Source organism: Haemaphysalis longicornis, unplaced genomic scaffold, assembly GCF_048455015.1.
Source record: "Haemaphysalis longicornis isolate Haplotype H1 unplaced genomic scaffold, Haemaphysalis longicornis Haplotype H1 scaffold_8, whole genome shotgun sequence".
Taxonomy (NCBI): domain Eukaryota; kingdom Metazoa; phylum Arthropoda; class Arachnida; order Ixodida; family Ixodidae; genus Haemaphysalis; species Haemaphysalis longicornis.
In genome coordinates, this window is record NW_027526445.1 from 143142069 (window position 1) to 143214157 (window position 72089).

At 46.7% G+C, this 72089-nt stretch overlaps 1 protein-coding gene across 1 annotated transcript; it reads left to right on the forward strand.

Moving 5' to 3' along the window:
* The first annotated feature begins 3466 nt into the window (after window positions 1-3466).
* On the forward strand, window positions 3467-42706 carry Arg (arginase). The gene is made up of 10 exons (XM_077680303.1): window positions 3467-4442; window positions 16477-16549; window positions 23756-23859; window positions 24342-24522; window positions 31721-31811; window positions 32919-32975; window positions 35204-35308; window positions 36746-36822; window positions 38500-38559; window positions 42237-42706. The coding sequence occupies exons 1-10, from the start codon at window positions 4281-4283 to the stop codon at window positions 42425-42427; spliced, it is 1101 nt and encodes a 366-aa protein (XP_077536429.1). The 5' UTR covers window positions 3467-4280; the 3' UTR covers window positions 42428-42706.
* Window positions 42707-72089: the final 29383 nt, after the last annotated feature.

Here is a 72089-nt window from a genome sequence, read left to right on the forward strand (position 1 = left end):
ACTCCTACCGACCTAGTTGCCAAAGATACGTCAAGTCGAAGCGCGTTTCCCACGTTCTTTGTTCCACCTATCAAGAGCTTGTAAAATGAAATGTGCAGCGAGTGCAGTTCCAAGCAGGTGGCCGGACAGGGTGGAATTGCAACGGCAGTTATGGAGTGTACATACTGGTGGGCAAAAGGCGAGCCGCAGGTATTCAATGCCGCTTCTAAAGCCAGCAAACGTGACCACTGGAAATGTTACAGCACAAAGCACGGTTGGCACGGGGTGCGAGGGCCGTGAAAGAAACGTCACGTTGATGGCTCCCAACGCCGGAGCAGGGCGGCGGCCGCATCAGGTCAAGCCCCAAGCTCACGAGAGAGGCGGATGAGATGCTCACGCATCTCAAGCTCCAGCAATGGGCCTTGTATTATTTTTTTCTCCCGCACTAGTCACCTTCACGTCTTCGCCCACTCCACAGGCAAACCGCAAGTCTTCTCCTCAAGGGATAATTTTGTGCCAGTTACGCAAGTCTGCCAGCAGTGCAGTGCTACCATGCGGTCTAACTCCCCCAATAGGTGGAGAGCGCTCATTTCACAAGAATCATGAGCTGCCTATTCTGTGCATTTTTTTTTTCCGGGAGTAAAGTGATTTTTGCGTTACTGATGACTGCCGTGTTCCCGATGCCGAAGGTCAGGTAAAAGACCACAATACAGACTGTATTTCACAGCGGAGCTATTATAAGTTAACTCCCATGTTTCTTTTTTGCGTCCGTTCCATAATAAATGCCACTCTCCTCTTAGGTTAGCCTGGCTGCTCCATTTAGTCCCCCGTTAGCTTCCAGGGCTTTATATTTGGTCATAGGATGGCGTATATTTGTCCTGAAAGAACGTATTCCTAACAATGCAGTTCTGTCAAGAAGTGAAGCTGACTTCTGCTTGGTCTTTGTAAACTGGCTTTTTCTAATCGTGTGTTGAACAGTGAGGCCTACTCACAGTCCTGCAATACGCTTCCCCGGGGCGCTGGCGCGCTTTGAGGGGGACCTTGTGGCAACTACTAACCCACAAACAGTTCCACTACGTTTACAGAGGGAACGTTTTGGCTAGTATTAGTAGTAGTAGTGTGTATATTTGGATGAGGGGGGCTTAGCCTCGCATAAGTCCCGGCAATTGTTCATCTAATCGTCCCCAATATTATATCAGATACACGCAATGTCACCACACTCCACTTAGTCCTATTACAACCGAGACACACAAGCTGTCACCACACCTCACTTAGTCCTTTGGACTGCACGAATCTCAACAGGAGACGAGGCGCCTCTCTTCGCGTAATGCAGAGCTCCGTGGGAAAAATAATGTCCTCCGTTGTGGCACATGACACTCGTAGCTTCTGGAGATCACGAAAACGTTCGTCCGCTCAGGGTTGGTTTTGGATCAGTTCATAATGCAGTGATTATCGTCAGTGGTCCCACTGCACAAGGGGCACAAAGAGGATACAACAATGTTGATTTTATGTAGGCAGGCTGCTGTACAGGCTGAGTCTGAGTCACTTACCCTTAAAGCCGTGTATAGCTATATCCGACCTTCTTGCACATATAGGGCCCGGCAGAAAGCAAGAGACCTTTTATACAGCAAATGCAACGAAAGCACGAAACTTTTCCTTGAGAGCTTCAGCGTCAGGAGTTGGTGCTGTTTTAACACTTCAGATGAGTTCCTTCAAGCTTTACCGTGTTTAAACTTCCTTATGGTGGTCGTCCGTACAATAGTTATGTACGGCTGTGGTGTTTGTACTTAAAAGTCACCGCAACCTTACAGTTCACATTGTAATTCATGAAATTAGGCCTTTGAAGAGCGACGACAAAATATTCACTGCCTTTCCATTCTGTGAAGAAGGAAGTAACAGCGAATTTGGGCGCCGTCTAAAGAGTACACGAAACAAAACCTGTCGGGGCAAAGGTCTAATTAGTGTCGCATGATGGCGGCGATGGGAGCAGTCAGAGTTGATTTTACCCAACCGGCCGAACTGCTTCCGCTCACTGACTAGCCAGAGTCACTGTAATTATTAATAATGACTCTGGCTAGTCAGTGAGCGGAAGCGGTTTGTCCGGTTGCTTAAAATCAAGACAGACTGATCCGTTTGCAGTTGCGAAACGACACCAGCGAGGATTGCTGTACTGGATGGGAGCAGTCTGTCTGGAAAGGAATGTGCAGCCGTTCGGTCGATTGGGAAGCCGTTCGGTCGTTTGGGTAAAATCACCTATGACTGCTCCCATAAGTCTGAGTGTAACAATCATGTCTGAGTGTAACCCTCCTGTGGAAGCCCATGTATTGAGAGCAGACTGGAATTCTACGATATTTACGGCTTCACTATGTACTGCGTAATTCTGAAAAGTAAACAAAACTCCTCGTAATGTTAGAGTCGACTTAGCGGCCAATTTTTAATTATTTTCTTTTGATGTTGTTGCATAAAAAAAGGATTACAGCCATTTTCCGTAATTAGGGCTTCTTTTGACAGCTGGTTACACATCATCTGAACGAACAGCGCAAGGACGAAGACGAACGAACGGAAAAAAAAGACAGTACAAGCGCTGACTAGCAACTGGGCGTGCTTTATTGCGTTCTGCAATATATACGAAAACACGTGCGGCGTCACAACTTTGCGATCAATCAAAACGAAAAGGAAAAGATAAGAAAACAGGTAAAAGCAAGTTTTTTATCCTTTCCTTTTCCGGTCCTTTTGGATTTAACGCAATGTTGTGACGCCACCAGCGCTTTCGTATATATTGCAGAACGCAATAAATCACGCCCAGTTGCTAGTCAGTGCTCGTACTGTCTTTTTCCCGTTCTTTCGTCCTCGTCCTTGCTCTGTTCGTTTTCTGTAACCATACTCCTTTCGTAGATGACCATGCATCAATGGCAGACGGAATTTCCGTAGTGTTGATACCTTCACTGTGAACTAATTGTAAAAGTAAAGGAACACTGGGCGTCATAATAGAATCGACCTAGCGGCCAATTTCAGTTTAATTTTTTTTTCAAGATACTGACATAAAATTGAGGGTATGGAGCATTCACCATAAATTTGACTTTACCGCAAGATTCAAAGTTCTTGGTCAGCGCGACTCTGTAGCGAACGCAAAAATTTTCTGAAACTAGCCATAGACAACTTCCCCGTAATATCCGACAGCAAATGAACTGCCAGAGTTCACCGAAATGAGCACCGCGGTACAAAAAACTTTTTTCCGGTATTTCACCTATTCTCAGACTGCTTTATTCATTGCGCGCCTGAAAGAGCGGCCCTGCAATATGCCCACCTCACGTTACACACGGGGGCATCGATAATATCCTCCCTCCGTGCACGCGACAGTCTCCAGCGGACCTATCGCAAAGATAAAAAAGTTACAAGAAGGGACAGGGGGCTTGCAATCAGTTTCTTATCTCCGCCGATGTAGGGACTGGCTTCGCAAACTCATCACTTGAAGCTGGGAAGATCGAAACATCTGTCGAAAATTGAAACACTTCAATGATCTACATACGGGTGCAGGGGGCAAGGCCTACAGCGTTTTCGCGCAATTTCACGCACGCGGAGTCTGTAATGAAGGCTGCTTATACTCGAGAGGTAATCATTTGCCGCTAGCGCCGCGAAAGCGTCTCTTCCTAAAAGAACAAAAAAGTGCTGCAGCAGTGGTCATTTTGGCTGGCGATAAGCAAGAGACAATAAGGTGGCGTATCTCGCCGTGGTCGTGTATAATCAGCTGCCTTATCTGCACACATCGTAACTTTTCCCCTACCCGGCGGAATTCGAGCTCGCTCTCCTCCCTCTCCCAGTAGGCCCGTTATCGAAGTCCCCGCGGATCTCGGAGCCTTTATGGAGAAGACAACGGCGTGAGAATCTCACCCGTTTATGACTCGCCGCTAGCGCCGCCTGCAGTAAACCGGGAGTTCGGATAACGCTAGGGCAACGCACGAAACACCAACCAACACGGTTGGTCTCTGTCTTGTGCTTTAAGAAGCCTCTGGGATCGTTTGGATGGTGCAAACTTCGACGCTGAGGACTGCATCGGGCGGACATGTTGTGTAACGTATCACAGCGAATTGTCTAAGCCTATCTGCGAACGCGGTAATCTGTTGTGTGGTGTTCCGAGTGATCGTGAGACAGACAATTTTCGTTCTATCAACGAAGCTTAGCATAAGATCTGCCATAGAAAAGACGTTTCGGTTGTAAGCAGCGCAAGCGCCAGTTCAGCACGTCGCCGGTTTCCTAGTGAGCTCCGAGGCGAGAAAGAAGACGATAATCAGCAAACCACAATGGGGCGAGCCGGTTCGTGGAGAATAGTGGCCAAGGAGGTGGCTCGAAGTTTCCAGGCTGCCAGGATGGGCCATGAAAGACGGTTGTCCTCTGCGGCGGCTCTCGCCTCGACTAGGCAGCGAGAGATTGCAGTTCTCGGAGCCCCCCTTCACCACGGTCAGGTAAGAACTGTTCACTAAAGCATCGTTAGGTTCGTGTCGGGCGTGATAGTGAGCTGGCAGTGCCTATTTAGTAGCTAAATGCTCAACAGTATCCTGCGGTCTGGTTCACAGAACAGGCATTGCGTAGTAGGGGTTATCGTGTATTTGTTTTTTCCGCTTGACTGCCACCAATCGCCAGAGATGAGCAGGCGCAGACGAGGAACCTTGGAGCTGGGACCGTTTCAAACGAAGAGGACAAAGATATACCTCTGCTGATTTCATTGCGCCATTGCTGTGTGGGACCCTCTGCAACTCATGCTTTGTGTGAAACTACGTTATTTTGAGCAATCCTTCTCGATGGCTGCCGTACCTCATATTTAGTAGGCTGCGTCTAATTTCACGGCAGCCGTGAGAATTACTCCCGGGAAATTTTCACGGCATTTTCCAGAAAAGCTGGCTGGCCTAAAATGTGCTGAATAATATTTCGTTCCAACGTAACCTTAACATAACAATACCTCACCGAATCTTGCGTAACCTAACCAAACGAGTCATAAACTACAGAAATCCAGCCCAACTGCAATAAACCTAATCTAAACCAGCCCAACGACACAGAACACAAGCTATATTAAACGTAATTCGACCGATTGTAGAAGTCACGTGCGCCGATCTCTTGATTTAGTAAAAACCAGCAGAGTAAAAAAATAATAACAAAATCACTATGACCGAAAAATTCTGAAACACAAAACAAAATTCCCCGCATTTCCCCTAGGGGAACAATGTGAAAGTGCGAATGCATGAGTTGAATTTGCGCGGTTCGGTAATGTTCGCGAAAGAGAGATCACACACACACACACACACACAACTACAAAGAAAGAAAGATGCATTTATTCACAGACACCTATTTGTGTTGTCGTTGTACTTGATTGCTAGAGCGGATCTCAGCTTTGAAATTTGATCTCAGCGTGTCAGTACTCCTTTAAGGGGGTGCATTAGCCCTTCTCGCGCCCGATTCCTGGCCAATCCCCCCCTTGTGGGTATGTGCCATGCACAGACACCTATTTGTGTTGTCGTTGTACTTGATTGCTAGAGCGGATTTCAGCTTTTAAATTTCGTGTCAGTACTCCTTTAAGCGGGTGCATTAGCCCTTCTCACGCCCGATTCCTGGCCAATCCCCCACGTGGGTATGTGCCATGTCAGCGGCCAGGCAGCGCGCGCCCATCTCCCCCCGTTGCCAAGGAAGACGAGGAGCGCGCGCACCCGCAGCGGTTGCTATGTGGACGGACGGCGGTCACCGGAATTCAGGGTCGCTTATAAAGTGCATTCGCACTTAAAAACAACGCATAGTCGCACTCGAACCTCAGCCTTCTCATTTGAAACCAACGGCTTTTCATAGAATCTCTGCGTAGCATGCTTAGCCAATAAGAGGTGACTGCCTTGAGAAATTTCTGACGGTGATTCTCACGGTTGCCGCCATAATAGACACTACCTGGAATCTTGGCGTTAGGACCGTTTCAAATGAAACGGGAAAAGATATACATTTCTGCTGATTTCATTCTGCCATTTCTCGGCGAGACCATCTGCAGCCCCTGCTTTGTGTGAAACTACGTTTTCTTGTAATCCTTCTCGGTGGCTGCCGTACCTCATATTTAATGTAAAAAGTGAGGAAGTGTGGTTTTTGACATCACAAATTGCACCCGTAGATCAAAGGTGCAGAATCTAAATAGCCGCAGTTACATTGTTGCCAAAAGTGCGGATAATAATTTAGCGTCCGCTTTGTACACATTGCTTTGGAATGATAACCATTATTTCTTACTTGCTTATTCGCAGAAAGTTTTATGCGCCAGTAATAATATTGCTCCAGTCGTACATAACGGCGGGTGTGAAGAAGGCCATGCAGCAAAATACCAATTTGGTTCTCCGAAAAGACTGCTTTGTGCCGATAAGATAGATACCAATCTTATCACGAACAAGAAACTAACCTAGGTAATAAGGAAAACGGATAAAGTACTGGCGACTCACAAGCCACTTTCGCAGCTTGTTATTTTGACATCCCAGAATCTTGATTGCGCAATTGGCGACCCCTGACCAACGCCACTCCGGGAAACATGACTGTGTGGCAAGTGTCTCTAGATGACTTTGATTGACCACTTGAAAAAGAACCCTTGCAATTAACACATTGATATTTCTGTTTTTAATATTCCCCTATTACACCACTGCTCACGATGAGTAGTTCGAGACTGTAGTGCCAAGTTGGCGACGGCCCCGAAGGGCGAAACAATCATACGTGCGTTCGGGTTGAAGACCGAAGCCAAAGAGGGCGTTTATTCAGAATTACGTCACATATATACCTCAGCTTAGCCCCCTGGTAGTAGAACCACCGAAACCGAAACCCCCGGTTACTACATAAACAAACAAATTTCTATGTTTATTATATTTTCATTGGTTAAGAAGCATCTTTCGGGGCTGAAATGTGCTAAGTTAAGAATGGCGACTTCCATCAAATCGAACAAGGTTTTATTCTGTCTTCTTCCTAGCCGCATTACATTACGCAGTGTCTAGGGTGCCGTCCGACGGCCCTATAGTTCATCGCTGCTGGCATTGACAGAGTGCCGTCTGGCGAAATTCGAATATTTCAGACTAGGCTAGCACCGGCTAAAGCGTCTGTCGTATTGCAGAGAATCCGGCTTAGCTTCTTGATCCCAAGGACGGTTGTTCGGGACCGGATCTTGCCTCGGTTGTGGATTTTTTTTTTTTTTTTCATCTTTTAATTGAACTATAATTTTTATGGCTTAGGTTAGTTTTGGTGTTTAAAAGGATCCTTTTGCGTGCTTAGATCATGTTATGTTTAGGTTAGGTTGTCTTGCTCTACTTTATCTACGGTGATGTACTGCCAGACGCGGCAGTTTAGTTACAGAACGCTGGTGGACGTCGCTGTAGTGCACTGCTTATAATACCGTCGGACGTCACGCTAGACACGGCCTTACATAAACCAGGCCCTTCCGTTCGAATTCACCGCAACATTCGTGCTCTTCTCTTGTGTACGTCTTCTCTAATGCTCGCGTGGATTGTTTGTTCCGGTGCTGTGTCGCGGCCCCGAAGGCCAAGGTGAATGCTCTCTACACTGCAGCGTTAAAGGGTCCATGAAGAGAAAATACAACTTTGTTTAACTTTAAAGAGTTAGGCTTCGGTACCTCACTCAGCTCCATTCCGGCCACGAAAGACGTTTTTTAACCGATAAAAATGCAAGAAATACTTAAGAACTTTGAAATTTCGCGCCACAGTGACGTGTTATCGGCGCGAGTGACGTCATATGGGCCAGCACTAAAAACATAATTTTAAGTGGGTTAGGTGCACGTTAGCATTCGAGTGATTCGATCAAACGGAACTAACGGCCCCACTACAATCGTCCAGTCATGTGCCCTGGCGATTGATTAGTTCGGCCGCCGCCAATCGCCCAAACAAGATTCTGTGACGTCATAGAAAAGTTGCTGGAAACTGGCTAGTTAGTCGCCATAGCTACACACGTTTTCTTTAATATCTCTGTTATTTTTTGGAAGTTTGCGATGAAATCGGTATCATTTTTATCGGAACAAAGCAGCCTTTCTAATAAGCCAAACTTGTATTTGGTCGTCATGGCTCCTTTAAGGGTGGAACACACGTACGAAGAACGATGCGCCTCTGCACTCGCTTTCCCTCTCCTGAATCGGTCTGGCAGCGTTCAGGAATACGCGTACGCAATAGAGCTGCAGGACCGTTTCTGGTGAGGGAAAGACGAGCGGTTTCCGCACGTGTGCCAGGCAGGCAAGCAAACCAGGGAACAAAGCAGTGTTTTCGAAGAAAAGAGAAGGAGCGGTTCACCCACAGCATTTTTCTAAGTACCGCCACCTTCGGTGCCCGCTGTTACCCTTGATGCCCAGTGCTGCTGAGGAGAGCAGCAACTCAAGCAATATTTTTATCTCTCGAACTTTGTTGAGGGAAGGGGGGGGGGGGGGTTCGACATTTAACACCATCTGTTGACAGAAAAAGTTCCCGGACTTTAAAAATTAAAAACAAAGAGAGGTCAGCACGTACTTCCATTGCTAAAAGAAATTCCTGTTAATGCGGGTGAACTCGCATCGAGCCCGGGGGCTCAATGTGCTAGTGACGGGTTAGCGAAATTGGGCAGTTTTGTTCTTAATACAAGCGATAGCAATACAAACTTTACGTTGTTATCTTTACTTGAACCATAAGTCACGCTGATCAAAGAAGCTTTCTTGTTCAACTGATTTATGGGCAGTCGGTGCCCAGTGTTTCCCAGTGTTTCCCAGTGGGTCATGTGTCCGTCCAAATGAACAAATTTTTTTTCTGACTTCACATTTGTAATTTCAAAAAGTCTATTCAGATCCTAAAAATATTTTCACCATATTCCGCAGAAAAAGTACATATGTGGTCATAAAAGGGTTAAATCGCCTTAGTCAAGGGGAAAGTTTCGCCCGTAGACATCCGCCCTCCGTGAAATTCTCTCGTTTATCACACGTTGCCTTGTAAGCGGGAATAAGTTTCGCCAAGAGGCATAAAGCCATGTCAAGCACAAATGATGAATTTTTGAAGTTTTTTGAAGCTTTTGAAAAGAGAAATTCGAAGTTTTAGTACATTTTTAGGCCCCCAAATGTGTTTTTCAAACGAGATTTTACACGTGCCCCGTGTACATGAGGCGGTGGTCCAACTCTAAGCAACGATCTTCCAACTGAGCTGTTTGAAAGTGCAGCTTCTGCTCTTCCCTGTATTCGAGGATCCTAGTCACAGCGGCCACAACACTTAGCAAACTCTTCCGGCTAGACAAGCTGACAAGTCTTGACCGGATCAATGCCACACAGAGGCTAAATAATCGACCCTGCACCTTCCCCTAAGGCCAATACAAAAACCTATCTTTCGCGCGCGAAAAACTTGTTTGACGGAAGAGCAGTCTACGGAATGGTCTACTTGGTGTCGCATCATGGCGGCGATGGGAGCAGTCTGTGTTGATTTCCCTCAACCGGACCAACCGCTTTCGCGCACTGACTAGCCAGAGTCACTAGAGAGTTTTAGCAGTCCGTCTGTTCCGTCGTGTAGTAGTGTCCGTATTAACCGGGACCCGTCTGGGTACTAGTGCATTCGTCGCGGTAGGGGGTTTAGTTATGCAGTACGGCCTTCGCCATGCCCGCGCATTCGTCACGGTAGGGTGCGCCTCCTCGCCTTCCTCTTCTCCCTTCCGCGCGCGCAGGCGCAGTCGGGTCCCGGTAAACACGGTTACTACGAACGCGACGGAACCGACGGGCTGCCAAAACTCTCTACTGTTAAATATTAATAGCGACGCTGGTTAGTCAGTGAGCGGAAGCGGTTTGGTCGGTTGGGTAAAATCGAAGACTGACCAGTTGCATTTTCGAAACGACACCAGCGAGTATTGCTGTACTGGATGGGAGCAGACGATTTAGATTTTTACCCAAACGGCCAAACCGCTTCCGCTCACTGACTAGCCAGAGCCATTGTGAATAATTAACAGTGACTCTGGCTAGTCAGTGAACGTAAGCGGTTTGGCGAGTTGAGTAAAAACACAGACTGCTCCCATCGCCGCCATAATGCGACACCAATTAGAGCTTTACCTATTGCCACAGTGGTGACGTCAGGGCAAACAAACGGCGCTGAATGGCGAGTCCATGACGCGACATAGTGGCCGTTCTTTCACCAGCGAGTCTCAACTTTCTACGCCAGCACTGATGCCAACCTACTGAGACTTAGGCGCAAAAAAGATGCCAAATGTCAGGAGCACAAACTGTACGACAGGTCACAAAACGTTGCATGACGAAAGCGTTATTTTTGTCAGATGAATATCGAGCTGCTTTTCTCAGGTATTTCGGATTAAAAGCTCGGCTGATTAGTTGGGCTTCGCAACAAATTCGCCGTCTCCAGCAGACCATAACCAGTTTTGGTCTCCGTTTCACTGAAATTTATTTCCGTAATCCAAATTTGCCACCGAATAGCCAAGCCCAGCAACACTCTCACCAAGGCAGCCAACGGATTTGTAGGCGCATGGAGTGTTTCTTTTTTTTTATGTGCTGGTGCAGTCGGTTACAGTGCGCATCCAATACTCTTTAATCACGTGCTTCGATATCTAACATGTGTTTACACCATAAACGTGAAATCGAGCTCAAGAATATGAAACCCGAGTCAGGCGTTAGCCGCGTGAACGTGGCTATTTTCACATGACGGCGTAAGGAACAGCTGTTGGTCGACGAAAAAAAGACCCCCGCACGCTAATTATTTCAGCGAGTCCCGCAATATTGAACTACGCATGGTCTTTCAACTTTAGAGTGACCCGTGAATTGTCGTATTGCAGTTTCTAAGGGGAGAGGGGAGGATTTTTTAGTCACCTCCATCGCGATATGCTTTCTGGCAGATCTGTCCTCGTAGTAGAACTTAGACCCGCGCCGGACGTGTACGGAGCGGGTGTACGCACTCCTTCACATTGGCGCCCAGACTATGAAAGTCACTCAAAACCAGCTTCGGAGTGACGCGATGGGGTCGCGCTGACGTCAATGACGGCTCCTGAACTGATTATAAGAGACTGTCGTAACCATGGAGACTGCAACAACATTGACGGCATGCATAAATTAGGTAAGTCACCGCGGTGGATCGGAGGCTAAGACGTTGGTTGTGCTGCTGAACCCAAGGACGCTGCTTCGATCCCAGCTGTGGTGGCTGCTTTCGGATGCAGGCGGAACGCGGAAACACGCGTGTGCCGGGATTTCGGCGAACGTTGAAGATCCCCTGCTGGCGGCCAAAGCTAATCTGATGCTTACGACAACAGCCCGCCTTAGGCCCAGGTGGACATAGCTCTGGCGCGTTAACAACCACCCCTGCCCCTCTTAAAAAAATAATTGAGTGTCAGAAAAATTCCTGTGAAATTGCAATTTTCAAGAGCACTGAGTGACATCGACGATTTCACGCGAGCGACGCAACGCACAGAGTACACACAAGCGAAGTTTCTCATTGTAAAAAAAACGTCCCGTCGTGAATTTCTTAAGTGATGCTCTCGGGTATCGCAGAGCCCGGCATTCTGGTTTCTGTAGCATTTTTTGTCTTAGTCCAATGATCATTGTGGTTGTCACGAGGCACAAGTCCTTTCATGAAGACTCGATGGGGTTTTTATTAATCTTCGTGTGCTCTCAGAAGACAACGCGAAGTCTCTTGTGTGCCACTATCAAACACAGTCAGCGATATTGCAGATTCAATATATCAATGACTGAACCGGGCAGACAGCGTGTTATCGTAAGACATGGGTCATTTTGTTGACTCAGATCGGGAACAATAGGGGTGGGCTCGATGGCTGCGGTTATCTAGAGGGGCACCGATTCCTTCAGTGAAGTATTGCGACAAACTGCTCCGATAAACACCTCTGCACACTGCAGCCATTGTTGGCGCAAAGTCAACAATGGACGCGCGAAAGCCAACTCAGCGTCGCACGCTGTGACTTAAACCCCTCGTTCTTGGCACGTGAAGAACTCACTTTCGTCTCTCTCTAAACTGTACAAATCCTTTTTCTTTTGTAATTGACATGCTCAAATTACTCCTTAGGCCATGTCTCTAATACCCCTGCTACACTAGCGTTCGAATTTCATTTGAACCAAATGTCATTTGACTCAAATGCCAAGTCGTGCTGCTACACTAGCTTTTAAAACGCCATTCGGCTCAAATGACATTCGAGCCAAATGAGCACGGCGAGAGACACTTGAGATTTCAAATGCCATTTCTAGCACTCTCGCACGCGCGCGTCGTCGATTGGCAGTGAAAAATATATTACTTCCGCACGTAAAACAAACAAAATATTTTTGTTTGTGGAACTTTGTTCACTGCTCATTTACTTAAAATTTGAAATCAGCATATTTAATTTTTATACTCTCAAAACCAGTGGGTCAGTTGCCAAAAAAATAATAAAGCTACGTAAACAGCCACCACATTAGAGTCAAAACTGCTGTCTCTTCTAATAAGATATCATTTTACTGCCTTAGACTGCTCCTTAATTTGATTGTTGTATTATTGTACGAAAACGGGAGGGGCGACAACAGCGCCTTACAGCACGGCGAGCAACTGTGTAGCTTTCAAATGCCATCGAAATTGTTGTGTAGCACGGCGGATTCTGAATGGCATTCGAAGCAACCCATTTGAGTCAAACAACATTTGGTTCAAATGACATTCGGACCCTAGTGTAGCCGGGATATATGACACGCTTCAAAGTAGAAACACAGCGCATTCACTACGTAGTCTCTCCTTTCGCCGCTAGAGCCATGGAGCAGTCGTAGCGCTGGACATGCAATAAATGGAGAGACAAAATGGCAAGAATAAATGGAGAGAAAAAATGTAAGCTAGAACCTCGTTAGAGATGTACTGGGATGAAAAATTCCACATCAGAAAAGAAAATTTATACGATAATTCCCAGTGCAGTGCTTTGGTTTTCGAGGCAAGAGCAGGTTGCTTGCGATCTAAGAGTGTTGTGGGGAAGTATTCAAAAAATGATAGGCTATGCGTGGTCTGCGCAAAAGAAACAGAAACTATGCGGCACATAGTGTTAGAATGCGAAGGTATCCATCCAAATCTGCATGAGGGAAATATTCGGTTTCCACAAGCACTAGGATTTAAGGGTAGCACAGTGGGAGTTAACCTCAAGGCTGTCAAGGCGACGAAAAGATTAGAATGCTGGTGAACGAAAAGCAAAGAGGGGAATAAGGCCTAAGACAGATACCACCTGTAATAGAAAAAATAAGTAATTTGTGCGTAGTAAGATTGTTTGTGCCTGGCCTAAGAGCAGCGCTAGTACTAAACAAATAGTATAAAACATAGGTATATTAGTTTTTTGGCAAGATGGTACGTCATCACCCCGCTACAAAGGGGCTACCAATGGCAAAAATCATCATCTCGCATTCCGAATGCCGCGGGTGTGATTCCCATCCGGACCCAAATTTAACCATTTTCAAGTACGATAGTCTTTCTTGGGCTACTTAAACCCGCACAGATTGGTCTGTCTCTCTGTCCCTTGATGAAGCCATCTGGCCAAACGTTGAAAGAATTGATGATCGAGATCTTTATGTAGACAAAACATTTCTGAACGGCCAAATTAGGAAACACACTTCATACTTGGCAACATTGTTCAGTAAAAACGAAATGTTAGGCACAATTGAGGCAAGGTATCAATGCGCAGCCGGTGCTCGCAGTGTTATTTTAATCTAAGGTAAATCTGAGCTTGATATTTGTGACAGCGAACCAAAAAAATCCCGCCATCTTCACGAAGAAAATGATGATGAGTGGGGCGAAGCTCCAATGCCTATCGGTAAGACCGTGAAACATTCGCACACACATCATATAAAGACTCGACACGTTGTTAGAGGGGTGATTGTATATACACTTATATACGCGATGGTTATTATTTTCATATCGTTGCAATAATCCCGCGCCCGCTCCGATTCGAGGTTCTCTTGCCACCGCTTGCGTGCCGCCCCTGCTTCGCGGGCTCTCACTTCGGGATCCCCTTGTCGACGAGCACCCTTTGCTTCGGCTGCGCGAGCCTTCGCCGCTGCCGCCGCCTCCGCATCGATGCTGGTGCTGGCTTGCGATTGCTGCTGACGCTGGTGTCTTTCTTTAGCCTCGCGAGCTCTCACCGCGGGGTCTTGGCGGCGGGCTGGCATTGCAGCCGCGTCGCGAGCTCTCCGCGCCGCTGCCTTCGCTTCCAAGGTGTTCATGATGAGTAGCTTGTGACGCGCCGATGATGATGCTTAGTGGCTTCCCCTTTGAAACGGGGTGGCGTTGCACAGCGGCCTTAGTCGCAACGCCACTGTACAATCACCTCGCCAAAAAATACAAACAAAATAAATAAAAAAATAATGTCAAAATAAAAAGAAAATACTTTTACGAAATGTTTGTGCTAGTTTGACTTCTTTGTTCGCATGTCTTCCCAGACTGTTCTCTGCTCTTTTTCCACCAACATTCTAACCTTCTTTTACTAACCTCTACTGCTGTCCAGTTCACTTTTCCGCTAACCTTAAAGCCAAGGGCTTCCGGAAGCTGGATGGCTCCATCACTGAGGACTGGACGGATACCTTTGCACTCCGTTACAATATGTCGCATGGTTTCTGGCTCATTTCCGCAGCCTGCGCATAGTTCTTCCTGTACCGGCTCGCGGATAAGCGTTTTTGTCCGCAAGCAACCCGCTCGGGCTTCAAAAAGCAATGCACTCCCTTTGGTCGCCTGCTAGATGGCGCACCGTCTTGAGCGGCGGCGCGCTATGTAGCAGGCGACCTATGAACTATTATTGCACAGCTGCGCCTCTAGCAGTCGCCTCGAGAACTAGTGGACACGGCGACGGCGCGACGCGGGACTTGCCCCGAGCAAGAGGAGCTTCGCCCCTAAAAGTATGCGTTGAAAATAATACTTAAACTCCAAAATACGAAAAATGCTCGCGTGAGCCTCGACCTTGAAGCGCTTATCCAAGTGGAAGTCACACAGTAACAAAAAGTTCCATAGATGAAGCGAGCAGAGGAACGCGGTAAAATTTAATCGACTTTAGCGAACCTTGACCGTGTTTCTGTGGGAGGACAACTTTTGCCGCAAAGTGAGCAGATACGCGGCCGCATACTTAAGACGACAGTCTGGGATACTCAAACGCGGGCATTATCGTTTGTCTGTGCGTTCATCCGTCCGTCCCTCGATTCATCCAGCCGCCAGAAGTTCACGGAATCCATCAAAATTAAGCATTTATAGGCAGAGCCTTTCCAAATGACTAAACCTGCTGGCGCAAGTCATACATGCCCTCATTATTTAGGCCGCAAAAACTCGGGCACATTTGACGAAAAAATGTATGTACTTTAACCGCAGTACCTGCGTTCTTTTATTTAAGAATGCGCGTAGAGTTGTTTTTTTACGATTGCACTTCAAAAAGGCGGCGCCTTACAACAGGCGCTTTCATTCTCGCCGTACGTGCGAGATAAACGGAACATTCGCTCTTGCTGCTGCAAGAACAGTAAGAAACAAGAGACAATGATTCGCACTTTTTCCAACAGATGGCTCTCAAAAAGTGCGAAGGCGAAAAAATTTAATTGCATTGAACAAATCGCGTTCAACTCATCGCTACAGAAATGAGGAAGTGGGGGCGGAAGAGCATAAGGAGTGGGGGCGGAGGAGAAATACTGGGTGGAGGCGGAAGGCGACTGTCGTATTGCGACGACATTTGCAATTAAGCAAGCACATACGTGGTCAATTTTTTTCTTGCCAACTTAATTACTTCCCTTTCACTGGTCGTGCATAGCCGACCATTTTGTGTAAAATGTCTAACTGCCGAAACCGTATTTTCAACCGAATTAGTCAACTGATGTTTTCGCGCTAACATTAACTCAAGAACTCGGCGGGAAATGCATAAGTGAGTACGAGCACGTGCTTCTGTGTGACTTTTGCTCCACGAGAAATTCCTCACTACGCGAAATCGTTCTGGAAGGCTTACGAGGGCCTGTTTTGAAGAGACGGGCTGGCCCATGATGCAGGCGCTGATTGCGAGAGGTTGCCCATTCATTCGCAACGGTTCCCCGACATCTGTCGGCCGCTTCATCGTCTCAAGCACGACCGCTTTGGCAGTGGTTGCCAGGCAGTTTAGAAATTTTCACAGAGCTGCCGAAATAAAGCCATTCTTTAAAAATGTGTTAACGGTATGTACGCTTTTAGGGGAGTCGCAAAACAGCCTCCCAATTTATAACATATCGAAACGAGTTTGGTGAGCGTCAGGTCAGGTACTCAGTCGTTCTTCACGTCTTTCCGCGCAGGCACCCATCCACGAAATGGTCACTTCTGCGGCTTGGTCACACAGCTACAGGGCAGTGTTCTCTAAGTTTGAACTAGTATTTATGAATCTAGTCGGTCAGGACAGAATTCGATTTGTCTTGCGCTTGACACTGCGGAAAACAATGAGCTTCTCGAAAGAAAAGTCTATGGAAACTCAGGTATGCCTTTGCCACTGTCTTATAGCCTCTAATGTCGTCACTTTTTTTCGTAACAGAGGAAACAGGGCGTTGAGGAAGCGCCGAAACTACTACGAGAAGCTGGACTTCTTGATCGACTCCGTGACCTAGGTGAGTGTCCTGAGCCTATAAAGTCCACACGATTGCATGCTCAGGCGTACATACGCTCTTGTATGCCTACATAATACGCACATCCATTCGTACATAAGTGTGTGCATGCATACTTAAGTACGTGCATACATACATACATACATACATACATACATACATACATACATACATACATACATACATACATACATACATACATACATACATGCATGCATGCATGCATGCATGCATGCATGCATGCATACATACATACATACATACATACATACATACATACATACATACATACATACATACATACATACATACATACATACATACATACATACATACATACATACATGCATGCATACATACATACATACATGCTGTGATGATTGACGTCTCCGGGCCGCAGAGTGCGCCAGAGACGGCGGTGAAAGAAGACGACGAGCGGAGAGCACGAGAGGGGTGTGTGCCGGCAGTGACCGCGGACGAGACAGCGCAAGGATTCCTCTAGGGAGGAGGTTCGAGGGCAGGCCAGGAGAGTTCGCGCGCCGTGCTCCGAGAATCGTCCCGGGAGCTGTTCCGGGACTCCTCTGCTGCAAAGAGGGGTGCCTGTTCCCGCTGGCGAGATCCCGAGGCGTGATCCGGACCGAGGTTCGGGGCGAGACCTAGAGTGGCCAGGCACGAGCGCGGGCATCGGCGTTCCCACCTGGGGCCTCTGAGTCTTAAAAGGCGGCACCGAGAAAGTGTACCGCCACGTCTCCGGACTACCGGCACCGTACACGGGGAGCGCTCAACACGTACTACCAACGTCATTCCGCCCAGCGTCGAATAGACTAGACGTGAGCGTATCGCCTCCTTTTTTCCCCCTCCGCTAGAACTTTACTTCGGACTTGTGTTGGTTTCTTTTTGCGTCCGCGTTGCGAGTGTGCTGCATTGTGTTACCGTTATCGTTCCTAGTGCATTTCTCTAGCGTTTGTGTGTCCGCCAAAGAATATGTTTTTAAAATGTGCTGAACCCATGGCATCACTTGTCGTTGATCATCCTCCACGAGCCACACGCCCGCCTGCTTAACACGCGGCCTCACAATTTCTGGCGTCCGCGACAGGACGCCAGAACCTCCTCGCCAGAACCTGCCCTCGAACCTCCTCCCTAGAGGAATCCTTGCGCTGTCTCGTCCGCGGTCACTGCCAGCACACACCCCTCTCGTGCTCTCCGCTCGTCGTCGTCTTCTCTTTCCCCGCCGTCTCCTGGCGCACTCTGCAGCCCGGGGAAGTCAATCATCACATTCACCCCCCTTCCCGAGAGGTTTGTTTAGGAGAAACAAAACTCGGCACAGAATGTCACCACCGCAGCGACGAGACGCATCACACGGAAGAACGTTCTGCCGTGTCAGACGTGCTAGCACCACTAGCACCAGCACAAGAGTACTGTGCGAAACAGTCTTCGAAATAAAAGCCTAAAACAGTCGCTATTTCAACGTTCGGTACACCAGCAAAAAAGTAGCATGATCACGACGCGGAGATACGGCTCAAGTAATCTGCACCTAAGTTCTCGCTAAAGTGCTGTAGCCTCTCGCTAAAGGTAGAGAGCTAAAGTGTCATAGCCGCTCCAAAGATAAACTAATACCTGTATTAGGAATAGTTTTCTAATGCTGTCCTCCTGCTGAAGTAGAATATTTGGGAACTTTCGGCATACAGTCGCTCATATTCTAAAAGTCCGAGAAACGATCCCGCCTTCAGCTTTATCAATGGGCGCGTGTGTCACCTTGAACCCTGTGGAGGGGTCTCTCTTCTTGGCTGTGGGTTAGAGGTGGACGATCGCGTCGATGGCAACACGCCGAAATGCCTCGATCCCTGGCACGATCTCTCGTGGCTACTCGGTATTTAGGCGCAGCGCTCTGACAAATGTGACACGACTTTACGAAGCCTGCAGCGTCAGCTTTCATCCCAGGCCAGTAGAAGTCCTTGCAGACCCGCTCCATGGTTCGCTTGATACCCCTGTGACTTCCGAGGGTTCCTTGATGGGCCTTGTCCAAGACGATGCCGCGTAGATCCTGGGGGACGACGACTTGCTTTCTTTCTTTTCCGGAGGGCAACTGATGTCGTCGGTAAAGAATACCAGCAGTCTTCCCGAACTCGATCCCCGCTGCGTTGAATGTCACCTTTCTGCCGACCTCGCCGAAAAACTTTCGGAGAGAAGGGTCTTGCTGCTGTAGCGCACATAAGTCAGCAGAGGTGATAGTGCAGGGGCTGTCAGCAACGGCAGGTACCTGCGGCATTGTTCTTGTGGATTTGCGCATGTGGGTGTTCAACCCTGCTACATTTGGCGAAGACAATGGCAGGTTCCGACCACGCAGTTCTGCTGGGACCCGGGTGCTGCCTTCTACAAGAACCGTGCTTGCTAATACCGGGTTCTTTTCCTGAGACACCTTGCGTCTGTTTCCGCAGTGATACTCTGGCGGAGCGTGGCGTCATTGAGACTTGGTCGGCGCTTCCATCGCAAAGGAATTGGGTCCAGGCAATGAACCTGCTGCTTGGCCCTGGTTCTCGGGCAGGTTTGCGCCAGCTTCAGCCTGGTGTCCGAATTTACGGCCCCTCAAGCAGAAGGCATTCTTCTTCATGGCATGGCTGGAACCCGGAGACGTCGACTTCGTCCAACAGTCAGCTGGCCAATGGCCCTGCTAATTACATAGCAAGCAGTAAGGCCTCGCCTTACGGTCCTGCTGGTCAGGAGGCCTGTCAACTTCAGGTGGCCTGCCCCTCTCGTCTTCTCGACTTCTTGCCAAGTTGTTGAGACCTTGAGCTTCGAGATACTGGTCAGCTGCTTCAACTAGCTGGTCCAGGTTTTTGTAGCCCCTCTCTTTGAGGAAAATGGCTAGCTTCTCGTGACACCTGTCGAGAAATTGCTCGGCCACCATTTTGTCTCGGAGCGCGGCATCCGTCTGCTCCATTTTGGCCAGCTCCTGCCAATTGTCAAAGTAGCCGAGTAGGCGGCCCGCAAATTGACGGCCTGTCTCCGAGTCCTGTGGCTGGGATTCCCTGAACTTGCACCTGTAGCCCTCCTCGGTGTATCGGAACCTCTGTAGTAGGGTCTGCTTTAGTTTAGGGTAATTCATGGCATCCTCAGAAGACATGCGACCAACGGCACTAAGAGCTTCACCAGTCAAGCACAAGTGTAGGGACAGCACCCACTTGTCTGAGGGCCACCCTTGACTGGTTTCCACCCTCTCAAAACGCTCGATGTAGGCGTCAAGCTCATCTCGATCCTCGTTGAAGGCAGGAATGAACTTGCGAGGGCTGTGGACGCCTTGTGCTGCATTAGTCGCAGTGTCACTTCCCACGGCGTCCGAACTCGCGTTGGAACCCTGAGACCGCTCCTGAAGTTGTAGCCTCAGTTCTAGCATGGCACGTTCAGCCTCAATGCGCACTCTGGTCTCGGACTCTGTCTTCTGGGCTAGTATTGCCACTTCTTTAGCCGCCTCGCGTTCAGTTGCGCGCCGGTCCCTTTCTTTTATGCGTTCCTCGTCAATCCATTCTTTTAGAGCTGGTCCGGACAGTCCTACCTCCTTCCCAATGGACCTCAACTTTTCTAGTTCCATCCTCGCTTGCCACACCCACTTGCCTGCTTAGTCTCAAGATGGAATTCGAGCACGCTGGTCCTGTCGCGGACGCCAGAAATTGTGAGGCCGCGTGTTAAGCAGGCGGGCGTGTGGCTCGCAGAGGATGATCAACGACAAGTGATTCCATGGGTTCAGCACATGTTAAAAAGCATATAATTCGGCGGACACACAAACGCTAGAGAAATGCACTAGGAACGATAACGGTAACACAATGCAGCACACTCGCAACGCGAACGCGAAAAGAAACTAACACAAGTCCGAAGTAAAGTTCGAGCGGAGGGGGAAAAAAAGGAGGCGATACGCTCACGTCTAGTCTATTCGACGCTGGGCGGAATGACGTCGGTAGTACGGGTTGAGCGCTCCCCGTGTACGGTGCCGGTGGTCCGGAGACGTGGCGGTACACTTTCTCGGTGCCGCCTTTTAAGACTCAGAGGTCCCAGGTCGGAACGCTGATGCCCGCGCTCGTGCCTGGCCACTCTAGGTCTCGCCCCGAACCTCGGCCCGGATCACGCCTCGGGAACTCGCCAGCGGGAACAGGCACCCCTCGTTGCAGCAGAGGAGTTCCGGAACAGCTCCCGGGACGATTCTCGGAGCACGGCGCGCGAACGCTCCTGGCCTGCCCTCGAACCTCCTCCCTAGAGAAATCCTTGCGCTCTCGTCCGCGGTCACTGCTGGCACACACCCCTCTCGTGCTCTCCGCTCGTCGTCTTCTTCTCTTTCACCGCCGTCTCCTGGCGCACTCTGCGGCCCGGGGACGTCAATCATCACACATACATACATACATACATACATACATACATACATACATACATACATACATACATACATACATACATACATACATACATACATACATACATGCATGCATACATACATACATACATACATAAATACACACATGCATACATGCATACATACATACATACGTACATACATACATACATACATACATACATACATACATACATGCATGCATACATACATACATACATACATACATACATACATACATACATACATACATACATACATACATACATACATACATACATACATACATACATGCATGCATACATACATACATACATACATACATACATACATACATACATACATACATACATACATACATACATACATACATACATACAGCAAAAACGCCCGTGTGTACGAGATTTCGGCGCACGATGAAGATCCCCAGGTGGTCAAAATTAATCCGGAGCCCTCCACTACGGCGCGCCTCATCGCCTGCGTTGCGTCGGCGCGTTAAAACCCCACAATCAATCAATTACATACATACATACATACATGCATGCATACATACACACACATACACACGCATACATACATACATACATACATACATACATACATACATACATACATACATACATACATACATACATACAAACATACATACATACATACATAAATACACACATGCATACATACATACATACATACATACATACATACATACATACATACATACATACATACATACATACATACATACATACATACATACATACATACATACATACATACATGCATACACACACATACATGCATACATGCATACATACATACATACATACATACATACATACATACATACATACATACATACAGGGAGTAGTAGAACTTTGAAGATGGTAGAGAACACAAGAGAAGCAAGTTCTCTTTGCTGAAACGTAGGCCACAATCGTGCTTTTACCTTGTTCGAAGTTTTTCTTCTCTTACATACATACATACATACATACTTACATACATACATACATACATACAAACATACATACATACATACATACATACATACATACATACATACATACATACATACATACATACATACATACATACATACATACACACACACACACATACACACACACACATACAAACATACATACATACATACATACATACATACATACATACATACATACATACATACATACATACATCGTAACAAGGTGCATCAAAAGTAGCCTTCTTTGGGACAAACCGGGGACTCCTGTCTTAAGGAAGCACGCACTTGCATCCAGTAATAACAACACTGCAATAAATGAAGACGTTTCCTGTAAACGCTGAGTAAGGTAATATACGGAGGAAATTGGCGGTTGCACCTCACATGCATTTACGAACTTTCCGCTGAATGCTCTCCGTGACCGGCAGGCCCGGTTCGCTTTGTCCGCAGGCTGTCATATCTCTCCCTAAGCAGAACGCGTGAGCACGCGCTACAACCCGCGGCAACCGGCTTCGCGAACTCGGCGTCTGTAGCACGAACTCGGCGTCTGTGCTACCAACTTCAGGACGAAAGGCACGTGAACTTGCAAGAACAGCACGCCAGGCATCACGCCACGAACGCTGCGCAGATTGTTCTGGAAGGTCGATCTGGCCGATGCCAGGCGCTCCTCCCCAGGCACCCGCTCACGTGCGCTAGTATATTTCATTTGTATTTTTCGTGAGCTTCTCACGCGGCGCAAGCCTACGCACAAGCCTTGACGACGCCGCTGTACCCCATCATTTGTACCATGTGCTGCACAGTGACGTCGCCGCTTAACAGTACACTGCAGTTATTTGTAAACATTGCGGGGTTACTAGCGCAAAGTGTAGTCCGGCATGTGTGAGCCACGCTCCGAAGACGGGGAGAAAGCGCATGCCATTTGAGCGTCTGCGGGGATCCTGAAGGCGTTCATACACTGCGTATAGGCCTCGGCTAGAGATTGGTACGACTCCAAGCCGACCCGGTAGGTTTATCTGAGGCATTTTACAGCCGACAACATGAGAGAAACGTGGTATGACGATTATTGAGATATCGAGAATTTCCATCCAACGATAACGTCGGATGTCAAGCATGTTGTTTCACAGAACCGAAACCGAAACTTGTTTGAATGCTAATCTTGGATATCGTACAATCACGTAGCAACTTTAGCTGACGTCACTGCGGTTAGTTGGCGCAGCCGCCGCTAACCGCGAATGGTAGCTTTTTTCTTCTTTCAGACTTAATCAAATAAATACCGCTTTATCACCCGGATAAACGATGAAAACTGTGTTCATTTTAGCCACTCTACTCAGTGGAAGCAAGAACGGGAGCTTGACCAATTCACTTCAATGTCCCTTCAACGGGCGCCGTTGAGGCTCCGAAGAGCCATTCCTAGGCTAGCAAGGCGAGTGCGAAGCTATGTGTAACTTCTCCAGGGATTGCTAGGCAATGCGAGGTGATGTCATCGCTCCAGCGAGGTTTTTTGGTGCGGCGGACGGATAACGCTAGGCTTAAACACCCCTGCTGTTAAAATGTCCCGAAGTCGTGTTCCGCCTAAGCCTGCCAGGATTCGTACTATGCGCATTGCTCCCCGAAACTTGAGACGGATAACCGCGGCTGATTCACAGTCAGGAATGGCTCAGTAACAACTCGCCTGTTTCGGCTTATTCACGTTTGCTACACTGCTTCCCCTGTATCTAAGCTGCTGGTGAAACCTACCAGCTTCTTCTACCTCCTACAGCCCACCTGCCTGCTCGTACGGGCTACCTCGTCGTGCGACCTTTCCCGCAGCCAATGGGAAACCCATATTTACGGCTACCTTCAACCGCAGGGTACACAGTGAAAGACCACGGAGACGTGCGCGTCGAAGGCGTTCCAAATGTCACGGACGGCAATTCGCTTGAAGCAGACATCGTGGGAAAGACCAACAAGAATGTAAGTCCGGGCAACCTAACCTTGCGCAGCGAGAGTGCGGAGGGAGGGATAAGGATTATAATTATATAGGAGGTTTACCCTGGTGATCATGTATTAATTATGAATGCTCAATCATTTCTGTGTGAACTCAATGAGGAATTCCGTCCGTACACTGCGCTCTATTGTAATACATGCAATTTTATGGAGGTATTTAACGAGCTGTCCTCCCTACATTAATATAAGACTGCTTAAAAGGCACCTGGAAAAATGTATTCCCTGCACTGCTGGACTGTGACTAGGGAAGGCCACTTTAAAGGGAACTTCATGTGTAGCAGAGCGGCTTAAGCCTTTATTCCCACTTGGGAGTTTCAACAATTTATTTTCTGTGAAGAAGCAAATTGGCGTATGTGCGCTCTACTCCCTTTGAGTAGCCAATAGAAACATAATTCTTTTGTAACTCAGTAGGAGAATACCTGACACGCTAGTAACGATCGCACGTGCAGATCCGCGACGCCGTGGCCAAAGTCCTGGGGTCCAGCAGCGGGCCCCTCCTGAACCTGGGCGGTGACCACAGCTTCTCCATCGGCACCGTGACGGGCCACGCCCTGGCCACACACTCAGACGTTGCGCTCATCTGGGTGGATGCTCACGCCGACATCAATACGCCGACTTCTTCGGTATCAGGTATTCAGCCACGCATTTCTTGGGACCGCGGGCCCTCACCTTCCTCCCGCCTAGGCCAATGGCTGCAATAGGAGAACCGTACTCATGTGCCCTGTGAATAGTCCTTGTGTAGCCCTTTTGTCTTCTGGAGAGCCGCGTACTTGTGTGAGATGTGGTCTCAAAACAGGGCGGTTTCGGGATACCACAAGCTATCGCGAGTGCGAAACCTTGACGGAGGAATCAACCCGAAGAGCAAAGCAAAAAACACGCCAACTACGACATCAGCGTTCATCAAAGGGGCACACCTTCAGGGAAAGGAGGGCCTACACTGGGAAAATGTGAACAGTCTCCCCCGCACTTCACGTAGCCTTCACCTTTGGATCATAGCGGGGTTTCTAAGAAACAAATTCATTCATTGCACATTGTTGCTTGGCTTATCTGCTTGATTTAAATTTTTTGCCCACTGCAGTTGTCGGCAGAAAATATGGTTCATTTTCATATTATTCGTTAATTTAGGTAATTTTCGTATTTTCTTTTTCTAGCAGTTACACGATGAATGAAATGCGGGGCACTCTAGGGAAAGTATAAAGCCGGACGAACGACATAGTCACTGCTGGCATCCGAAGTAATCAATTTTCTAAATTCATGTGAGGCGGGATCATCATCATCGTACCGCGTAGAGCAGTCGCACTTATACATGGGCTCCTGCATTTCTACGCAATTTTTTGGGCTATGTATATCTAACAACCGGTCAAGTGACATCACCAGAACCCCCAAGTGAGGCGGAACACGTGGACACCAGGCTTTGACCGGTACGTGGACGCTGCTGATAAGAATCGCTGCTGGAAGTGATCAGCGAGTGGCGAAGGTCGCTAGGCCTGGTCGGAAACATACCCCCCAACTGCTGCGCAAGGCGCAAGGCGCACGTGTCTACGTGTCGCCCGATCGTGCACTAAGCGGTGGTGGGCGGAGAGGACTATGACCGGCAATGAAGAGCACGCGATGGAACAAGAAATCCAGGAGATGACAGTTCAAAATGCGAACACCAACACCCAGGTCGTCCATGAAGCGCATACTGGAGAAGAAGAGGAGATGCGAGAAGAAGCCGCGGAGACCATGATCCAAAGCGGGAATAACACCACCCATGTGAGCTATGACGCAGACAGCGGAAGAACAATATATCATTCATTGTGGATGAAGGAGGTTAACCGAAGGAGCGCTGCCAAGAAGAAAAAAGAACAGGAGGGAATGACCGCTGCTGCTGCCCAGGACAAGGAACTTCCAGAGGGGAGCACTTCACCTGGCAACAACAACGTGAAGGAGCAAACAACAAGGAAGAAGAAACCCATGGGCCTTAAGTCACCGGCGCTGCCGGAGACGGACTACAAGATCGTGTATCGCCCCCAAAACGGGTTACACCTAGCAAAATGGAAAGACTCGGACGCTGCTATTTCCATGTCGCAGGCAATGAACATGCCCCTACGAGACTTTGTGAGCAAGATCACTGTCCAAGTACAGTGGACCCAAAACCTGCTTGTAGTCAGCACGGCCCATGAGGAGCTGATCAACCAACTCACAGCAATCCGCCAACTACAGGTGGGCCCGAACATTCACAATTTCACTCCATATCTCAAACCATTGCCAGACACGAGTGCGGGAGTAGTGGTAGGAATCACCGATTGGCTGACCAATGAAAACATTATGGAATACATTGCGGCAGAACGTCACGAAATCGTATCAGCAAGACGCCTGGGAAACTCGACGGCAGCGGTAATACATTTCAAGGGACCGCACGTGCCCTTTTATGTAAAAGTATTGGGGACAATAGCCCGTTGCCGCCCGTACCGCAAATCCATTCAGTACTGTAAGGCATGCGGTGATATTGGCCACAGACAGGACGTATGCACATCGCCCAAACCGGACGTATGCACCAAATGTGGCACTAGAACAGCCGCTGCAGATCATACGTGCAACCCGAAATGTAAGCTATGCAATCTAGCTCACGAGACGGCCAGTAAGGAATGCAAGAGGCGTCTGAAACCAGCCCCACCACCGTTGCACGTCAGACAGGCTTGGGCACAGAAGAGGGACAATGCGCCGTGGTCGACACCCTCCTCAGACCGCAGCTTTACCAGTTCAAAGAGCAGCATAAGCTCCGAGCCGTTGCCTTTGAGCATTCTAAAGGCAACCACTAATGGCTCGCCTACTTGCTTAACCTCGGGGCGCAGATCGCGATCCCGTTCAAAGTCGGGGACCAGAAGAAACTCGAGGTCCAGGTCGCGGTCGATTTTAAGAAGGGACTGCAGTAGAGGTGACGAGCAGAACACTAACAAAGTTGTGTTCTCGGATAAACATTTCCCGCCTCTGTCTTCTGCTACATCCTGCACTGCAAATAACATCAAAGGAGGGAAAGACACGCCTGACTGGCTAGCCCCTTTTGAAGCACTCCGGCGTTCCATGGAAGAGAATACGCGAACAACCAAAGAATTGATCAAGGAAAACGTTACGACGAGGAAGTACTTAGAAGAAATAATGAAAGATATTCAACAAATCAAAATAGAACAAGCCCGACAAGATAAAGAAATTGCACAGATGAAACAAGATCAGGCCCAAACGAAGCAATGCCACGCCGAATTTCAACAAGCGGTCTTAGGAACTTTCCAAAATATCCAAACGCAGATCCAGAGCATAAACGAGTCTCTGAAGCAAACCCATGAAACGCAACAGAAAATATAGGAAACTATGGCAGCAATAGTGACGAGGATATCGGAGCTAGACAAACGAGTCACCGCTAGCGAGGAGAGAGACAAAGTTCGCAAGAAGCCTAAGAACTACCCAAGCAGAGAAGCAAGGATGGAAGAGATGCTCGAAAGTGATGAGTAACAACTCCCAGAAAAAGAGAAACAAAGCAAATCAGGAGCATAGGCTCAAAATTTGGCAATGGAATTGCAGGACCATTAAACAGAAGCGACAAAATTTGTTGCAATTCAGCGAGAAAGAGAAACCGGACATTCTGGCCCTGCAGGAAACCCAAACAAAAACCCTTAACTTCAGAGGTTACGATACCCACATTGCCGAAGGCAAGACCCGCACTGCCATCCTCACCTCGAAGAGCCTAACGACGCAACAGCACCTAATTCAACACAGGATGGAACACACGCTCGTTGAAATAATACCAGCGAAGAAAAATCTACAGAGCCTCTTTCTACTCAACATATACAGTCCACCCGCCGACAACTTGGGAGACTTGAATGGATTCTTTCGTACGGTCCTCAAAGTGACCAAAGGACATAGAATTGTTGTTCTGGGCGATTTTAACGCTCCCCACGTAGCGTGGGGATATTGTAGAACACTAAAGAAAGGAGAGCAAGTCCACAACTTCGCCCAGCAACACCACCTGACCCTTTGGAATGATGTCCAGTGCCCGACAAGAATCGGCAACAGTGTGTCTAGAGACACTACTCCAGACCTGACATTTTCGAGGGGAATTCCCTACATAGAGTGGATGAGGTTGGATGAGACACTGGGAAGTGATCATTATATTATCCAACTAAGCATTGACCACCACCATACCCGGACACTTACCAGGGTGGGGAAGGCACGAATCACGAATTGGAAAGCCTTCAGAGAAGAAGAAGAGGAGGTAGAAGAAGACGATCAGTTATTTGATCTCGAAGACTGGACCAGACGATTGGTTGAAAAGGCCAACAAACACACAAAAGAAATTCAACTTACGACAGATAATTCTAACGCGGATTCCCACCTCTTACACCTTTGGGAGGCTCGACGAAGCCTTACCCGAAGGTGGAAGAAACAAAAATGCAACAAGAAATTGCAACGTCGCATCGCCCTATTAACAAAAGAAGCAGCAGAGTACGCCAATCAATTAGAAAAACAAAATTGGAATCAACTGTGTGATAAACTACAAGGAACCCTGAGCACTCGGGGAACATGGAACATTTTGAGGTCGCTCATTCCATACAATTCGGAGTCAAAGTCCACGACCAGAAAAAACGTGGAGCGACTTATTCACAATTTTCCGGGCACAGAGAAAGACGTCCTCGAAGCGGCAAAGAAGAAATTTTTGGGCGAAACCACGTCAACAGCCGTCACCCACCCGGACTACAATGGAAATCCCAACCCAGAACTTGATCAGCCATTCACGCGGCCAGAACTTGATGCTGCACTGGCCAAGCTCACGAGAAACACCTCCCCGGGAAAAGACAAAATAACAAACAAGATGCTACGCAATACCAGCGAAAAGATGAAGGTTGATCTCTTGGGGAAAATAAACCTGATTTGGGACAGCGGCAGGCTTCCGGCCATGTGGAAACACGCAGATGTCACCATGCTTCCAAAACCCAACAAACCCTTGGGCATATCGAACCTTAGGCCGATATCTCTGACTTCGTGCGCGGGCAAACTAATGGAACACATGGTGCTAGACAGGCTTACATCTCACATGGAAGAACCAGCAGAGGGACGAAAAGGATTCCCTGACACCATGTATGGATTCCGCCCCAACTTGTCCACTCAGGACATCCTCTTACAAATTAAAGAAGAGGTTATCGACAACCTAAGCACCTCACAAACAAGCGCCATCCTCGCCTTGGACGTCAAAGGGGCTTTTGACAACGTGTCGCACGCGGCCATACTTGAAACCCTGAGGACTACCCATTGCGGAGAGAAAGCCTATAATTACATCAGGGATTTCCTCTCGCATCGCACGGCAACCGTGGGACTTGGCAAATTACGGAGCGACAAATTCGACGTCACCGCTAAGGGCACTCCGCAGGGCTCCGTCATCTCGCCATTACTATTCAATTTATCCATGATGCACCTACCTGACCAGCTAAATGCTATCCCAGGTCTCAGGCATGCCATCTACGCCGACGACCTGACCTTTTGGACTACCAAAGGTCCAGCAGGCATACAACAGGACGCCCTGCAGGAAGCCGTTAACTGTACGGAAACCTATCTGAAAAGATGTGGGCTCTCTATTGCACCGGAAAAATCTGAACTTCTCATACTCAAGAAGCGAACAAGAGGTAGACCCCCCGCCGAGACCCCCGACCCAGAAGTGACGTTTCATGGCGCTACCATCCCAAAAGTCGATACACTCCGAGTATTGGGTCTGACGTTTCAAAAAGACGGGGCAGGGGCTGCCACCCTTCAGTAACTACAAAACACTGTCACCCAGTTAACTCATTTAATCAGGCGAGTAACAAGCAAAAAACACGGGTTGAAAGAAGAGGACACAATCAGAATGGTACAGGCCCTGGTAATTAGCAGAATCACCTACGGTACCCCTTACTTGGGGCTCAAAATTGCTGAAATAAAGAAACTGGACATTTTAATTCGTCAAGTCTACAAATTAGCACTGGGACTGCCAGCCAAGACCTCCACAGAGAAACTTTTTCAGTTAGGAATTCACAACACATGGCAAGAACTCACCGAGGCGCATAAAGCCAGCCAAATGGAGCGACTCAAGCTTACCCCGACCGGCCGAGCTACCTTGTACCGCCTCGGTTACGAGCCAAGCGTGGGACCTCAAAACCAAAAACGACGCATCCCCCATGCCTTGAGGGAATACATCATGGTTGAAAACATCCCACGCAACATGCACCCGGTTCACCACAAGGGGCGAAGGGAAGCCAGGGTCAAGGCCTTGCGAAAAGCCTACAGCAAGGACAGCTCAACAAGATACGTCGACGCTGCGAGGTACCCGGCACGAACCAAGTGGGCGTACGCGGTTAGTGTGACAAGCAGTAAAGGAGATGAGTTGTGCTCAGCAACGGTCAACACAGATGACACCGACTCTGCGGAGGAGACAGCTGTCGTGCTTGCCACCACCACAGTACCAGATACCCAAGGCCGGGTGACCGTCATCACCGACTCGCAAGCGGCCTGCCGTAATTTTCAAAAGGGCCGTATCTCAGCGATGGCACTTGATCTACTACATAAGGCTTCAAAAGCACGGAAAACTCCACTGGACATTTATGTCATTTGGACACCAGGTCACGAGTCCTTAGAGGGTAATGAAGCGGCAGATACCGCAGCCCGAGGCCACTCACACCGGGCTTCAACCCTCATAGGCACTCACCACACTGCCGACAACCACCCGTCCATCCCCAAGCGCAGCAGAGACATATTAGAGCACTACAGGTTATCAAGAAGACGATACCCGCCACCCCACCCGAAGCTTACCAAAGAAGAAGCCACACAATTCCGGAGACTGCAGACAAATTCATTTCCGCACGCCACACAGCTGTCCAAAATACACCCCACGCTCTTCAGCTACGACTGCAACTTCTGCTCTGGGACGCCCAACACCCTGTACCACATGGTGTGGGAGTGTAAAGGCGTCACCGAACTACCTGAAGTCATCGCACCGACACAGGAGCAGTGGGAGGTCCTGCTGAGTAGCGATGTCCTGGAAAACCAGCGTGGCCTGGTGACCAGGGCCATTCGAGCTGCAGCTGGCCATGGCATCCCGGACTAGGGACGCCACCCACCATGGATGACCGACAACCATCCCGCGCTCCTTTCTTCCCGTTCAATGGGAGCAATAAACGTTTTTTCCTCCTCCATGTGAGGCGCTATACGTGTTAATAATACAGGGAAACACCCGCGAAATTGGAATCCGACGTCACTCGCATTCGTCACTAGCCTACCACAGATAAGCTCAGATAGCATGAAATTTTGTGAACCGATTCCGAAGTAGGCAACACCCAGATATCCTCCGGGCGTTTCCACCCAGTGCTATTGTAGACGCATACAGTAAAACAACCGATACGATTTGCATCGAAACCCTCCAGTGTCTGAGGCCAAGGCGTAGCACTACAGAGCACGAGGTCGGGTATTAGATTCCGGTCGCGACGGGGCATTTTCTAGTGGGATCGAAAAACCAAAACTGGCTGTGTTTCGTAATTTAAGCGCACGGCCGCCTCGTTGGTGTAAGTATCTAACCATCGAAAACTGCGCGCCACAGCTTCGCGGGTGGAGCCTCGCCGAGTAAAGCACCATTTTGAATTGGCAACACCGATCCACCGCCCACGACCTCAGGAATTATTGCACGTGGTTCAGCCGTACGTATCAGTCGCGAAGTGATATTATATCAGCAAAAAATTGTAGAACACACGCGTACGTTTTTATTAACTCATTTTTTTTTGTTATAACTCATACTAGTTACTTCTTTCTTTCGCTCTTTTTACGACAGGAAACATGCACGGCATGCCTGTCTCGTTTCTTCTCTACGAGATGGCGCCGTACGTCGTGAAGCCCAAAGCTCTGGAATGGGTGCAGCCCTGGTAAGTAACAAAAATACTGATCTTGATGACCAGGAGTGACCTTTATCCCGAAACGATAGCAGGGATTGCTGGTACAGTTCTTTCTGTCATGGTGGCATACAGAGCATCCAAGATTTTGCGCTGCCACAGGCACCATGTCGTAGGTTCGAAACATAAACCATCAATTTATATATCCTCCCTTCCAACTCCCGTAGGGTTATACAGAATTTAGGCTCACTTAGCCTACCCGCCGCGGTGGCTCAATGGCTAAGGCGTTGCGCTGCTGAGCACGAGGTCGCGGGTTCGATTCCCGGCCGCGGCGGCCGCTTTTCTGGTGGAAGCGAAAAGCAAAAACGCCCGTGTGCACGAGATTTCGGCGCACGTTAAAGATCCCCAGGTGGTCAAAATGAATCCGGAGCCCTCCACTACGGCGCGCCTCATCGCCTGCGTTGCGTCGGCGCGTTAAACCTTACAATCAATGAATCACTTAGCCTGCCACTAAAGATGCCAAATCCAAAATAATGCGACGACGAATTTGCACGGGCACAAGTATAGCTTTGTTGACTTACGACACGCGCCTCGAACGGCGAATAGCTGCGCGCACGCGCAGTTTTGTTTTTGGTAATGTGTCTGTCAGAGTCAGCCATATCGCGAAATTGAGACTGCGCACCGCTTATATATGGGGCGTTATCCGGACCGGGTTAACGTTCCGAAAGCAGGACGACACCGCACACGTTTAGCGCCACTTCGTAGTGCAGCCAAACTCTTTGTCCCTGGACTCTCTTCCCACCAACTATGCTTTGGAGCAATGTGTAATACGCTTTACTTCTCATGGTTTGCACGCTGGTTGACTAAACCCTGGAGAGGATCGCATCGGGATTTTCTACCGCTTGTATAAGCGTCGCAGTGAAAAATTCTTCAAGACGAACTTGCTTTCGAAAATGCAAACGTGTTCGAAGGACGTTGCATGGGCATTGGCACCAAAAAGAAATCTTCAAGAGGAAAAGCCACTTATCGCTTGATAGGAGACTACGCGTGATACTTTGCTGTTGTTTGTGACAATTTAACAAGTGTACTTAAACGTCTGCACTTTAAGCATCTTTTGTGTTCCCTTCTTCATTTTTGCAGCGTTCACAAAGAAAACTTCGCTTACATAGCGCTGAGGGACGTTGAGAGCTACGAGAGGTGAGTTCGGGGTTTTAAAGATGATAGTCTTTCTTGGGCTACTTAAACGAATAAATTTTGGTCTGTCTGTCTGTCTGTCTGTCTGTCTGTCTGTCGGTCGGTCGATCGGCCGGTCGTTCTGTGACGTAATTCAGCCACCCGGCCAAAGTGAGTCAGAAGCTGCGCAATAGTTTTATATACTCACAGCCAAATGTAAACGTTTAAGTCCGGTGGCAATGTTGATACTTGTCGAAATTGTTCAACAAAAACAAAGCATTACGCCAATATGAGGCAGAAAATCCATACACAAGCGATATTTTCAGTGTTCCTTTATAAAAAAAATTCATGGGTGCTTGATTTTACTACATCCATTGCATTTATTTTTCCGCCTGCTGCCGCCTGCGCCACTATAACGCCTGGCGGCAGTTTAAGAAATCAGAGGGCAACAGTTACGAAAGGTTCCACTACACTGGTTCCACGTTCCGCTTGGAACGCACGTGGACGTAGGGTGCCTTGATTCACGCGCGTCTCCGCCGTACGGCAGCGCTGGCATCGAGGCACCCGTCCTTCAGCAGGGGATCGCAGTAAATTTATATTGACTCGAGAAAACCTCTTCTAGAGTGTTTACCTTGGGAGAGCGCGATGGAAGCGGAACAGCATGAGAGGTGAACGGGAAAGCGAATGGAGGCATTAGTTGGCAAACTCGACGACACTTGCACCAAAAGGAGCAGATAGGCGGTCAGTTTTTTTTTTTTTTTGCCTTCAATATAGGTGTAAGCGTGCTCGTGATCCCCTGATTAATCGATCCTTTCGTCTTGCTTCGGTTTATATTGCTTGTTTATATTATTTCTCAGTGAGCACACACAGGCTGCTGATGTGTTGTTGTTGCTGCTATATATGGTTCGTGGCTCAGACACGCTACCCGTCATTATACAAGCTGGGCGTCTCGGCGGCGTCTCACCGGAACTGTTTCTAGTTTTGGAACCGGAACCTGAACGGACGTGCGCTCATCAGCGTGCAATGAAAACATAATGATCAACCACTACGGCCAGTTATTAATAATTGTTATGATTGACGTATCAGTCCAGGAAATAGGTAGTTTAAAATCGACATACTGCCGCAGGGCGCACTGACTCCGATGTAGTGTGAGGGAAAGGTAGTTTCGAGTTTGTTCCCAAAAATAAGGTATACCTAATGAAGTAATTAGGTTTAACTAGGTGCTACTATTACCATTGCTGTTATTGTTGTCTTTATTGCTAGTACCATTTTTAGTGCCACTCTAAATGTGAGAAAATAGAAAAGTGTCAGAAATGTGAAAATGTTTTTAGAAAAGTCACAGTGCTGAAACCGGAAGCAGAAACTTCACGCGGACTGTTTCGTAAAGAGAACCCTCCTTGTCTTCTTGCGACAACGAAGGAAGCGCTAAGAGGTGGGTTCCAAACGGAACTAGAAGCAAAAAAAAAGCTTCCAAACCATACCTATATACCTGCTCTCACAGAAATATTGAAGACTTCGGGGATCTTTTTTTCAGGTGGGTGAAATCCACCTAAACAGAATTACAGAAATAAGCAAAAATTTGTGACTGGGCCTAAATGAAACGCAGTCAAAGCCATTATATGTTCTACATGGCAGCTGGGAGACGTTAGCTGTGTTGCGTTTAGGCTGGCTAACAGAACTGTCGCTTGTTTCTGAAATTGGGTTCAGGCGGATTTCACTCATTTACAAAAAAAAAGCTGCTCATTTGCCACCCTGAAAATGTTCTAACCAGATAACGTACTTATCGGACAACTCATGCATGTGGTTTAGTCACATATATTACATCGCCCACCACTGCGCCCGGAAACGCCATGTTTAGTGCCGTGTACATACACAGATAGAACGGGTGTTTGGGATTATAACCAATCAGAGGTCAATGAATTTATGTTGCTGATGGAGTAAACGAAACGTCAAGCGCATACTCCGTGGGCAATGCGAGTATTTGCCACGCCATGGGAATGCTGGTGCAACGTTCTAGCTGAAAAATAAAATTCAATTGAATTGAATTCTTTTCGATATAATTGACGCATGAAGGATTACTTCTTCAAAAGTCCGCGGTGAGTACAGGACTGATAACCGAAGACCCGTAGTGTTTGAAGCAAGCATCATCACCTTTGTTATAACGCGTCGGAAATAAACGCATGTGCGGTCGTAGCCATGGCCACCGCCAGCTATGTTAATTCACCTCCATTTAGCGCCTCCTGTACACGCAGGTACTTCATCGACCGTGTGGGCATACCGGTGTACGACATGTCGGACGTGGACAGGCTGGGCATCAGGAACGTCGTACAGAGAATATTGAACAAGATCAACCCAACGTGAGTTTTGCGTGTCTTCGTCGTACTGTTCTTCACCATACTGTGCATGTGGCAATCGCTTTCTTCATCGTACGGCACATGTGCGCGGCTATACGTCCTCTCCGGATATGGGGATTAAGGTTGTAAAAATGCCTTCGGTTTCTATGGTGGTCTATGGTGGTCTAAATGTATGAATTATTTGTTATCGAGTCGGAGGGAGAAGGCTTCGATATTTTTGCCTACTAGCGTGTATCAGTAAACCATATGTGAAAAGTTAGTTTTGTCTAGACTTTAGACGGTAGGTGCACGTGTCTAGCACTGCGTATACCGGGGGATGCGTTCAGAGGAGTTGGCCGCCGACACCATGTGTACTTTCGCTGCACTTTCTAACGAACTGATCCTCCATGAGTTTACCTGATTAACAAGTGCGTTTTATACACTGGTTGATCTTATGAACCGGTGTGGCTTATATACGTTTTCTTTTTTGAAAAACTGCTGTTTTGAGGGGGGTGCAACTTATACAAAAGTGCGACTCATAGACGGGAAATTACGGTACTTGCATAGCTTCCACTGCGTTGCACTCTTTCTCGTGTTGCCCGCACCTGTGCTTGGCGCCGGCTCTCCCTTCGATAGGATACGCCCCCTCCACATCGCTGCGTCCGCGTTACCACACCTCGTCCCGTGAAAGCCCCGACCAAAAACAGCTTCGCTGTTAAAATAGCCTCACCCATTCCTTGCCGTGGGAATTGGTAACCGAGCTTGCTTGAGCAAGGGTTTGGTTGCACAAGTAGGCCAGATTCCAACTGCTTTCCTTCCCATACTTTAAACCCTGTAGTGCCCAACCAATGAAAACAATAAAAATTCTAATGCTTTGTTACATTGTAGTTTGTGACGGAAACAATGAAAAAACGCGAAGAAATTTTTTTTTCTTCTCTCAGCGTTTCAAAATTACATATCATAAGCACATAAAAAGTAAACATTTGTATACCTACATAGATAACGTAGGTATATAATGTAGCATATACCAATTTACATGTAGGTATATGTATACCTACATATAAAGTGGGCATATAATGTATCATCCACCCGGTAGAAAAAGTATATCATACACCCATTGAATGTAGGTGCAGACCCACCAGGAGCGCTTACCACGGAGGAATCCATCTTGAAAACTGCATTTAGGACTCAATGTGGCAAGTTATCGAGCTATATATTTTTGAAAAACGCTTAGGAGGTATCAGAAATGATACTAGTGGGCATTTCTTGGCGGTCGAAAAGCCCAGGGGCGAGCAGTAAAATCCGAAAGATGGCGTATCTGATATGATACATTGGGTATTACAGGGTTAACTTAATGCCGCTGGAGTTGTGTGCTGGGAGCCCTGTAATTTTATTCACATTGCATGCGCGTCATCTCCACTTTGCTCATTTTTTTATAATTTTCTTCGGTATCTTCCACAGAGGCACAAAATCCCTGCACGTCAGCTACGACATCGACTCCTTGGACAAGTTGGTGGCGCCCAGCACAGGGACGCCCGGTAATAATGTCCGCAATCTTGTCCGTAGAAATTTGGGCTTGTTGGCACATAACTTTCAAACAATCTTGTCCGTTTGCACACTTGATATTTCGTTCCTCCACTAGAAGGAGCGTGTGCCATATTATGGGCCATTTTACCTCGGTTTCGTCATTGATATGCACAGGTAGGCACAAGCACAGAAGGTACCGCTGCCTTCTGAGAGGTATTCGTGGCGTTTTACACCCATCGTAATCAGATTAGCGTAGTCGTGCTTTTTTCATTATATTCCTCAGTGGCGTCACGCTCAAAAGTGGGCCAAATTGTTCCCAAAAATGCACTAAAAAACAACAGTATCTCGCTTTTCTTTTCCTTTGTCATTTTCAGGCACCGTGGAAAAGTCTGAAACCACGTATTTTTCAACGCAAATCAACGATACGTCAAGGCTGACCTGAAAAAAAAAAAAAAAAGACGCACTGCACCTTTTTAAATCATTCTTTCCGTATTGTCTGCCTAAAAGACTACGAGAAGCAAAATATGACAGCTTAAATATGCCCTATCACGACTCAAGCGACCAGCAAAACTCGGTGATTTTCAAACGGAAATTTATAAGAGCGTGGCCAATGCAGCCGACGAACGGGCAGCTGGAGCGGCCGGCCGGCCGGCTTGTCATTTCCGCTTCTAGTTGTTTCCGCGATACTTTGGCAGGTGCAGCGTAGTCTGCGCCTACGATCCCTAGTAACGCGACGGAGCTATTTTAAACGCTTCTAGCTGAATGACAATGCATTTCACAGGGCTCGCAGTCATGTCACAGTTGGTTTGGTGGTACGTATTGTTCGTTCAAAATAAATTTGCCCGAAGTAAAATCTGTGTGGAGTTGGCCTTTCAACAAAAAAGGAAAGCAAAGTGAAGGAAACCCCGTAAAAGCAAAAGACAGACGTACGTCAAAGCCAGTAAAGCTAAATTTCACTGTGCCTTTACATAGCTTGGCTAGCGACCGCACTTCCAAATATATAAGTTTAAGTTGCGGTTTCTTTTTTCTGAAGTTACAGGAGAAAAGAGAGTTGGAGAGGGAGGGGACGCGGGTGCAACTTATACAAATGTGGTAATTACTGACATGGTTTTGCAAATGAACAGCTGTTAACTATGAGGCAGTGCAACCTATGTAATGCTACAACTTATACACTAGGAATACGGTTTATCGTCAAACAAATTTCATTTATGCTGAAATAGCCGATGCTGAAATAGCGGGATAGTGTACATGCGAGTCCGAAATTACTTTTGGAAACTATATAATGGTGTTATTTAGCACAAACGTGCTTTTTGAGCTTGAATACCTCCTTGAGTGTGTTTCGTTTTTTTTTGTTTTCGTTTTTTTTTTCGTCGGCAGTGAGCGCAAGGATCTACGTATTGCCAACCGCTTGAAAATTTGGGGAAACTTTTCAAGCTTGACTACCACACCAATCATGTTCAATAAAGTGTATACGAGGGAACGTGACCTTTTTCTATGCGGTATCTCGATGACACGGGTTTGAGCAAGCTTACCACCGCCTGCGCTGTTCTCGTTGTCGAGTACTCGGTATTGCAAATAAGGGCGAGATCCATAAGCTGATATGCAGAATCATTGTAGAAGTAAGTTACAACTAAATGAGCCCTACCAAATGTCATATCTCCTCCTTTTTGTCGTTTTAATTCTTACAGTTATGGGAGGACTCAGCCTGCGGGAAGGATTGATCATTGCTGAAGAAGTGAGCAACTCAGGTGAGATGGTGGGCTGTTGTCAAGCGTGGAGTTCATTCATTTTTTGAGGCAGCAATGGCTCATCGCGGTTGTACAGAGGCTAATGGAATCTTTGGCTTGCAAGGAGGTCGCGAGTTGTATAGTCTGCTCTTACAACCACTGCATTCCCTTAGGAAACACCTGGAGAGCTATAAATCTGTAAAACGCTATAACGGGGCTTTTCATATGGCACCTGGCTCTTCAGGCATTTAAACCCTAGAATTTTATTTTGTTGCATTTTAGTAACTTCAGGTTTACTTCCATGGAGCGTCAGAAACAAGAGTTTAAACTGGGAGTGCACTGTCCCTGATTAACAATCAATTCTTTTTGGACGTGCTTTGCCACCCTTGCGAAAAAGGTAGATTGCACTGAATAAATTAAAGTGGTACGCCCAAATATAATATACAGTTATACCTGGATGTAACAACCTCTATATACGAATTCCTGGATTTAAGGAATTTTTTCATTTCCTCACTGCCACCCCCATTGAAGCCCATGTGCTTGCGACCTGTATGTAACGAAGGCGTTGCGATGGTTAGGCTTGAGGTAACGTATTCACTACGTTGGGGAATCATTCTTTTTTGCCATTTTTCTTAAGAATAGGCTAGAGAAATGCAGTAATTTGGCGAATTTCGCCCGCTCCGCGAACTACTGTGCGTTTCCACGTGTGAGTGCGGTGTCGGTTAGGTAGTTGCGCGTCGCCGCTGCTACCTGTAGTGTCGGTTCTGCTGCCAGAAAACGAAAATTTTTGTCTTGTCAAGACAAACTCGAAGTTTTAAGTGCCGTCTTCGCCGGCGAGAAAGAAGAACGTCGCCGCCCGGTAAAGTATACCAGCTAGCAAGCTCTTAACAATTTTGAGTACGGAAAAGAGCTTAAAGTTCGCAGAAACTAAAGGCACCTTTTCAGCATACGTTTTCAGAAGTCAAAAGGGATACTTGAGTTACGTTTGCGCATATGTACGGTGGTAAGTGGCCTTGATCTTTTGGAGTTACACGTAGTGACTGAGCTCGTGAGAAAGCAGCAGGCACAGATCACGCAGTGTTTGACTGTGAAATAAATCCTTGAATGCTGAGTTCACCGTCACTGATGTCTAGCCGTCTGGTTTCGTGTATTCTCCATTCGCGCAAGCATTAACTCGAAACCTGCATGTAACGAAAACCTTGATGTAACAAAAAATTGCGAGTTTTTTTGTTAACTTCGTTATATCCAGGTTTAACTGTGTTTATAAATGGCGTAGTGATGTAATGGCGACGTTGCGCGGTCATTAGACGCGAAGACTCCGCTAAACCTTTCTTAAAGGAGCCATGAAGACAAAATACAAGTTGGGTTTATTAGAAAGACTGCTTAGTCCCGATAACAATGATACCAATATCACCGCAATCTTCGAACAAATAACGGAGATATAAAAGAAAACGTGTGAAGCAGTCGCGACCCCCTAGCCAATTTCCCGCAACTTTTCTATGACCTCACGGAACCTTTTTTGTGCGATTGACGGCCGCCTAACTGACCTGTCGCGACGACACATGACTGGACATCTGTAATGGGGCCTCAAGTTCCATTTCACCGCATCACTTGAAGGCTAACGTGCAGTTAACGCACTAAAAATTATATTTTATTGTTGGCCCGTAATACGTCATTCTTGCTCATAACACATCACAGTGGCGCAAAATTTGAAAGTTTTTAAATACTCCTTGCTTTTTTTCGCTAAAAAACATCTTTTGTGGCTTTAATGGAGCTGAGTGAAATACTGAAGCCTAGTTCTTTCAAATTAAACGAAGTTATATTTTCTCTTCATGGCTCCTTTAAAGATGGAATGGGTAACAATTGGAGCATACTACATTTAGCTTGTTTGTTCTTGTGTATGTAGGCAGCGTTTTGATAACCAAACATGTAAGAGTTTTCGCAACCAGGTTGTTTTCGAAACTCTGATTTGTGTTCAGGCAGCGCGTGGAGAAGTTATGTCGAAGCGAGCAGACAGCGCGATTCAAGTGCAAAATTTCTTCGCATAGAGGCTGACTACAAATCAGCGTTCGTCGGCTGCCTTGTTTTTGTCCATTGCAAAGAACACATCTACTTAACATTGTAAAAGCACAGACGACGTCATCCAGTTGTCATTATGCATATTAGTTTACACAGTGACCACCAACGTTGAGAAGATTATTTAAAGCAACACCGGCGTCCTGCCGGTGATGACATACGGAGCGGAAACTTGGCAACTTACTAAACAATTAGAAAGGAAGCTTAGGTACGCTCAACGTGCCATGGAGCGAATAAGGTTAGGAGTAACGCTTAGGGACAGAAAACGAGCTACCTGGATTAGGGAACAAACTCGGATATGATATCATAGTTCAGGTTAAGAAAAAGAAATGGACTTGGACTGGTCATGTGGTACGACGAACGGACAATAGGTGGACCATAAGGACAACAATGGACACCCGCCTGACGGGACTAGAAGAAGAGGAAGGCCATTAACTCGATGGAGAGATGAAAACAGAAAATTCGGAGGCAAGGAATGGACTTCGGCATTGGGCAGCAAAGGACAGAAGCGGGTGGAGGTCAATGGGGAGGCCATCGCCCTGCAGTGAATCTAAATAGGCTGTTGATGATGGTGATGAATAATAAAGCCGTACATGTGGGTGTCACAGTTAAGCAGCAGGAACCGTTCTCTCACCTGTCCTCGCAACAAGCATCAAAAAGGCCGTAGTTTACTTCAACGTATCTGGAATACGTAACCGTAGTAGAGGGATTGCTTCCAGCGCGCAAGCTACAGCGCGACGGGAAAAATTAAAGCCTCCCTCGAATATACTGTCTTGTGTTCCGTCTGAAAAAAGGTTACCCACTGAAAGACAGTAAAGACGCCTGCCAAGTGCTTTAATCGTAACTATGCTGGTAACCTGCAGTCGAGAACTACAGTACAGCAAAATAGGAACAAGTGCATACTACGTTTGCCACGACGTCATTTCTGTTTCCCCTTGCTGATTCTTACAAAAGGCACGACAAAATGAATAGCATCATCTATTTTTTTAATGCCTAAGACTACCCGTGTTGACTCAACGGGGAAACCAGTCTGCCCGTCTGTAATGCTTCATGTGTAGCACTGTCACCACACAAGGAAAGGCTTATTGGATAACACGAGGCCCTCGGTCCTTCACACTTCGAAATGACACTTGTAATGGTACCGAAAAGACGTATTTCCAGCAGTTTCCTTGTGTTTGTAGCTACGCCAATATTAGAGTACTCGTCGTGAACCGCTTCATAGGGATAGAATATAATGGAGGTATTATAATAAGGCCCTACGGGCTTCAGTTTTTCCTATAGGGCTATTTCGATTTCCTCTACAATGAACATCTTCCAATAGAAGAGTTCTTCTATTGTAGTGAAGCCCATTTTAAGGCGGCTCGGTATATAGCGGCTCCTTAGATGGGTTCTGATGGAGGTATGTCAAAAATGCCCTAGGGCTTCCTGCTTTCGTACGAGGTTTCTTACATGTCAACGGAAAAATGTCTTCCTAGCAATACATGGTTTTGTAGCAGCGACTCTTACATTAAATAGGCTTGCTGGAAAGTGCAAGCATTATTTTTTTTTCACTGGGCAATTCTGCACATGTTTTGGAATCTCTCCGAGTCACTGTGGACCCGACCATTGCCGTTGCGTCGCAGGTCAGCTCAGGGTGTTGGATCTGGCCGAGGTGAACCTGCGACTGGGCTCCAAGGAGGACGCCGCGCGGACCCTGGATTGTAGCATGAAGGTGGTGGATGCCTTCTTCGGCAGCCAGCGAAGGGGGAACTTACCAGTCCACTTGGACCGCAAGATCGTCGAGGTGCGCGACGGCTCCCAACTGGACAGCTAGAACAGCACGGAGGCTGTCTAGCTGTACCAAAACTTATCGCAATCTTTACGTGAATGTAGGAGCCACACAACGGGACATAAATTTCCACTTATTCAAGGTACAAGAACATTCTACCAACGAGGTTCGGAGAGTTAGACGGGGGAACTCTCGGTCACTTGCCGACATTTTCCGCCGTCAGTTTCCGCGTGCGAGGGAGTGAGCATTTTATTTAGGCAACGTTACACGAGATTATTAATAAAAAATACAGTGACGGGCTATTTAAACAGCCGTGCCCACCAATTTGTTTGTCGTGTCTTCATAGCCCTCAATCCTTTGTCATCAAATGATAGTTTGAAATGATCGGTACGCAGTCACATCGTCAGTATCATGTTGAACGACGTAAGAGTTATAAATATGGGGTGCCCAATCTCATGTCGTAGTGCACAGCATTCACGCAATCACGTTTTGAAGGAGTTTTTTTGTTATATAATATGCGTGTCGTGTCTAAACACCGAAGGATTTCGGCACTTGTTTTTTTTTTTGCGTTTTAGGCAGCGATTTTCTTCCTCCAGAATGCCCTAGTAAAAACGGTGCTGTTGCTAACTGCACAAAGCTGAGATAGACGGTGGTAGAATCACGGGTTTTGGAACGAATCCTCTTGGTTCAAGCCCTAGCAATGCCTTTTTTTTTTCTTTTTAAGATCCCTTATTTTATCGCAAAATGTTTTCTTGGCTCAATTCTGCGCATACCGCACAGCACTACAAGTTGTGTAGGAAACAGTATCCTCCCGCCCATCTGCCACTCACCAAAGCACAGGAGAATGAGCTCCGGCTGTTTCGAAAAAACACCTTCCCCCACGTGCCTATACTTCACGCCACCGATCCCACCCTCTACCGCCCCACCTGGCCGCACTGCAGCGAGATCTGTACCCTCTACCACATGGAGTAAGCCTTCCAAACTAATCCGAAAGTTCGCCCAATCCCCAACCCTTCCCATGAATAGAATTTGTATGTTAGTGTTTATTGGCGCGAGGGTATCTACGACCAAAGAGCACCAAGACTATTAGGTGCTCCTTCAATGTCAGGTTCGTGCTTAAAATATGTAGGAGATGAGTATGGTACGGCCTAAAAAAGCTGTTTATATACAGCGCCTGGAGCCGCAGACCGTGCTGCGTTAGCGGGGCTACCTATGCGCACAAAAGAATTATCACGACATCAAGGATAAGAGGGCCTGAGGTCGCACCCTGTAAGATGCTAGTTTTAATAAATTGATATCTGCAAGACAAGTTAACAAACACTTGTAAGTGAACATTCGTTAATCTCCTAAGAATATATATGGGGGTAGTGGAATGTTGTATGTGTTAATTTTAGGTAAGTGTCGTTTTCTGGCATTGTTAAAGAATGTACACTCACTAAACACGTGCTGAATGGAGAGCCGTTCCCCACACTTGTCACAAACTGGTGGGTGGGAGTGTACTGTACAAAAGATATGCGTGTGTGGCGTGCGTGTGGCCTATTTGCAGGGTGTCGAACCGGAATTTTTTCGGGTTCGGTTCGGGTTCGGGTTCCAGCCTTTCGGGTTCGGTTCGGGTTCAGTTCCAGAGCACCATTCCGTTCCGGTTCGAACCGGTTCGAACCCGTTGGAACCGGTTCAAACGGGTTCAAACGGGTTCGAAGAAAAAAAAAGTAGGCGTCTTTTTTATGTTAATTTTTCGTGCTCGTTTTTCGTTTCCTTATGAAATCGGCATAACAACAAATTCATAATGAAGGTTTCTTTGCCCAAATATTTTGTCTTCGCCAAACTAAAGCGACCCTGCAACACGTTTTTCAACTTTTGTCTAAATCTTGAGTGCTTGCAGAAAGTAGTCAACCAACGCATTATACTATGGGGTCGCAATGTGCCTCAGCCAAAAATTACTGTTCTCTCCTCGTCAGATAACATAGAAACTTGCTCAAAATATTTTTCTCTCCTTCCCGGCCTTCGCGTTCTTCGACCTCTCAATGACGTCATTACAGAGGTGTAGCGGCTGTTTGCCGGCTTTCCTTAAGTTGCAGAAGAGAACGCATTTGATAGCCATCTAAAAAAAGCCACAAAAGCGAAGCACAAACGGAAGGTGTATCCACAGCGACGAGCAAATCACGCACTGTTGCTCTGTTCTGGCAATAGCTATAGTTTTCGCAGTTCTTCCAGATGCGAAGAAGATTGAAAGCGTTTTTGAAAGTGTTTATTTATTTATTTACTGCTTTTTATTTATTTATTTGTTTATTTATTTACCTAGTTATATTTATTTATTTATTTATTTACTGTTGGGTTTAACGCGCCGTCGCAACGCCGACGACAAGGCGCGCCATAGTGGAGGGCTTCGGATTAATTTTGATCACCTGGGGATCTTTACGCGCCACGAAATTTCGGACACACGGACGTTTTCGCTTTTTGCTTCCATCAGAAAAGCGGCCGCCGCGACCGGGAATCTAAACCGCGTCTGTGTGCTCATCAGCGCCGTACGCCGTAGCCACTGAGCCACCGCGGCCAGTTTATCTGAGGTCTAAACACCGTAGAGCGCAGTAGGCAAGACAAGGGACGAAGAGGGACACGGACGTCCCTTGTCTTGCCTACTGCGCTCTACGGTGTTTAGATGGAGTACCAACTAGCTCGTACCCCTACGTTGTTAAATTATCTGAGGTGTTGAAGAGCTCCTTTAACTGTACCCGCAAAATGTTTTCTATTGTAGTGTGACGAGTATGTGGTGCCGACTGCCAAGCGTGGCAGGTGGTATTTAGAAAAATTTTCTACTGCTCATCTTTTATCTGCTAACAGAGCTGTTAGAAAGAAAGAATGGCTCTAAAGACTCATTGGACGGCTGGTATAGGACGACATTGGATAGGGAACCACTGGAGATAGGAACTTGCTAATGGCCCTTCAGCGACTGCTGACAGCGATTGGGCTCTAGGAAAGATGATAGACAAGTGAAGTCACAAGCAGCAGTAATGATCACTTGTAGAGAGAGACAGAGAGAAAATGAAGTTTAATTCAATCGAGGCAATGTTTAAGAGAGGCGTCCTCATTCGAGGGGCCGAATCGACAGCCGTTTCCATCAAGAACAACTGATCTTCCAGGGCGCAGCTGGCCATGGCTGTCTCCCAATTCTCTATGGAAAGGTGAAGGTTGGATGGATCTACGGCACACTAGTCGCAGCCGCCTACTTTGTGTATGAGGTTCCCAGGCTCTCCACAGAATCAACGCAATGGAGAGAGTTGTGTCCCGTCAAAGAGGTGAAGTGTGGCGTTGTGTGGGAAGGTGTATACCCACAGGGTGCGGAGTAATGTTTCCTGGTTAATCGATAGCGATTTGTGCGGGGAGGAGTACGTTCTATGGAAGAGGCCAGAGTGCTGAGTAACTTCTTGGTCTGTGACTGCAGGATGCATGCACTCGGGTCGGGCTTCATCAGCGCCGGCTAAGCGAGTCAAATCTCGAACCACGAGGTTGGTGATCTTGTTTGCCATGGATGCCAGTATGAGCTGGCGCCCATACAATCGTGACTGGTCTCGTTGGTGGTCTCTGGTTGAACATCGGAAGTGTTGTAACATGCAATCGACCGTTGGAAAAGTTGGGCCACGCCTGCTAAGGGTCTGTTATGAGAGTTTTGGCGCCGCTTTGGCTAAGCGCATGTGCTATCGCCGCTTCCTCAGCTTAGAGGGGGCTGTGTTCGGCGGTTGAGATGCTACACCTGTGGGAGGCTGCAGAACGGTAACACAAAGAGAAGGCACTGAAGAATGCTATCGGGCGGCTCTTGCATCAAACCAGTTGATCGTCCCTCCCTTTTTTTCTTGCAGTTTAGTTTCTTTCCAACTGTCTCCCCTCATATATACACACGTTTTGAAAACTCTTTGATGAATATACAATATGCATTAGGCAATTAGTTATTAGCTTTAGTCCGAAATGTCAATTTTAATACAGCAACAACATAATTTTATTTATTTGTAATATACTGCCAGCCACCTGTTGGCAGCCAAGGCAGGAGTGGTTACATATTGATACATTCAGCACTGTGGTGCAGCGGAGAACTCGCAATACGGGCATAAAGAAAGACCTTTTATAGCATTCAGGCGGTCTTCACATAACTTTGCGGCTACTTTGTGCGTGACAAAATTTCCTGATTGGTCGAGAAGGAGAACGCTGCAAAATTTCCAAATGCCAAGGACCCCAAAGATATCATGTTTGGTTCGACCGTCGAATCCGCCTTAACTGACCCGCTAATTCTTTTAATCAAAATTAATCAACACACCAGTCCCAATAATTCACATTAGCTCATTCACTCACCTAACTAATTTCAACTTCAACTTCAACTTTATTGAGCATTTCGTACATAGAAATGCGAGGACAAACACAAAAAGCTGCAAAACTGCAGCTTGACGAGGTGTTTGCACCTAACGGTTGGCGTGGCAGAGCAGAAACAGGAGTTCAAAGCATACGAACAGGAAATAATCCCAAGAAAATAAATCTCGCCTTAACATGTCGATATTACATACAAACATAAAAGAAAGCATTAAAACGCACTATAGCTCACAGTTTGTAAAAGATACTTATTAAATGATATACATACACGCATATAGGCACTCATAGGTACATACATACATATAAAGGTTACAAACCAAAACAGGGTACACAGGTACATAAAAAGAGAAATATTGGATATGTACGGAACCTGTGTAGACACAAAAAAAGCAAAAGACAAAACTTGAAGAAGAAGTCATGTTATATACAGGTATGCATACACTCATCAAAATCTGCACTACAGAAGTATCCACATAAATAAATACACACAATATTGGCAAAAATCAGTGTACGGTACTTTTTAGATGCTAAAGTTTGCAGGGAATGAAGACAATGCCAATAAAACGCTTGAAAAATATTACAAGTAATTTTGGCTAAACCAGGGTTGCCACGAGAGACAACGCTTAATAGATCGTCAGTTAAAAATGTTCTATAATCAGCAGTAAACGTTTCCTTAAGTCTCACTTAGAAATTGTATTTATAGCTATGCCACTCTCGGCTAGGTTATTTAAAAGGCGGGAAGTTCGGGATTGCAACCATTCATTGTCATAATTCGTTCTTGAAAACTGCACGAAGCATGTACTCCTTCCCCTAATTTCGTACGGTACGTCCAACGGTTTTCTTAAACTACATAGACTTAGATACGCTGCGCCGTTGTTTTGCAAGGTATTTTTATACTTTGTTAGAAGATTAAAGTTGTAGATACAGTGGACAGGAAGCAAATTATACTGCAGAAATAGCTCGTTGGTGTGAGAGTCATATGGTACAGTTGCGATATGTCGAATGGCCTTTTTCTGAAATAAATGCAGCTTATTAATATTTTTTGCGGAACTGGTTAACCATACGAGGCTGCAGTAATTGATGTGAGCTGTCAATATAGCATGATAAAGAATAAGTTTAATATTTGATGTAACCACAGGCCGTAACCTACAAAGCACCCCACACGCTCGAGATAAATTAGTGCAGACGTGACAGACATGGGCATCTCATTTTAAATGTTCTTAAAAAACAATGCCTAAAGTTTTTATTTCACTAACTATACAAATCTCCGATGTACAAACTGAGGTTTCTGTCAACAGATCTTTGAGCTGGTGAAAATAACACCGCTTTAGTTTTCTTAGTATTTATTTTTAACGAGTATGCTTTAGTCCATTTGTGAAGCTTTCGGAGGGTTATATTTGCTAAATGCAAAAGCTGAGTAGTATCACACGATTGAAAGAAAATGTTGGTATCATCTGCGTAAATAATAAAATGTGCAATGTCTGTAATTTCTACGATATCATTCATATAAATATTGATCAGGATTGGCCCTAGAAGACTGCCTTGCGGAACTCCAGCCCTTACTTCTTGTGAAGAAGAGTTGTGTTCCTTTATTGCTACGACCTGTTGCCGGTTACTTAAATAAGATTGCAAAAGAGTAAAGCCCCAGGAACCCATAATGTTGTAATTTTTAAAGCAATGTTAAATGACTAATTCTATCAAATCCTTTGAAAAAGTCTATAAATATAACTAAAGTTACCTTCTTTTCTTCAAATCCCTGGATTATTCATGCTTTTTGCGTTAGTAAACCTAATTCGTTGGCATATGTTTACGAAAACCGAACTGTTTTGATGATATAATAGAGTGTTTGTCACAGAAGGACACAAGGTGTTTCGCGATTACTTTTTCTAGCCTTTTAAAATAACTGGAAGTACAGAAACCGGTCTATAATTGGAAAAATTCGTTTTGTCCCCGGATTTAAACAGTAGCGTGACCTTAGCTTGCTGCAACTTTTTTGGAAAAACACCAGTAGTAAGGCATAAGTTATATATATGGCTAAGCGGCGATACAAGAAGGTCCAGTACAAGCTTAATAGGCCGAATCTGAAGCCTATCGATGTCTATGGCCTTGCTATTTTTTAGTGACAGGAAAATCGACCATATTTCCTGAGGCCTTACCGGAGAAAAAAGGCTCTGTGGGGGTTAGAATCCTTTAGGAAGCTCATAGCGCTTTCATTGTGGGAGCATTGCATAAGATTCGTTAAATAGTGATTAAACTTGGTTGCCAGTTCTTGACCCTTGAGTGGTTTATTATCTACTGTCAATTCAAAGTCGTCGTACGGGGGTTAAGTGGGTGCAAAAGTTTATTCAATTCCCGCCACATGACATCCCGCCGGGAGGAAGCCTCAGAAAACACATGTTCGAAGTACATTTTTTTAGTATAGCGTAAGAGCTTTGTCACAAAGTTTCGGTACTTTTGAAAGGCTACAAAATCGTCCCTGTTCTTTGTTTTTACAAACTTATGGTACAATATATCTTTTTTACGGATCATCTTCAGACATTCGTCTGTAATCCATGGTTTCCTTATATTCTTATTTTTCTTAACCATCTTAAGAGGAAAAGACTTTTTATATGCATCTTTATATGATTCTAGAAAAGTATCGTAGGCATCATCTGCAGTGGTGCACAGAAGTAAAGGGTTCCACCAAATAGAGGGAATTTTCTGACGAAAAGTAGTCAAAGTATTCTGATTAATATCGTGAAAAGCGAAAGATTCGGGGCATTGCTTACATCTTAGTATTTCTGTGTGCATTGAGAACATATATATAGGTAAATGGTCACCTATATGTACACCAGTCACACCGGACATGGTACTGCTACTTGTATCACTGGTTATAAATACATCAATAAGACTTTGGGAAAGACGGCCCATACGAGTCGGTTCTTTGATCACGTTCATGCAGCCGAAATAACCGAAAAAGAGCTCTAGACCACGCGAATGTGCGCTTGCCTGTAATATGTTAATGTTAAAGTCCCCACCAATAGTTATTTGTAAACCATAAGACTAGACAAAATGGAGGTCTTCTAAAAATGCGAAACAATTTTCGAGTTGTCCATCAGGGGGGCGGTACACAACAACAAAAATAGCATTTTTACATTGCACCGTTAAAGCTTCATAATCTGTCGTAACTGTCGAAAATTCGTTCATTGTACTACAAGAAAGCTGTGTAGACACGAGCTGTAACACACCCCCACCTCGCCGTGGGACCTATTTAGAAAGAACGTGTTGAAGCCCGAAAGGCGCAGCACTTCTGTGTCACTCGTATAGCAGGTTTCTGTTATCATGACAACGTCGAACTTGAAACTTTCAAAGCTGCGTTTTCTTTTCTTGTAGTTTCACATTCTTCTTTCATTTCCTCGTAGCTTTTGTTGAAGAAATGGCAGCCTTTTTGCATTTCCACATTTCCTTTCCTAGTGGTTTCATATTCTTTTTTAATTTCCTCGTAGCTTTTCTGCCTTTCCCTTACTTCTTTTCGAAATTCACGCTTAAGATCAGCGATTTCGCGTCTTAGGTCAGCAGTGTCAGTTTTCATGACCAAAGCAATGCGGGATTATACACAAGAGCACACAATAGCAATGACACTGGGTGGTTGGCACCAGAGGCAACAGAAAAAGTCACTGAGTAAGCGAACAAAGATTACTGCAGAATATTCAAACCTGTGAAATAGGAAGGCGACTATCAGGCGACCGTTCTGTTCTCTGCCTCCGCTGCCAAGTGATGCTGAGGTGGACGGAGCGTTCTTTTAAAGGATCCACTTCGTCACGAAAGCCACACGTGGTCCAGGAAACAGGGGGTGTGGCGAGTCTACCCGCTAACCCGCACTAATCGACTTCAATCCATTCACCTCTTAAGTTTAAGGTTAAGCAGATTCGAGATAACATAAAAATGCTATCAAATATACTTTAAAAGTGGATATTAGGATTTCCCATTTTTTAAAATCTCATGTTCTCTTATAGCAGTAACCGAAAGACACAACGGCACTGTATACAAGAAAAAGTTACGTCAATTTTGAGAATTGCGAGTGTTTGTGTCTCAGTGCTGTTTGTATATAACTGCCCATTCAAACTATAAGTGGAAGATATGGATGTATTGTTGATGGTGTCCCTGAAGGCCTTCACAAGCGGACAGGGATGCATGCGAATTAACAAGACATTAAAAACTTTACGCGATTTTAAACACCATGTAGAGAAACCATGAAGAATATTCCATGATATGTTGCCTCGTAATATGCGTTATAACTTAAGTTATTCTAAACGTAAAAGATAATTGGGAGAGATGGGCAGTGCCTAACGCAAACTGATAGTATATACGGACAACTTTACATTAAATTGAGGGAAATAATTAGAAGAGAACATGATGGGCCTTGGGAACTACAGACTACGCAAAATATTTCATGGTTCTGTCTGGGGAGTGGCAAAATATCTTCAGACGCAAGGTAAGGTACCGAACTGGAAAACTAGAAATCACATTTTTGAAGCCCCGGAACCGGTTCGGAACGGTTCCTTCGATTCGTTCCGGTTCGGGTTCAGTTCCAAAATGGCGGAAAAAATACGGTTCCGGTTCAGTTCCGGTTCCGGGCAAAAATTCGGGTTCGGTTCCGGTTTTCGGTTCGGTTCCGGTTCCGGTTCGACACCCTGCCTATTTGCATTCTACTGAGGGACACCTCTGTGAATCTAGCTTGTTCTCAGTGAGGTATTTATTTATGTATGGTTTAATTTTGCGTAATTTGTTGTTGGATTCTTTGTTCCATTCCTGCTGCCACGTTTAACGAATTATCCGTCGTGTAGGTGGTTTTATGTCTACATACGGAACCAGATATTCATCCACGCCATTGCGAAGAGCAGTTGCGCAGCATACCAGACGGTTATTTCGTTTCCCCGCATGCTGCTGGGCCCCGGCACCCAGCACACTACTACCGTCACATTTGAAGCATAAGCCGACATTATTTTCCTAAGGAGCTGGTTTAATACAGGGTTTCTACTTGGTTTTGCCAAGTGTAATGCCATCACGACACTGAGAGAATCTAAAAATAACAGGCTGTTGCGTATTTGTTTCTGTGATGTGCTCTACCGGATCCAAACTTCCGCGCGCTTATGCTGCAAAAATACTGAAATTTTTGTCCAGTGTCTTTGTACTAGTGAAGTTGGGGCCATGTGGAGCCAATTAGACACCAGAAAGGGACTTTGAGGCGTCCCTGTAAAGGTGCTGAATGGGCACGGGTGTCATAAGTTGTCATGAAGTGAAGTGGGAAATGGAGACGACGACGGTAGCCAAGACGCGCGCTGAGGGCGGGGTACAGTCCAACCACTCCGGGAGTACCAGCATCTTCACCGTCTCGCGGGGTCACCCACCCCACACTCACGAGCTGGCCAATCGCAAGGTGCCAGGGCCGAAAACCGAAAGGCAAGCGATCCCGTAAAGGAACACCGAACGAGGTTCGGAGGGTGTAGCGTGACCGAGATGCACGGCGGTCGGGCGACCGGACCCGTGCTGTGCCCCAAGGGGTCCTCCACCAGCACAACCTCGAGGGCATCTCCTCCGCAAGGAAGTAGTCTCGCCGGGCACAGGGGAAAGACAGCGGCGCTTCCGGAGAGCAGCGTTCCCCCCTACGGTGACGGCAGCTCGGAGCGCGCTGCACTACCACGTGCTACGAGACGTAACCTCCAAGGTACCAGACGTGTGATCCAAGGACCGGACGGGCTGACGCCCTCAAGTGAAAACTATTTATTGTGTGTCCTTTTTCTTCAATTCTCGACTTAGACTTTTGCCCTTTCATTTGAACTTTTGCTTCCGCTCTCTGTACCTCTTCACTGCATTTACCCATTGTTGGTTTTCAGCCTCTTTCAGTTGTCTTTTGTGTGGGCTTTGGGTAATTATATCAACTTCTCTCGTTTCCAGTTTCTAAGTTGTATTTATTATTGTCCCCAAACCAGACAAAGTGCACAAAATGCTCTAAAATAAGTTTTAAAGACAATCATCTTTCTTGGGCTACTTAAACGCAAACATTTAGGGCTGTCTGTCTGTGACTCGATTCAGCTACCCGGCCACAGTGAAACAGAATCTGCGCAATAGTCTTATATACCCACAGCCAAACCTAAACGTCTAAGTCCGGTGGCAATCTTCATATTTGTCAACATTGTTGAACAAGAACAAAACATTGCGCAAATGTGGGGCAGAAAACCAATACGTAAGTGATACTTGCAGTGTTCCTTTATAAAAAATTCATGTATTCTTGGTTTTTTGCGGTATCAATTGAAATACTACAACTTCAGAAAATCGTCACCTGCTGTTGCCTGTGCCACTAAAGGTTCCGGCGGATTTTTAAAAAATCAAATGGCAACCTTAACGGAAGGTTCCACTAGAAATGTTCCACGCTGCGCTTGGAATGCACGTGGAGCAGGGCAACGTGGTTCTATAAACATTGTAGTAGGGTGACTCGAATCACGCACGTCTCCTCCGCACGGCAGCGCTGGCATCGAGGCACCCGGCCTGGAGCAGTACAATGCGGCAAATTTAAATTGACTTCAGCAAACCCTTAGCGTCTTACCTTGGGAGGAATGAGACGGGAGAGGAGGAGCATGAGAATTCATGGCTTGGGAACCAGTCGACTATCGTCTCTCCTCGACATTTTCAACGAAAGGAGCAGATACGTGGTCATTTTTTTCGGTGCGTTTTTTGTGACAGTCGGTTTAAAAGTTACATCATTTTAATGAGCACACATCCAGAGGAGCAACGAGGTCGGTGGGAGAAGTTTTATATAAGTCGTTCATCGTGACACCGAGTTCCTGCGCCGCCACGCCCATTCGCAAGGGGAATGGCATGGTGATGGGTGGACGGTTACGAAAATGATTTCTGGCCGATGTACCCGTAATTGATAGAATTACATGGACGATTAGGCAATGATGCTATCTTGAGAGAATAATATATTATTGCTGTGTACGAGCGTTGGTGTTCTAACTACCACCGGTAACACTCAACGTATAAGCTTTGGATAGGGCTTCAAAGAAAGGCTACCGAAGCAAGGCGGATCCCTAAGTGCAGAACTGGATTCAACATTTTTAAGTCTGTTTTAGTGGTACGTGGATCCATATACGACACTGCCATTGTCCAGGTGTGACCTCACCAATCTGTTCAGATGCAGAAGGCACGTTTTATCGGCTCCATGTGACTGGTGGGTCAAGACTTTCGGTATATTCGTTGCCCTGATGCACTTATTCTTTAGTTGTTCAATGTGTGGAATTAACGTCAGCTTGTCATCTAGCATAATACCGATTAATTTATGCTCTTTTTTAACCGGAACAGACGACCAACAGCCTTAAGTTTGGTCACGCGGAAATAGCAGACCTAAAAAAGCTTAACGTCGAAACTGCAAAGAATGCTAAACTTGAGTCGGACAAAGAAAAACTTCGGGCAGAGTGCGATGCAGCTGACAGTAAGACAGGTGGCCTTAAGATCCGCCTGACTAGCTCTGAACACTATTCTAAGAGCGTGAACATATAAATCCGGGGTGTCATTGTGCAGGAGAGCGAGTCCGTCAAGGACATCGTCTCCAAATGGGGCAAGTGATTATCGAGACCATTACAGGGTCGGACGTTGAGTCCTGTCACCGCGTGCACACTAGAAAGGAAAAGCAAACATCAATGTTCAGTTTCGTTCTCGAGCAAAGCGCGATCTTGTGCTGAGGAAGGCGAAAAAAATGCGCCTCACGAACAAAGACGTTGGGCATGACCAAAAGAGGCCCATCTATGCGAACGAGCACTTGTGCCCTGCTCTAAAGAAGTTGCTTGCAATGGCCGTAAACAAAAACAGGAGTGCCACTGGAAATCTGCCTGGTCCTTCAAGGGGAAAATTTTTGCTAAGCAAGCCGAAGGCACGCCCATAATTCCCATAAAGAGATCTGAAGCGTATTTGCCCCGTAAGCAGCGCGTGATCTATTCCGCTAGCTCAAACAAAATGCGTGTTATTTGCTTGTCTTATGATTGAAAGTGACCATATACAATATTAATACCATTAAATATCGCTGCCAAACAATGACAGACCCCCGATTTCCCTTTACGAAACTGTAATACATTTAAATGCCCGCTCTGCCTGTAACAAGGAAGATGACATAATACTTTTTTTAACAAAATTTCTTTTCATTTCGATGTTGTTATGCTTACCGAAACTTCGTATTCCAACGATTGCAAAATTCTTGATTTAGAGGGGTACAACATCATTCTTTTAAACCTACCAAGTAGAAGAGGTGGGGCGTAGCAGTGTTTGTTAAAACGCCCAAATATTGTGAACTTTTTGTCCCATTTAAGCAAAATCACAAGCGATTATGAAATGTTAACAGTGCTGTCCAACAATGATGTCATTTGTACAATATACAGACTACCTGATAAAAATATATCGGCATACTTAGATTTCTTTGAAGAGCTTTTAGACCATGCTTTGAGGAACAAAGTGCGCCCGATTTGCGGCGGGGATTTTAATTTGAACATGTTGCAAAATAATAGGGCTCTTTATGAGTTTAACATTAAAATTCATTTTTTTTCTTGCACCCACCCCATAACATACCCTACAAGGATTACAAGCTCCAGCTCGCCGTCCCTTGACTTCTTTGTCACAAATTCCGAAACAGTTATTAGCAGCGCTGGAACCGTCAATTGTAACATTAGCGATCACTGCCCAGCTTTTATTATATACAAAACTAATGCACTACAGAAACGGGACCAACTTGAACCTGTCATTTTTCAGTCTGTTACTGAGCGCAACCTTCACATTATGTCACATTTGAATGTGACATAATAAATGCAGGCTGGTCTTTTGTATTGATTGAAACTGATGGTGAAATGGCTTACAACAAAATTCTAGAAACTTTTGCGACCATTTATGCAAAATACATTCCATTCAAGATCTATAAACCAACAAGAAGGTCACGCTCCGGAGAATATGGGCGTTCCACTGACGCCTGCTATTCGTGCAACATACACTTCTGGCCTTGCGGTTACCTATGCAACCTGCCCCTACTGTACTGTTTCCGCTGCGGAAGCGACATAGACCACCTCCTGGGGACATGTCCAGGACTCCCACCAGCCCGAACCCGGAACGTGATAGCCCCAGGACACCGACCAGGCCGCCCGCCCGATATTCATCGGTGGACGCATGGTCCTCTTTAGAGGCAGCTCTTGGAATTTCTTGCTGAAACTGGCCTATACGGCATTCTGTAGTCCATGAAGCCGCTTGCCTCCCGCCACTCTCATTTTTTTTTTTCAATTCCTTTGATGCCCTGGGACAAAATGGCGCTATAACGAAAACAAAAAAAAATAAAAAAACCCTGGATTACGCAGGATCATATAGGCATGATAAAAGAAAAAAAATATGATGTATCGCTCGTTTCTGCGTACGCGTTCAGAGTTAACGCCGAAGAAATTGAAGAAAATGCGCAATATATTCAATTCTGAACTGAGACGGGCTAAAATAGCGTAATACGAGCACTTGTTCGCTGATAGCACTCTGAAGCGCCCTGACATGACGTGGATCCTGAAAACCGTATGGCGGGTCGAGGTAAAAGCAATTCTAACCCCCAAAATGTTATTGAGTAAACTCTCGTGACCGCAATTCTGCTGCAAATTACAGACCCATATCGGCGCTCCCCGTTCTTCCAAAGGGACTGGAGAAAATTATATATTCCCGTCTAACAAAATATTTTGACCTAAACAATATCATATATGACTTTCAGTTTGCTTCCGAAAGGGCAGGTCTACCGAAACTGCATTACTAGCTATCAAAGAACGCATTTTAGAAGGCTTCAACAACCACATGCTTTCAATCGGGGTTTTTATTGATTTCAGTAAAGCGTTTTATTGTCTTAATCAGAAAATTTTACTCAACAACCTCTCCTCTTACGGAATTCGTGGCATGCCGTTTTCGTTACTAGAGTCGTACTTAAGTAACAGAAGCCAATCTGTTTACGTTAATAACCACAAATCGAGTTTTCTGCCAATAAGTTCTGGCGTATCCCAAGGAAGCGTCCTGGGTCCATTGTTATTCAGCAGGTACATAAACGACATTGCTAATATTCTGATTCTGATTGCATGGTTGAACGCGCGGACGCAACGCAGGCGATAAGGTGCGCCGTAGTGGAGGGCTCCGGATTAATTTTGACCACCTGGGGATCTTTACGTGCGCCGAAATCTCGTACACACGGAAGTTCTTGCTTTTCGCCTCCATCAGAAAAGCGTCCGCCGCGGCCGGGAATCGAACCCCCGACCTCGTGCTCTGCAGCACAACGCCTTAGCTACTGAGCCACCGCGGTGGGTACATCGTTAATGTTGTTGAAGGAGTAAATTACGTAATATATGCTGATGATAGTACTTTGCTCTTTTCGGGACCCGATATACAATCCTTGATACAAAAATGCAATGTCGTATTGCAGGAATTAAACACTTAAGTCAAAATTAAATAAAATAAAAATTAACCCTCCTAAAACTATAGGTATAATTTTCTGTGCAAGGCATAAAAAAGGTTAATTCGCATCAAACGATATACATTGACGACAAACCTGTAGAAATTGTTAAAGCGCACAAACTTCTCGGGGTCTATTTCAGTTGTCATCTAAGCTGGGAGAACCATACGTCTATATCTCTATAAACAACTTTCGACTTTTATTCAGATCACGGTTCTTATTTCCGGTAAAGATTAAGCGTCAGATTTATTACGCGTTATTTTACTCACAACGAAATTACCGTTGCTTAGTATACAGCAGTACAACTAAGTCTAACATAACAAACATTTTCCGGCTCCAGAAAAGAATGGTTCAGCTCATAGCGAATATTGAACTACTGCACACAACAAAGAAAGCATTTAAAAAACACCACATAATTAAAATAAAGTACATTTATGAATTTTGCCTCATACAGACTTGATATTTTTCTGCACCCATTATCAAAAATTTCCTAACCTGATTGGCTGGTTGCAATACCATAGGTTTCAATGCCATAGGTGGTTGCAATACCATGCAACACACGACGTCATGACGTTTGGAAAGCACCTTATTTCTGTAACAATTGCAAACTACAAATGTTGGCCCATAACCTTCCATCGGTTTTGAACAAATATCAAAAAATAGCCGCAAATTCTCGCGCTAACAAGTTCGACAATATTTTTGAGATTTGTAGTATGATTACTTTTGATTACTTGTGTTTTCTAATCTGAGTTTTGTTGTATACATATTTCGGCAATTATGTTTTGAATGACCTCCAGAAAATGGTATTCTCATCTTGTCGGTGTTTCGTGTGCTTTTATGAAGTATTATGAATTTTTGAAAGCATCGAAACCTTTTGTTTGTTTTATTCTTGCAATGATGTTTTGCTGTGTTCAAGTGTAAACTAGCATTTCTGTGATTATGCTTGTTGCTGATCCTTGTAGTGGTTTCTTGGGCTCCGTCAAGCTGCTTATACAGCTTTTACACAGGAAACCACCCAGGTTTATCTGGAAATAAAAATTAATATGAATAAGAATTTGATTTGACTACCCGGCAGCTAACAAAACCAAGACAATGCCGACCATAAGTGTGTGCGTGCCTCGCGATGACCACCTAGCGTCCCCTGCGCACATTTGTCAAGCCAAGCATATCAAACTTAGGGAGGTTGGCCAAGATTGGCCAAAAAACAAAAAGCGCCAGCGTTTGCCGTTACCGTAGCAACACTTGCTCGGAACGACAAAGACTCCAGAGTTCGCCGTAATCGTGGCAACACTTGCTCGGAGCGAGAAAAACACATCGTACAATAGTTTGGTGTTGGGCCTGTTGGTACATATTTTGAAGAACGGTAGAACCCAGCCTTGAAGACGCATACACGAGGAGAACGAGTGACAACACACACGCACGCTGGGACTGCTGCGAGTCCCAGCGTGCGTGCTGTCCTACTTCCTCCTCGTGTACGTGTCTTCGAGGCTGGGTTCCAACGTTCTTCGGAGAAAAACACGCCATAGTGTACGCCCCTCCAGCATGATTTCCGATGATTATCACTACAAAAAAATAAAACAAGCTCACACTTATAGCAACAATGACGGGGTGTATGTCGTTTCGGCGGCGAAGAAGAAACAAATCCACTGCAATCGTGCCATGGACTTAAACCTTCGTGACGGTCGTGAAGGATGCGTACAGCTTCGTTCTTCGCTCCAGCGTCAAGGCCTTGCCAGAAGTGGCATAGAGGACCTCCTGTTCCCCAAAGGGCCTGCGGCAACCGAACGGGAAGTCTTCGCACATCTTCTCCGTTACCTGGAGACGACCGACCTACGCAGCGGCTGTAGCCTGGACTGCAGTGACTGACGGATGAGCCCAGACTGAAAGCCCTATCTCTTATTCTTTGTCCTCTCTTTATAATTTCCCGCTTTTTCTATTCCTACTTTATCCTTCCACTCCCCTTCTACTCCCCTCCTACTTTCATTCTCCCGCACTGGGTTGTATGCAGGTGAACTCCCTGTGGAGCTCAAAAATATCCCCAGTGCATTTCCTTTCCTTTCCCTTTCCCACAAACCACAACCTCAAGTCTTACACGTTAGTGTGAGCGCCCTTCGTTTTTTTTTGTTGTTTTTTTTACGAGCGCCACGTGCAAGCCTGGACGACTCCAGGCTCTCCTCGAAAGGCGCGTGCTCACGTGCGCGGTAAACAGTGGGCGTTTTTTGATTCCAGCCAGCAGCAAAAAAAAAAAAAAAAGGCCGGAGTGCGGAGGGGACAAAGGGAGGGGTGCACCCGTCAGAAAACTTTAACACCGAAACACCTTCCTCGCCCCCCTCCCCCCTGGCTACGCCAGTGGTCGGGACTGGCCAGCGCTTAGATACCGGCAGTGCACCCAGCCCACGGTACCACATTCTGATTGGTAAAGGCCAAACACTTCCTTTAAACACCTAACGCAACACACTTCTTCGTTTTGACGCTCTCAACTGCCAACGGGAGCCCGCTGTTCGACCTGTGTAACGAGAGGTATAGATCGCTGATGACAACAGCCTGAATTGGAGCCCCTAACAATTCTAGCAATTTCTCGCGAAGTACCGCGATTTTTTAATTACAAAAATATTATTTTACACTCTAGCCAAGCAACGCCTGACTCATTGCAGGTCAGGGCATCGTGTATACCCGCGTACTGCCTCCCTCGGTGGCTCAAGCACGAAACAGGAAATGCCTGGAATGTCGTTTGCCAATAGAGAGAGAGAGAGAGAGAGAGAGAGAGAGAGAGAGAGAGAGAAACTTTATTCTGGTACCGTTGGGTCAACGACGAGGGGTGAACAGCACTTGGAGGGCGCCGGTGACCGGCTGGGCTGCTCGTTCAGCCAGTCCTTGCTGGACTCGCGTATCCGAGCTGCTTAACGCCGCCTCCAAGTGCTCCACACAAGAGATGAGAGGGAATGAGTTGTGAGGGCATTGCCAAATGATATGAACAACTGTTTCGTGGGCTCTACAGTGGGGACATTCGGGAGAGGGAAATACAGATAGATAAATTGCGTGTAGTCTGGCGCGACAGGGGAGGGTGTTGGTTTGGAGAAGGCGCCAGTACCGTTCCTCGGTTATAGAGAGTGACCAATGGGGTGGAGGGTAGCGCCGGCGAGAGAGGCGGTAGTGACCAGTGATTTCGTGGAAAGTCAGGAGGCTGTCGCGGGTTGATTGGGCTCCACGGGAAGGGGTGCGACCTGGCCCAGCTCGGTGGGTTAGCTCTCGAGCTGCAAGGTTAGCCGTTTCGTTTCCTTCCTGCCGCAGTGTTTAAGAGGGGATATTTGGTTCCCTCAACAGAAACGCAATAGGAAGTGTATTAAAACTCAATTTCTTCACTTGAAGGCAATAAAATGTTGGTTGAGTTTGTTCAATAAAAAGTTTGTTGACTTTTTAATGAGCACAGTCTATAAGCGATGCGTTTTAATTGACTTTTTATTGACTCTATTAAAACTCAACGTCCATTTTCATGAGGGATATTTGGCAGCGCTCTCAGCTGTGACGTCGGTCGTTCGTCGTGGCTCGTGGCTGTTCTTGCTACGCCACGGAATACAGCGAACTCTGCAAGCGCTTCCCGCCTTCTTTGTGAGACGTGACCGCAGGCCTCACGGCCAAGTCAGCGCTGCTGGCGCTGGCGTGCGTTTCGAGCATCGGCGGAGCAGTCACATGCAAGTGCCCACACCAGGGAGGCACACCGTCCGAAGTCATGGCTCCGTCCTTCTGCTACGTGGGCCAGTGTTCAAGCTCCGTGGCCCTCCGCCTGCACCGCCGCACACAATTGTCTGCGCGAACTTCCCGGTGGAAGGGCGGGCCGAGCAGCGTTTCATCCACGGCGGGCTGCATGGCCCGGTTCAGGCGAGGACCACGCGCGACGGCTTAATTCCGGTGGCCCCGGTGGACGAAGACCCTGTGGACGTGCGAAGATGGACGAAGACCCGGTGGACGTTCCCGTCGATGACGCCTGCGTGTCGCTGTACCGCAACTCCCGCCTGATACCTTCGTGTAGGTGGTGGGCTTCCCAGGAGTGTTTTCGCGGCTTCTTCGGCTACGTGCCTCAGCGCGGCGAGCACGGAGCTGCAGGACGATCCCGGCACCCGCCCATCACTCTCCCCACTGCCGTCGAAATCTGACCGCTTTGTGCGCGGCCATGGCGGCTGACGTCCTGGCGGTGGACAAGAGCTTGATTATAAAGGGGCGCTGTCCACCCAGTACGGTTGGTTCGTGAAATAGACGTTTCTAAACAGAGGCGGTGAATAGCTGTGCCCCAGAATGTGATGGCTTGGAGACCCTGGCTGCAAGGTTACGGCCATGCAGCAGCTGCTACGCAATTGTAAGACGTTTTATTCGTAATAAATTCTGTACAAACATCGAAATTCCGAGAATCCCCCGAATCCCCGCAACGCCCCCCCCCCCCCCCAATTATCCCACATTCTCAGCCAAGACAACGCCTGAACTTATTAAGAACCATAAGTCATTTATTTGTTATCTCCGCGTTGACTTTTCTTGGGCGGAATTGCGAAGTACGCTTTTGTTATTCTTATGACGCATAGAAGACGTCTAGCTCATGGCATCTTGTAGCTCAGCCAGGCTAAGTCCACTTTAAATGCCTTGTGACGGTTACCAGAATTTCTGGGAATCCTCGTACGGCTGAGATGCGAGGTACCCATGATTTTTTTGTCTGTGGAAGTAATCGTTTAGGCCCCTAGTTTCTGCACTTACGTTTCTGAGGAACAGTTCTGAAATTTTCGGATAGGATCAACCCAACCGAGTGGCTCAGTGGCTAAGGCTTTGTGCTGCTGAGCACGAGGACGCGGGTTCCATTCCAGGCCGTGGCGGCCGCTTTTCTAATGGAGGCGAAAAGCAAAAGCGCCCGTGTGTACGAAATTTCGGGGCATGTTAAAGATCCCCAGGTGGTCAAAATTAATCCGGAGCCCTCCACTACGGCGCGCCTCATCGGTGCGTTGCGTCGGCGAGTTAAACCCTACAATCAATCAACCCAGCCGACGCTTAAAAAGCAGTTCTGAGGCCCTGAATTCTCCTTATAACAAGTCCATAATTATAGGTCCATAATAAGAGGGGCTTTTGTTACACTTTTCTGAGCGTGACTTTTGGTCGCCGCTCTCACACCGCCTACAGTGGAATGCAATTTATGCCACCTTATAGACGAACTCGCCTTCATTAGAAAGAACGGCTGTCGCTGTGGTTCAGCGAATCCAATACTACGGAACGTGCGTACTTCTGCAGGGTTGTTATCCAGCCCCGGAAACTGCATTCATATCAGGGACAATACGAGAAAAGAAGAAACTATACACCGTGGGTATAACATCGATTAGGAACAGCCCAATGTCCAGTTATAAGCTTCTGATGTCTGCGAGCAAATAACTTGGTCTCTGTCGCCATTTCCAAAAGAGGGTGCGCTGTTAAAAAGGTGGAGTCAAGTCGGGCGAGCAAACAACCTCACCGAATCCAAAAGGCTCCGATGTTTAGGAATTCACGCACGTCTCACGCGCGTGAATTCGATACGTCTCCAGACCACGCCATCGGCCGACTTATGGTTCATAGACGCTCTATTCTCAAACTTCTGAGTGGTTCGAGAGGGGAATAGAAAGGGAATATTCCATGGGCAGAGTGTCTGTATTAAGCTCATAAAATCGCTACACAATAATTATTAGATGTTGTATAAAGACGCAAAGAATTTCTATAATAATAGTAGAAGCTAAACGCGGGAGTTTGTGGCAGTCTCCGAGTACCTATACTGGTTGCTATGGTAAATGGCCTTTGGCGAAATCGATAGTAAATTACGTTTAGTCTGGGGAAGAAAGTAAAAATTCCCCCAAACAAGAAGAAAGCCTTTGACGGCCGCCTCTGTCGATGCTTCGGCGTGAAATACTGAAGTACTATTAAGAATTATAATTATAAACTACTTCTATTGCAGGTTAGCACAGAGTTCTTGGGGAAGGAGACGAGGTTCATTGCAAAATAAAAGCTCTTCGTCAGGACCCCTTTGATTGTCCCAGGCAATGAGGTTCACGTCACGTGTTCATGGACGCAAAGGACGTCATGCCCAACGAAGGACGTTAAGCCCAACGCCATGATTTGAGGTCTAACGTCGTCGTGCGGTACCCGTTGGTAAAAGTACTCATTGCACTGAACATATACTTCAAGCTTCCGACTGGGTTACGGCGTAAGAAGACCTCCAAGCGCGACGTTAGGCCTCAACACTGGCGCAGTGACGAATACACAACAGTTCTGCTTTTACAAGCAAAATGATACATCTCTAGGGTCATTTATCGTCCCCGCAATTGGGACGCTTGGCACGCTTCGGTGGCATGCTCCAAGTACTCTACGTTTCACTCAATCCGTGATCTCGCCTACACTGCGGACCCACCACCATCCGCATCGTAGGAAGCAAGATGCCTCTCCCTTGAACACCGAGCACACGTCAGCATCGCTCCCCTGCCAAGGAACATGGACCCCGACCGGCATGCTGAACGGCGCCACATCAGGACCAACGTCCTCTCGAAAACGCTGCAGCGCCTCGGCCCCGTCAAGCACATTTGCTAGGTTGACGCACACCCTGGGGAAGATGAGGGAGGCATCATGGCTGTCGTCGTCGGACTCTTAAACTACTTACTCGTCACGATCGAACCAGATGTGCATGCTATCGACGACCTAGAAACTCGATCTATTGCTCGAGCCATATACTCCGCTACCACCCATATAGTTCGCCCGCAAACACCCATCATAATCGTCACCGATTCGCAAGCCGACTGCAGACAAAGACGCGCTCGACTACAAACCATACACGTTCCACATTACTTGAACTCCTGGGCACGAGGGTTTGGCAGGAAATAAGCGGGCACATACGCTTGCCCGAGCAACTATTAAACGAGAACCTGTCCAGCTCTCGTCAACCCTAAGCGATGCACAGCCGTCTTCCCGCCAGCGCGAATACCTCGAGTCTTTTCGAGCGCAGCGCAAGGTACATCCCTCCCCACATCGTACACTCACAAGGCGGCAGTCCGTCCTCATCCGACAGATTCAGACTAACACATTACCCACTGAACATCTCACACATCGCTTTCAAAATTTACCCGGCACCACTACTTTCTCGTTCTGTGGAGGTTACCCAAACATATTCCGCACACAATATGGGCCTGTGATCGACATCCAAAGTTGACCCGCATCCCAAATCCAACTCTGGCATCCTGGGAGGCAAGGCTGGCCGACCCCAGCGCTGCGACACAGCTCCTGCTGACGTCCAGAGCGGAGGAAGCAATTGCCACAGCTTCCCAAGACGGCTCCCTAGACTAAGGGTGCTTACTACTTAGAAAAACAAAATTTGCTTCCTCCTTTTCTTTACAACACAAGCAGTCGTAGGATTGACCACAATAAATATTTGCCCGCATTGTGAATACCGTATGCATACTCAGAATCCTCAGAGGTGCACACACCCGCAATGGGATGGTGGGCTTGCGTTATGGAAAGGGTACCCTTTCCATAAAGCAGGTCTAACATCCCATTGGTATATGCCACTTCCACGCTATATACCCCGTGGTCGACGCAGCCAATCTGTCTAACCTAGAGTTCCTCTATATAGCTCCCGCAGGGAGCTATATAGAGGAACTCTAGTCTAACCTAAGCATTCACAAAACACTGGACTCCATGTCGCATCACCGCGGTTACGAAGCGACGCATCGATGCCCCTGACACGCGCCTACGGGGCCGGGAACAGTTCAGCCAGACGTGCTCTCATCCCACCGTGTGTACGTAGAACGGACCTTCCCAGTAGACCCAGTCGCCCTAGAAGGTTCAAGGAGTGTTAATCCTCCCTCCCTGCTATTCCCATCCTTTGGCCAACCGGCGTCCTTCCCAACAAAAGACTTAACTACTGCTACTCGCTGGGAGGCGTATTTTCTGCGAAGATTTCGCGTCGGAGTGGCCCTCTCTCCTGCTGTGACCGTGGCGTCGCCACCACGTGATTAGACCCGCACTGAGAACTGCCCATTCTGTACAGCCCCTGACGAAGATACTGATACAGAACACCTGCTGTGGAGGCGAGAACGCTACACCTTCGAGGCACAGGCCTCCGCCCTGGCGACCACCTGACTTCCATCGGTGGATATGGGGACCCCACCATCGCTTCCTTCTGGCGTTTCTCGTCGAAACGGGTTACCGTATACTTGTAATGTAGGTATTATCATTTATTTTATTTTATATTTTCATAAGGCATGCTATCGCAAAAAAACCCACCAGTTTAGGCTTTTCCAATGTAGATTGTAGAACGAATACCACAAAAATTAAATGAAGCGAGCGATAGATTTTGATTTGATTTTAAGATTAACGCGCCGACACTATACTCAGCATGGAGGAAAGAATACTGAGTATACTGAGTATACACTATACTGAGTATACTCCCCAGTCGAAAAACACAACAGGAAATTCTGTCGCACGACAGGGATTTCTGTTGGGACTACAGGATGGTCTGTCGTGCGACAGAAATTTCTGTAGTACAACTACAGAAAATCTGTCGTACGACAGGGATTTCTGTCGCACGACAGGGATTTCTGTTGGGACTACAGGATGGTAAGTCGTGCGACAGGAATTTCTGTAGTACAACTACAGAAAATCTGTCGTACGACAGGCATTTCTGTCGCCCAACAGGAATTTCTGTTGGGAATGCAGGATGGTCTGTTGTGAGACAGGAATCTCTGTAGTAGGACGACAGAATGTCTGTCGTACAACAGAAATTTATGTAGTACAACACACATATCTATCATGCGACAGACATAGTGTAGCCCCACTACAAAAACCTTTGTAGTAGAACTACAAAATGTCTGTCGCATGAGACATTTCTGTTGTGCAACACCCTGTAGGCACTACACAAATTTCTGTTGCACCACAGACTGTCCTTCAGCCACTACGACTGGATTCAGTAATTACTATTATTATCTGCCATGCGACCGAACATTTTGTAGTCCCTGCAGATTTTTAGTCTGAAAGAGAATTTTAGATTCATTGCAAAGGTGTCACACGACAGACCATTCAGTATTGATACAAAATCTCTTGCTTACCCTGTCGGCAAACCCCGCGTTTTCCAGCATTAGGAGAGCGATGGAATACGCCGGAAAGAACGGAATACACTGGAAAACGCAGAGCTGGACAACATCAACGCGGGGGCCGCATTTTCCATCGAGAGAGCGATGTAATACGCTGGAGACAACAGAAAACATTGGAAAACGCCGCGCTGAACGACAGCAACGCGGGGTGGTTGCTGGAGAGCATCGAATAACACGGGGCCATTGCCTTTGAGGACAGAGCTTCAGATAGGGCAAACGGGATAGCACGAACAGGATAGTTAGTGTGGTACCGCTGCTTGGCTGGACACGTGAATGCCGCGCGCCGCTTAAGGGGTGGACTGGTTGTATTCCAGCGCCGCGATCGACGCAGATGCTCCGAAACTTGGTGTTTTCGGCCTGTGCGGTGCCGCGAATTCCCACTTTTTTAGCGTGCGCTGCACGAAAACAATGGTGCGTGCGAGTGACGGTCATCTCGTTGAATTGCATCGCAAGCGTCTGTTGTAATGAACGTTTGTTGCATTACTGCCATTAGCATTCCGGCCGTGTTTGAAAAAACCTTCGCTACAAATTTGCAATTACAACGCAACATAGCACAAATCACTGTAATGTTGCAACATCTAAGCGTAGTCCCATAACCGAAGAAATGGATACATAAAGAACTTCGCAAATTCCTTTAATTCTTTGATCGGGAATTGCAATTGCATATATTGTACCGTGGACAATATTTGATAAAAGAATGATGCAATAAGGGTAGCCCATCGGCAAAGCGGACGCATAAAGGACAAGCAAGACATGCTTTTTGAAGACGTGGTGTAATAATTGCAGTGCACATTCTGACACGTATTTCTGTGTGTCTTTGAGAGCCCCATTGCTTCAATCTGGGTGCTGTTTTATTTTTTTAGCACGCAATTTGTTTATTTTAACGCGAAACATGTGTCCAATCAAGCCTAAATAGTTAAAATAAGATTTTAAAAACAGCGAACCAGTTGCCACTACCTGTGTGAAAAAAAAAAAAGAAACGGCGCCAGTGAACTCGTTGCATTACCGAGATGTGTTAAAAAAATAAATGTAGAAAGAAAGAAAACGCGCGCCTTCCCTCTAGCCCGGCCCTTCGGAAGAAGTCCGGGGAAGCATCGTCACCACTGAAGGCGTGTCGCGGCGCGACAGCACTCGCGGGACGGGGAGACCACAATACGAGGAATCGAGAGGGGTCAGGAGGGGTCGCGAAACAACTTCTCGTGAACGGCCGGTTCCCTCCTTACCCTTCCTTTGTTCCCTCCGGCTTTTCGTCTTTAGGTCAAAATTTGGCGGTGGCCCCGTGGCCGAGTGGCTCGTTCACATTTAACATCGGCGCTTTGCCTAGCTGTAGTTACGGGTAACTTATTGTAAAAACGTGCATCTTATGTCTCCGCGGAGTATCAGCAGCAACATTTGAAGCTTCGGAAGCTGTGGTAATAGCAAGATCACTGGTCCGGATTTCAAGCATCTCGAAGTGAGGACTCCTCTAGCCACGACTAACCGCGGTGCTTGGGATTATTGGCACACTGATGTGAGTGAATACGGCGAATTTTGCAGGCAGTGTGATCTCGAATACGTGCGATGTGCTTCGACAGTCGACTGAACTTTCAATGACCCCTGCGTGACTTCGGCAGGTATCGGGCGTGCATACTCTTGGAGATAGTGCAGCACCACAGAGACGTGCGCTTTTCGCCACAGGATACCCCTCCACGTTTTGCAGTGCGAATGCATTGTCAACGGATCAAGGTTCACCAAGGCAAGCATTCCAGCTAAATATTTGCTTTCCATTTTAATTCTCTCACGTTCTCTCGCGTTTTGCTGTTTAAATAAGTCAGTTTCAAGAAATATTTGTTTGCCTGTGTTTTAATGGTCCTAATTAGTATAAGGAACGAATTTTCGAACGGTTATTGTCCATGCTCGTTTAATAGTTTTTTTTCTATCCGGGAGAATAAATTTGCTTTCATGAACAGATTGAGCGTCATTGACGGAACGCGATGATGGGACGCGATTTGGCCCTGCTTCAGAAGCACGGCCAAATCAGCTGAAAAGTGCCCAAATGAGTCTAGCTAAATTTTGTAGCGCTACTTAGGTGTCCCTGAAGGAAAGACTTCTGTATTTCTTCTTAAACCTACGCGGGTTTGTAATTACACGGCTATTAAAGAAAAAAGGCCTAGCGCGAGCATCGGCCACGCTATTCGCTGGAGACCGCGTTGTCTCCGGCGTGTTCCAGCGTTACGTTCTGCGGCTGCCGGATCCACGAGTTTCAGCGTGTGCAGTGTGCGTGTGCACGAGTTTCCGCGACTGCACATGCATCAGGCATGTGCAATCTGCGTAACATCAAACTTTTGTATTGCATGCATGAATGTACCACTTGTTGCATTGCTTACATTGCCTTTTGGCACAGCTTTCTGAAATCAGTTATTCACTGAAAACAACTTTAAGCTTTTCCAGAAAGGCAAGAATTCCCCCAAATGCTTATGTTTGTTGGTCATATTTTTATTGAAATTGTTATGCATATCCTGCATACTTCAGGTACTTAATAGAAAAAACATCACGGGAAGTAAATTTATTATGCAAAACAAGTTGAAATTCGAGACATGACAGGATTTACTACGAAAACAGACATGACAGGATTTACTACAGACAACAGAACAGGATTTACTACAGACTACAGGACAGGATTTACTACAGACTACATGACAGGATTTACGACAAACTACAGGACAGGATTTACTACAGAATACAGGACAGGATTTACTACAGAATACAGGACAGGATATACTACAGACTACAGGACAGGATTTACTACAGACTACAGGACAGGGTTTACTACAGACTACAGGACAGGATTTACTACAGACTACAGAATGTCCCATTCCCTCACAGGATCATTCTGTCGTATTTCTCTGTTGTGTTTTTCGACTGGGTCAGTGACAACTTTTGCCGCTGTGCCTTATCACCGTAGCCGGATGTTTCACCGCGCGGCGCAAGTAGGGCGTTACTGGGAATATTTTGAACATGGCGTGAGCCATTCCCGTGATTTTTTTTTACTTAATATGCTTATAAACGACTCGTGGAGTGACGACAAACAAGCTGCGTGATACAAGGCAGACGATATCACGCATTCATAGGAAACCCCTTTCAAAATGCGCGCTCGCTGACGTCACGGGTCCGGCGCTTTCGCGGAGTGATACATTACATGAGGTGGTGCCGTTCTTGAGTTTTAACCGACTACTCCGCGAAAGCGCCGGACCCGTGACGTGAGTGCGCGCGCGTTTTGAAAGGGGTTTGCTATGAATGCGTGATATCGTCTGCCTTGTCTCACGCAGTTTGTTTGTCGTCACTGGAGTCGTTTATAAGCATATTAAGTCCAAAAAATCACGGGAACGGCTCACGCCGTGTTCAAAATATTCCCAGTACCACCCTACTTGCTCCGCGAGGAGAAACATCCGGCTACGGCGATAAGGCACAGCGGCAACTTCCGGTGCCGTTCTTAAGTTGTCACCGAGTATAGGCGACGAAGCGCCCGCAGTGGAGGGCTCCGGGTTCATTTTGACCACGAGGGGATGTTAACGTGCGCCGAAATCTCGAACTAGGCACTGTACTTGAACACAGGGCGTGTGCGCTTTTCGCCTCCATCAGAAAAACGGCGGCCGCAACCGGGATTCAAACCCGCGTCCTTGGGCTCAGCAGCACAACGTCTTAGCCACTGAGGCACCGCGGCTGGTACGAAGCAAGGAAGGCGGGCATGAATGACGCAATCGTCTATGCCGCATGCCAAGCAGCAACTTTTGGGACACGAAAAATGAACAACTAAGTTAGGCAATGTTGTACAGCTGTCACGTTAAAAATCATTTTCTGCGACAAATGCTTGCGGCGTTGACTGAAGCAGACGACAGAATTACAAGGCTCTGCAAAATAAGTTTGTTGGTGTGCGGAGTGTCGCAGCTACGCAGTAAATTTTTATATTATGCCTTAGGACGCATGTTCTGCCTGTCCTGAGTATACCGAACGGTTCCCAGACAGTTTATCGAACGCCGTTTTATCGAACGCCGTTTTATCGAAAAAATTCCCGTTTTATCGAACGCCGTTTTATCGAATGCCGTTTTATCGACCCACCTACGTCCGTTTTATCGAAAGTGCGGTTTTGCGGCTTGCATTGTAATTTTCGGGGTTTATTTTGTTTAACTGGCCATCGCATTAACCTAACCTGCAGTAACCTTCCTCCTACATTGTCTCTGCCGTGCATTACATAAAAAACCTATCTATATATGTTGACGCGCCTTTACAGTGCTTTCGATAACCTTTGTTTTATTAAATTATTTTTATTTTTTGAGTCTTTATTGATTTCACTCAAGCATGTATGACCCCCTTGTTTATATTACAGAATTTGCCCCTATAGTACCAACCCGAACCCCGTGCGCAATATTCCTTAGATGTGTATCGGCGTGTTTAGGTTAGTGTTGAAAAATATATCACTTGCGCCATGGTTCATCATTACGTGATCCAGAGTCTTGTACCCCACAATTGTTCTAGTCACGTGGTTTACCCGCGACTCCTACTCGGACCTTGGGGTCACACTGTTTGCATCTGGAGAAATGTTGGGCCAAGAACTTCTGAAAGATTAGTGCTATGTGACTGGAACAGGGGGGTTCCGAGTCTTCCGACAGTGATAGTGAGACCCCAACAGAGGTGGTGGAGTCTAGGAGAATCGTCACAAGGGAACCTGTCACAGCCAACTCGTCATAGGTGAACTCGTCAAGTAGGACAAGTCGTCAGAGGTCATCTCGCACTAGGGAAACTCGTAAGCTAGTACAGCTGGACAATTGCCCATCCCACCACAATTTACGTTTTTTGTTAATCATGCTCAAACAAAAAAATACAGGATTTCGTATAATTTTCTACTTTTGCGTCAACACTCTTAGCCCCTCTTTTGATTCACCAACCTTACGTTTTCGTGGTGGCCTTGGAGGAACACACCCGACCAGGCAGCGCATTTTGTTGGTTTTTTGTGTGCCTTGTTCAGGTATAATCGCACGGGCCATAGTATTGCTCGTTCTCATTTTTTTTAATTTTTCCATTTTTATTTAGAGGTAATCGGGTCACGACGCTGTATTTTGAGTAGACCTTCATGATTTCTCCATTTTCGGTGTTTACTATTTTGATCTTACTGTTTTTATGCCTTATGATAAAAAGGCAAGAGCATGCACCCCAGCAGACATGCTGGGGTGCAACCAGAGGGAGATGAAAACGAACCAACCTGCAGTACGGTGACAATTTTGTACCTAACGTTTTTCTCGTTAGTTCATGCAAGGCAACGAGAACAGTAGTACAAGGCTTGGTAACCTCTTAGCAACTGAACTCAGATCCCATTAAGAATTAGGAATGCAGAAATCGGGAGAGACTTTTGCTAGCGTTCCAGTTAGGTTTTTGACATTGGACCCTCGAGCGCCAAGAAGTGCTTTACTTATGTACAACATACGCGGCGAAATAATTAGATTATGTGTCGACACAAAAGCGGTTTATACAAATAGGTACGAAGCATATCGAGGCATTTTAATCAATACGCCACAATGCCGTGATATGCTTCGGATCAGAGGGGATAGAGATACAAGGAGATTCGTTATGGCAGACCAGTTGCGCAATGAACACAGCAAAAAATTCTGGTGACATATTTCGCGCATCACAAAAACAAACAAAAAAACACGCAGGAAATAAAAGTCAACTAGAAGACAGA

Bases quoted from the DNA above. Each gene is read 5' to 3' on its own strand.
- Arg (XM_077680303.1), top strand. From the start codon at position 4,281: ATGGGGCGAGCCGGTTCGTGGAGAATAGTGGCCAAGGAGGTGGCTCGA. The intron at 23,860-24,341 runs GTAAGTCCGGGC...TCGCACGTGCAG, and splicing joins TGGGAAAGACCAACAAGAAT to ATCCGCGACGCCGTGGCCAA. The intron at 24,523-31,720 runs GTATTCAGCCAC...TTTTTACGACAG, and splicing joins GCCGACTTCTTCGGTATCAG to GAAACATGCACGGCATGCCT.